Source organism: Arachis duranensis, chromosome 2 (assembly GCF_000817695.3).
Source record: "Arachis duranensis cultivar V14167 chromosome 2, aradu.V14167.gnm2.J7QH, whole genome shotgun sequence".
NCBI lineage: Eukaryota > Viridiplantae > Streptophyta > Magnoliopsida > Fabales > Fabaceae > Arachis > Arachis duranensis.
The window spans coordinates 27,838,142-27,900,980 of NC_029773.3; the positions used below are offsets into that span (position 1 = coordinate 27,838,142).

Here is a 62,839-nt window from a genome sequence, read left to right on the forward strand (position 1 = left end):
TATTCAATCATCTTTTTTACTGTCAAAATTTGTAGCAAAAAATTAATTTTAAAATTGAATTTTCGATTAAAAAAAATATAGTTTGAAAATTGAATTTTTAAAAATTAATTTTAAAATAAATTTTTAGTTAAAAAATCTGGTTTTAAAATTGGTTTACAAAGTAATGGATTTAAAATTGGACTTTTGATACAAAAATATGATTTTAAAATCTAAAACAATATTTTTAGAAAAATTGAATTTAAAACCCGACTTTTGATATTGGTGTTGAATTTACAAACCACAATTTACCGACAAGTATATCGGGTCATACCAAGTAACAACTCATGGTAAGTGAGTGTCGATTCCACAAGAATTAACGGACTAAGCAAGTAATGATCGACTAGTTGTGCTAGTTAGACAAGTTGAAATGAGGGTTTTGATTGTCAAATAGCATAAAAAGCAATGAATTAAGAAAGCAAACAATAAATAGTTGAGAAAACGGTATGAGAATGGAGTTAAAGTTTTGGAGATGTTTAAATGTCCAGATTAATATTCAATGTCAACTATCTTGATTGTGCAATGATTATGTTTATGGAAAATCTCAGGTGATTAAATTCCTATTCCTAGGCAATCCAATCTCCTCTAATGCACCCAACCATCAATCTCTTGATCACTAAATTGTATTAGAATGTGAAGTTCAAATTTCGATTTATATACCACACAACCCTAAGAATCCAAAAGCATAATGCAGTTATGTGTCACGTGTAACACCCTAATATTCAAATCCTTATGCTCGAGTCATAAGTCAATGATATTATGGTGGTATGACTCTCAAGTGGATTTTTAATACTTAATTATAAGTATATTTGAAGGGAATATTAATTGAGAAGCCTGAAAAGAGTAAAAAAAATTGCGAAGACGTATCACTCACGTTTCGACAACAAAAAGATAGACCTTGAAGTCGAAAGCGACATACGGATAAAGACATAAAGGATGCAAATAGCCACTAGTCACGACCCGCGAAGTTTAGGCCGGCTAGGGTATAGTATGAAAGTAGTTGACAACAGTATCTCCTAATCTCTCCCAAAAGAAACATAAGAGCCTCTATAGGCAAATTCAAAAGAGTTCAATACATAATATAATCTTTCAAAATAAAGGTGGAGGGATTCTAAGCAAAATATGAAGTAGAGAATATAAGGATCTTCGCCGTCTCTCAGACGAACCACAGCTCACTGCTGAGCACCTGGACCTGTATCTGAAAAATAAGAGATATATACAGAATGAGAACCCCCGACCCATGGGTTCCCAGCACGGTAAAAGTGCCAAATAAATACAATGCACTGAAATAAAAACTCACTAAGCATCCTAAACTTATTTCCACGAAGCATTCACCTTATGTTCTCGCTAATCCACAAATAGGCAACTGTCATAAGGAAAAGCTAAATCTAACTCATATTTCTCATGCTTCCTAACTTTCTAACTCTCCCACGAATCAGAATCAGAATGATAAACAAAATCATCATTAGTTGTTCTGTCTCAGCAATTCTATATCAACACATCATATCCTCATCTGGAGCAAGTGAATTCACTTCATTGCGTCTACCCAGGCAGCTCAAATTATCTCATTCAATAATCATCATCATTAATCAATCACATCATCAATTCATCTCATCAAGAACAGTTGATGAGCGGATATTTTATACGCTTTTTGGGGGTAATTACATGTAGATTTTAGTATGTTTTAGTTAGTTTTTAGTATAATTTTATTAGTTTTTAGGAAAAATTCATATTTCCGGACTTTACTATGAGTTTGTGTGTTTTTCTGTAATTTCAGGTATTTTCTGGCTGAAATTGAGGGAGCTGAGCAAAAATCTGATTTAGGCTGAAAAAGGACTGCTGATGCTGTTGGATTCTGACCTCCCTGCACTCGGAATGGATTTTTTGGAGCTACAAGAGTCCAATTGGCGCGCTCTCAATTGGGTTGGAAAGTATATATCCAGGGCTTTCCAGAAATATATAACAGTCCATACTTTGCGCAAAAATAGACGACGTAAACTGGCGTTCAATACCAGTTCCATGTTGCAGTTTGGCGTTCAGTGCCAGAAACAGGTTGCAAGTTGGAGTTCAACGCCAGAAACAGGTTACAACCTGGCGTTCAACTCCAGAAACAGCCCAGGCACGTGAGAAGCTTAAGTCTCAGCCCTAGCACACACCAAGTGGGCCCCAGAAGTGGATTTTTGCACTATCCATCCTAGTTTACTCATTTTCTGTAAACCTAGGTTACTAGTTTAGTATTTAAACAACTTTTAGAGATTTATTTTGTATCTCATGACATTTTTAGATCTGAATTTTATACTCTTTGACGGCATGAGTCTCTAAACTCCATTGTTGGGGGTGAGGAGCTCTGCAGCGTCTCGATGAATTAATGCAATTATTTCTGTTTTTCATTCAAATATGCTTGTTCCTATCTAAGATGTTCATTCGCGCTTCACTATGAAGAAGGTGATGATCTGTGACACTCATCACCTTTCTCAATCCATGAACGTGTGCCTGACAACCACATCCGTTCTACATTAGATTGAATAAGTATCTCTTAGATTCCTTAATCAGAATCTTCGTGGTATAAGCTAGAATATTTTGGCGGCCACTCTTGAGGATCTGGAAAGCCTAAACCTTGTCTGTGGTATTCCGAGTAGGATTCAAGGATTGAATGGCTATGATGAGCTTCAAACTCATGATTGTTGGGCGTGATGACAAATGCAAAAGAATCAATGGATTCTATTCCAACATGATCGAGAACCAACAGATGATTAGCCGTGCTGTGACAGAGCATTTGGACCATTTTCACTGAGAGGATGGAAAGTAGCCATTGACAACAGTGATGCCCTACATACAGCTTGCCATGGAAGGAGTCTTGCGTGTGTGAAGAGGAGGACAAGAGAAAAGCTGAAATTCAGAGGACAAAGCATCTCCAAAACTCCAACATATTCTCCATTACTGCATAATAAGTATTTATTTCATGCTCTTTTATCTTTTACAATCGAGGCTAAAGAATCCTATTGGTATCCTGAGTAAGATTAATAAGATAACCATAGCTTGTTTCAAGCCAACAATCTCCGTGGGATTCGACCCTTACTCATGTAAGGTATTACTTGGACGACCCATTGCACTTGCTGGTTAGTGGTACGAGTTGTGAAATGTTTGATTTACAATTTCGTGCACCATGTTTTTGGCGCCGTTGCCGGGGATTGTTTGAGTTTGAACAACTTACGGTGATTCTTGTTACTTAGATTAGGAAAAATTTGTCTTTTTAGTTTAGAGTCACTAGGATTGCATCTTCTATTATTCCTTTTAAAAATTTTTCAAAAATATTATTTTTCTTTAATTGAATTTTCATTTTTTTATGAGTTTATTGTCATGTTCTAAGTTTGGTATCAATTGCATGCTTTTCTTTGTCTCTCAATTTTTGAATTGCATGTTCTTTATTTTTTCTTGATCTTCAAATTGTTCTTGTCAATTTTTCTTGTTTGATCTTTGGTTTTTTCTGTTTTGTGTGTTTTTGTGTTTTCCTTGTGTTTTTTTTTTCAAAATATCAGTTTTCAAAAATATTAATTTTTATACAATATTAAAATACGTTAAATTTATAGCTCAATTGGCTAGAGCATTGGCTTATGTTCTTGTCAATTGGGTATCTTCTTTTTAAAACTTTTTCAAAAATAATTTTTCTTTGATTAAATCTTGTGCCAAACTTTAAGTTTGGTGTTTTTTTGTTAATCTTTCTTTAATTTTCAAAAATTTTATTATGGTTTTCTAAAAATTTTAAGTTTGGTGTTCTTTCTTTTGTTCTTGTTGTTCTTGTGAGTCTTCAAAGTGTTCTTGAGTCTTTCTTGTGTTTTGATCTTAAAATTTTTAAGTTTGGTGTTCCTTGGTGTTTTCCCTCCAAAATTTTCGAAAACAAGGAGCATTAGATCTAAAAAATTTTAAGTCTTGTGTCCTTTGTGTGTTTTTCTCTTTCATCATAAAATTCAAAATTCAAAAAAATATATTTTCTAACTATTTTTAAGCCATATTTTTGAAATTTTTTTATAAAAATTCAGATTTCAATTTCAAAATTTTTCAAATCTTATCCTTTTAAGATTTTTAAAAAAATATTTAATTATATCTTTTTCGAAAATATCCTAACCACTTTCTCTCTCCTCACTTTTTCGAAAATCTTCATAAAATATTTTTAAATTCTTTTTTATTTTTATTTATTTTTATTTTTATTATCGTCTTTATTTTATTTTATTTTGTTATTATTATTTCAAAGTTTTTATATATAATAAAATAAATTCACATCATCTCCCCTTTCTCCATCATGGATTTAAGTGGAAATGAATAGTCCAGAAGGACTCTGGGGTCTTATGCTAACCCCACTACTGCTTCATACGGGAGTAGTATCTGTATACCCTCCATCGGAGTCAGTAGCTTTGAGTTGAACCCTCAGCTCATTATCATGGTGCAGCAAAGTTGTCAGTATTCCGGTCTTCTACAGGAAGAACCTACAGAGTTTCTAGCACAGTTTTTATAAATTACTGACACAGTACATGATAAGAAAGTAGATCAGGATGTCTACAGATTGTTACTATTTCCATTTGCTATAAAAGACCAAGCTAAGAGGTGGTTAAATAACCAACCTAAGGACAGCATAAAGACATGGAAACAGCTGTCAGAAAAATTTCAGAATCACTATTTTCCTCCAAAATGGATGGCACAGCTAAGGATGAGCATTCAAGGCTTTAAACAAGGAGATAATGAATCCCTTTATGATGCCTGGGAGAGATACAGAGATATGCTAAGAAAATGTCCCTCAGAAATATTTTCATAGTGGGTGAAGTTAGACATCTTTTATTATGAGCTTACAGAGAAAGCTCAGATTTCTCTAGACCACTCATCTGTGGATCTATACATATGAGAAAGACAATAGAAGAAGCTCAAGAGCTTATTGATACAGTTGCCAAAAATCAGCATCTGTACCTAAGCAGTAAACCTTCCATCAACGAAGAGGCTAAAACAATAACTGCTAAACTCAGTCCTACAGAACAAGTTACTGAATTCAATCAGCAACTGGATTTTCTAACAAAACAGCTAGCCGAATTCAAGGAGATACTACAAGAAACAAGAATGGCTAATATAAATATGGAAATTCAGTTGAAGCAAACAGAACATCAGTTATCAAAATAAATAACAGAAGAGTGCCAAGCAGTTCAATTAAGAAGTGGGAAAACATTAAATACCTCACTTTAAAGTAGCTGAAAGCCAAGAAATGAACAGACTGCTACCCAAAATCCCTCTGAGGACAGTCAGAGCCCAGAGACGAATAATTCTGGCGCTCAAACGCTAGAAAATGGGTGGAAAGCTGGCGTTGAACGCCCAACCCATGCTCAGTCCTGGAGTTCAACGCCAGAAACAAGCAAGGAATTGGCGTTGAACGCCCAAAGGAAGCACAGTTCTGGCGATCAGACGCCATAAACAGGTAAGGAGTTGGCGTCTAACGCCACTCCAACTTCCACCCCTAGCATTCAATTGCCAGTGGGAGATCAAACACATACAAGTGCTGATAGCAACCCATCTAAAAAGGCTTCTCAACCCACATCTGTAGGCAATAAACCTACAGCAACTAAGGTTGATGAATACAAAGCCAAAATGCCTTATCCTCAGAAACTCCACCAAGCGGAACAGGATAAGCAATTTGCCCGCTTTGCAGACTATCTCAGGACTCTTGAAATAAAGATTCCATTTGCAGAGGCACTTGAGCAAATACCCTCTTATGCTATGTTCATGAAAGAGATCTTAAGTCATAAGAAGGATTGGAGGGAAACTGAAAAAGTTTACCTCACTGAAGAATGCAGTGCAGTCATTCTGAAAAGCTTACATGAGAAGCTTAAGGATCCCGGAAGCTTTATGATACCATGCACACTAGAGGGTACTTGTACCAAGCAAGCCCTATGTGATCTTGGGACAAGTATCAACCTAATACCTGCATCTACTATCAAAAAGCTTGGGTTGACTGATGAAGTCAAACCAACCCGGATATGTCTCCAACTTGCTGATGGTTCCATTAAACACCCATCAGGCGTGATTGAAGACATGATTGTTAAGGTTGGGCCATTTTCCTTTCCCACTGACTTTGTGGTGCTGGAAATAGAGGAGCACAAGAGTGCAACTCTCATTCTAGGAAGACCTTTCCTAGCAACTGAACGAACCCTCATTGACGTCCAAAAAGGGGAAGTAACCCTGAGAGTCAATGAAGACGAGTTTAAGTTGAATGTTGTCAAAGCCATGCAACATCCAGACACCCAAAATGACTGCATGAGCATTGATATCATTGAATCTCTGGTAAAAGAGGTCAATATGACTGAGAGTCTCAAATCAGAGCTAGAGGATATCTTTAAAGATGCCCAGCCTGATCTGGAGGAACCAGAGAGAATAATAGAACCTCTGAAAATCCCTCAGGAAGAGGAGAAACCTCCCAAACCCGAGCTCAAACCATTACCACCATCCCTGAAATATGCATTTCTGGGAGAAGGTGATACCTTTCCTGTAATCATAAGCTCTACCTTAGAACCACAAGAAGAGGAAGCACTAATACAAGTGCTAAGGACACACAAGACAGCTCTTGGGTGGTCCATCAGTGATCTTAAGGGCATTAGCCCAGCCAGATGCATGCACAAGATCCTATTGGAGGGTGACGCTAAGCCAGTGGTTCAACCACAGAGGTGGCTGAATCCAGCAATGAAGGAGGTGGTGCAGAAGGAGGTCACTAAATTACTAGAGGCTGGGATTATTTATCCCATTTCTGATAGCCCCTGGGTAAGCCCTGTCCAAGTCATCCCTAAGAAGGGTGGCATGACAGTGGTTCATAATGAAAAAAATGAATTGGTTCCTACAAGAACAGTTACAGGGTGGCGTATGTGTATTGATTATAGAAGGCTCAATACAGCTACCAGAAAGGATCATTTTCCTTTACCATTCATAGACCAGATGCTAGAAAAACTAACAGGTCATGAATACTACTGCTTCCTGGATGGATATTCAGGTTATAATCAAATTGCAGTAGATCCCCAGGATCAAGAGAAAACAACATTCACATGTCCATCCGGAGTATTTGCATACAAAAGGATGCCATTTGGCCTGTGCAATGCACCTGTAACCTTTCAAAGGTGCATGCTCTCTATTTTCTCTGATATAGTGGAAAAATTTCTGGAAGTCTTCATGGATGACTTTTCAGTATTTGGAGACTCATTCAGCTCCTGTCTTGACCATCTAGCACTCGTTCTAAAGAGGTGCCAAGAGACTAACCTGGTTTTAAACTGGGAGAAATGTCATTTTATGGTGACTGAAGGAATTGTCCTAGGGCACAAAATTTCGAACAAGGAAATTGAGGTGGATCAAGCTAAGGTAGAGGTAATTGAAAAATTACCACCACCTGCCAATGTTAAGGCAATCAGAAGCTTTCTGGGGCATGTAGGATTCTATAGGAGGTTTATAAAAGATTTTTCAAAAATCACCAAACCTCTGAGTAATCTGCTAGCTGCTGACACGCTATTTATCTTTGATAAGAAGTGTCTACAGGCGTTTGAGACCCTGAAAGCTAAGCTGGTCACTGCACCAGTCATCTCTGCACCAGACTGGACATTACCATTTGAACTGATGTGTGATGCCAGTGACCATGCCATTGGTGCAGTGTTGGGACAAAGGCATGACAAGCTTCTGCACGTCATTTACTATGCCAATCATGTTTTAAATGATGCACAGAAGAACTACACAACCACAGAAAAAGAGTTACTTGCAGTGGTTTACGCCATTGACAAGTTCAGATCTTATTTAGTAGGATCAAAAGTGATTGTGTACACTGACCATGCTGCTCTTAAATATCTACTCACAAAGCAAGATTTAAAACCCAGACTCATCAGATGGGTGTTGCTTCTGCAGGAGTTTGATATAGAAATAAGAGACAGAAAAGAGACAGAAAACCAAGTAGCAGATCATCTGTCCCGAATAGAACCAGTAGAAGGGGCGTCCCTCCCTCTTACTGAGATCTCTGAAAACTTTCCGGATGAGCACCTCTTTGCTATCCAGGAAGTACCATGGTTTGCAGACATTGTAAACTACAAGGCAGTAAGATTCATACCTAAAGAGTACAGTAGGCAGCAAACAAAGAAATTGATAACGGATGCAAAGTACTATCTTTGGGATGAACCATATCTCTTCAAGAGATATGCAGACGGAGTAATCTATAGATGTGTGCCTAAAGAAGAAGCACAGAAGATTCTCTGGCATTGCCATGGATCACAGTATGGAGGACATTTTGGAAGTGAGTGAACAGCCACAAGAGTCCTCCAATGTGGCTTCTACTGGCCTACTCTCTATAAAGACTCCCGAGTGTTTGTACTTAATTGTGACAGTTGCCAAAGATCTGGCAATCTGCCTCACAGTTATGCCATGCCTCAACAAGGGATCTTGGAGATTGAGTTGTTTGATGTACGGGGTATTGACTTCATGGGACCTTTCCCACCATCATACTCAAACACTTACATTCTGGTGGCAGTAGATTATGTATCCAAATGGGTGGAAGCTATTACAACACCCACTAACGATACTAAGACAGTGCTGAAATTCCTCCAGAAACACATCTTCAGCAGATTTGGTATCCCTAGAGTACTAATTAGTGATGGGGGAACTCATTTCTGCAATAAACAGCTTTACTCTGCTTTGGTTCGGTAAGGAGTTAGCCACAGGGTGGCCACTCCATACCATCCACAGACAAATGGGCAAGCTGAAGTCTCTAATAGAGAACTTAAAAGATTCTTGGAATGGACTGTGATTAACCATAGAAGGGATTGGGCAAGAAGCTTGGATGATGCTCTGTGGGCATATATAACATCATTCAAGACTCCTATAGGAACTTCTCCATACCAGCTTGTGTATGGAAAAGCCTGTCACTTGCCAGTGGAACTGGAACATAAGGCCTATTGGGCAACCAGATTCCTAAACCTTGATGCCAAGTTAGCTAGAGAAAAATGATTGCTCCAGTTAAATGAGCTAGAGGAATTCAGACTCAATGCTTTCGAAAATGCAAAAATTTACAAAGAGAAAGCGAAAAAATGGCATGATAAGAAACTGTCATCCAGAGTCTTTGAACCAGGGCAGAAAGTTCTGCTATTTAATTCTAGGCTCAGATTATTCCCTGGGAAATTGAAATCCCGGTGGAGAGGTCCATATGTGATTACAAGTGTGTCACCATATGGATACGTGGAGCTTCAGGATAATGATTCTAACAAAAAGTTCATTGTTACTGGACAGAGAGTCAAACATTATCTTGAAACCAATTTTGAGCAAGAATGCTCAAAACTGAGACTCGATTAAAGCTCAGTAATAGTCCAGCTAAAGATAATAAAGAAGCGCTTGCTGGGAGGCAACCCAGCCATTTACAAAGCTTATTTGTTAATTAATTGATTTTTACAGGTTTATGTCAATTATCTTCAAGGTAGAGTAGCAATTGCTTGAGTTCACAAAGATACAGAAGGATTCGCAGGATAAAACAGCAAAAAGGAAGCTCACTAGTGTGAAAAAAGCCAATAAGAGCTGTTTTGGGTGTTGAATGCCAAAAAGAAGCATCTACTGGGCGTTCAACGCCAGTAAGGATAGCCATCTGGGCGTTAAACGCCAGAAAGAAGCACCTTCTGGGCGTTTAACGCCAAATTTACAGCGTCCTGGGCGTTTAGAAAAACGCCCAGTGACAAAGGAGTTCCTAGCGTTCAACGCCAGCTAGAAGCAACAGCTGAGCTTTAAACGCCCAGGAGAAGCTGCAAATGGGCGTTAAACGCCCAAAACATGCAGCGTTTGGGTGTTTAACGCCAGGATTGTGGAGAGGAGGTAAATTCATTTTCACTTCAAATTTTTTCCATTTTTCATGTTTCAATTCATGATTTCTTGCATAAACATATTACAAACTCTCATCTTTCAACTTCAATTCCAAAAATTTTTAATCCTAAATATGTTTCTTAAATTTTCTTTAATATATTTTCAAACCTTTTTCAAAACTCAATTATCTTTTTGAATTCTTTTCAAATCTTTTAAATTCTTCTCAAATCTTTTTCAAAATCTCATCATATCTTTTGAATTTTTGAAATTGCCTCTCCTTCTATTCCTCTTCTTTCCTTTCTTTTGCTTGAGGACAAGCGAACCTCTAAGTTTGGTGTGTTTTGCCATGATCACTGAGCTAAAACTCATCAAGATCATGGCACCTAAGGGAAAACAAACTACTTCAAGAGGCAAGAAAGAGAATATTCCAAAACCACTTTGGAATTAAGAGAAGTTCTTAACCAAAGAACATGCAGACCATTACCACAAAATAATGGGTCGGAGATCATTGATCCCAGAAGTTAAATTCGATCTGAAAGAAGATGAATATCCGGAGATATAGGAGCTGAAGCGCAAGAAGCTGTCTCTTGAAGGACCAGATACCCCACAAGTTGAAGGAGCACCCATCATCTCCCAAACCAAAGGTTGTTGAGTCCTAATCTTAAACTTAACTCTGTGATAATTATTCTTATTAGGAATTTACCTTAGAAGTTATATATGAGTAGTAGTAATTAGTATCTCTATCTTGATTTTATCTCCAATTAAGCTATAATTTATTTTTCTCATCATCATCAAACATGAATAAAATAGTAGACTTTTAGAATAAAGAGACAATATTTTTCGAGCTTTTAATAAGGAAAATTCTAATTATTTAGATGTGGTGGCAATACTTTTTGTCTTCTGAATGAATGCCTGAACAGTGCATATTTTTTATATTGAATTTTATGAATGTTAAAATTGTTGGCTCTTGAAAGAATGATGAACAAGAGAAATATTATTGTTGATCTGAAAAATCATGAAAGTGATTCTTGAAGCAAGAAAAAGCAGTGAAAAAAAACTAAAAAAAAAGAAAAAAGAAGAACAAAAAAAAAAGCAAAAGTGACAGAAAAAGCCAATAGCCCTTTAAACCAAAAGGCAAGGGTGAAAAGGATCCAAGGCTTTGAGAATCAATGGATAGGAGGGCCCAAGGAAATAAATCCAGGCCTAAGCGGCTAAATCAAGATGTCCCTAACCATGTGCTTGTGGCATGCAGGTCCAAGTGAAAAGCTTGAAACTGAGTGGTTAAAGTCGTGATCCAAAGTAAAAGAGTGTGCTTAAGAACTCTGGACACCTCTAATTGGGGACTTTAGCAAAGCTAAGTCACAATCTGAAAAGGTTCACCCAGTTATGTGTCTGTGGCATTTATGTATCCGGTGGTAATACTGGAAAAAAAGTGCTTACGGCCACGGCCAAAACTCTTAAAGTAACTGTGTTCAAGAATCAACATACTAAACTAGGAGAATCAATAATACTATCTGAATTTTGAGTTCCTATGGATGCCAATCATTCTGAATTTTAAAGGATAAAGTGAGATGCCAAAATTGTTCAGAAGCAAAAAGCTACTAGCCCCGCTCATCTAATTAGAATCTGAGCTTCACTTAAAACTCTGAGATATTATTGCTTCTTAGTTTCTTTTTATCCTATTTTATTTATATAGTTGCTTGGGGACAAGCAACAATTTAAGTTTGGTGTTGTGATGAGCGGATATTTTATACGCTTTTTGGGAGTAATTTCATGTAGATTTTAGTATGTTTTAGTTAGTTTTTAGTATAATTTTATTAGTTTTTAGGCAAAATACATATTTCCGGACTTTACTATGAGTTTATGTGTTTTTCTGTAATTTTAGATATTTTCTGGCTGAAATTGAGGGAGCTGAGCAAAAATCTGATTTAGGCTAAAAAGGACTGCTGATGCTGTTGGATTCTGACCTCCCTGCACTCGGAATGGATTTTTTGGAGCTACAGAAGTCTAATTGGCGCGCTCTCAATTGGGTTAAAAAGTAGACATCCAGGGCTTTCCATCAATATATAATATTCCATACTTTTCGGGAAGATAGATGACGTAAACTGGTGTTCAATGCCAGTTCCATGTTGTAGTTTGGCGTTCAGCGCCAGAAACAGGTTGCAAGTTGGAGTTCAACGCCAGGTTACAACCTGGCGTTCAACTCCAGAAACAGCCCAAGCATGTGAGAAGCTTAAGTCTCAGCCCTAGCACACACCAAGTGGGCCCCAGAAGTGGATTTCTGCACTATCCATCCTAGTTTACTCATTTTCTATAAACCTAGGTTACTAGTTTAGTATTTAAACAACTTTTAGAGATTTATTTTGTATCTCATGACATTTTTATATCTGAATTTTATACTCCTTGACTGCATGAGTCTCTAAACTCCATTGCTGGGGGTGAGGAGCTCTGCAGCGTCTCGATGAATTAATGCAATTATTTCTGTTTTCTATTCAAACATGCTTGTTCCTATCTAAGATGTTCATTCGCGCTTCACTATGAAGAAGGTGTAGATCCGTGACACTCATCCCCTTCCTCAATCCATGAACGTGTGCCTGACAACCACCTCCGTTCTACATTAGATTGAATGAGTATCTCTTAGATTCCTTAATCAGAATCTTCATGGTATAAGCTAGAATATTTTGGCAGCCACTCTTGAGGATCCGGAAAGACTAAACCTTTTCTGTGGTATTCTGAGTAGGATTCAAGGATTGAATGGCTATGACGAGCTTTAAACTCGCGGTTGTTGGGCGTGATGACAAATGCAAAAGAATCATGGATTCTATTCCAATATGATCGAGAACCAACAGATGATTAGCCGTGCTGTGACAGAGCATTTGGACCATTTTCACTGAGAGGATGCGAAGTAGCCATTGACAACGGTGATGCCCTACATACAGCTTGCCATGGAAGGAGCCTTGCGTGTGTGAAGAGGAGGACAAGAGAAAAGCTGAAATTCAGAGGACAAAGCATCTCCAAAACTCCAACATATTCTCCATTGCTGCATAATAAGTATTTATTTCATGCTCTTTTATCTTTTACAATCGAGGCTAAAGAATCCTATTGGTATCCTGACTAAGATTAATAAGATAACGATAGCTTGCTTCAAGCCAACGATCTCCGTGGGATTCGACCCTTACTCACGTAAGGTATTACTTGGGCGACCCAGTGCACTTGCTGGTTAGTGGTACGAGTTGTGAAAAGTTTGATTTACAATTTCGTGCACCAACAGTCCTCAGCGTCCACCGACACCAGCATGAGGGACCTCTCAGTTGTACAAACACAAGCAATACAGACAAGTAATGCATAATTAAGGTACTAGTAGAACAAGTAGCACAAAATCAGGTAATATAGCATATATGATATAACAATTCAAAACAAATAGGCAATCCCAAACAATTCAAACATATGCAAATGATGAATACCTGCCCTCTGGCTGATGATATCATCTGTCGGTTATATAGCCAACCCGACAAGTCTTGGTAGCTAACCATTGGACTGCCCCTCTATCGTGCATCCCCAACTCGATTTATTCTCGATCATAAGCATGATCATAATCATAATCATACAACACCCACACTGGTGTTTATCCACGGGGGCGAGCTCATCCGGAACTTTCACTGTAACATTCCACATTTTTTTTACTACCCTACCCTCAAAATTTATCAAAATACATAAACTACCCTTTACCCCTTTTTTAAACCCTAACCCTCTATTAACACACACACCCCCTACTGAGAATAAAAGAAAGAAAAAGAGCGAGGGAAAATAGAGAGGCTGAGGATCAGGAAGAAGAAGAAAGGAGAGGAAGGGATGGCACCGGCGGGGCTGGCAGCCGCCGTCGCTGTTGTTGTCGCGGATCAAGAAGAGAGAGGGAGAAGGAGATCAAAACATGGAATGGGGGAAGGAGAAAGGAAGAAGCGCGAAAGAGGAGGTGATGTCCCGCGGTCCTCGCCGTCGCCCCTGGAGACCGTCCCTGTTGCAGCCGAAGCTTCCACTGCCATCGTCGAGGACTCCATCGCCACCACAAGAAGCCACTGCATGTGAAAGAGAAATACAAGACACACATAACAGAAGAAGGGGACGACATCTCATCGCTGTCGAGCCTTGTCGTTGCCGCTTGACAGGGAGTTTTGTCGTCGCCGTCACGGTTGCGGGTATGGGGGTTCGAAGAGAGAAAGAGGAGCTCGCAGAGGAGAGAGAAACGCAATGGTGAGAGAGAGGAAAATCTCACGAGGTGGGGGAGCTCGTACGCCTCTGCCATTGTTGCAAGCTGTGCCACCGCGCCTTTGGTCACTGGGAATCGCGCTGACATCACCGGAAATTCTGCAAGTTTGCCCTAGCTCAGCTTTGCTTCTGCCGGTTCTGTACTTGCCGGTAGGGTCATCGGATCTGTTGATGTAACATCCTCGTATTTCTTTTGTGAGGATCGAAGTTGTTGCTACTATCCCGGTCCAAATTTCGTGCTCTTTCATTTCATTCTACTTCAACCTTTCTCACATTTTATCTTGGCACTCTGCTTTGGTCTCTTCGGTTCTTTGGGACCAATTTGTGAGTAGGCTTTACATTTATAAGTATTTGGATTTGCATCTATAATTATTTTGATATGGAGTTCTCTAAACTTATAATTATACTTATAAAGATTATTATCAAAGAATTTTAAATTAGATTGAACAATCGATTTATTAGAACTAAATATTTATCCTCGTTAAGCTAATTTTAATATGCACATGAGAGTATATGTTTTATGACATTACAAGCATGTTTGATGAAGCTTTATATTATTTTAAAATATTCGATTTTACTCGAATATGTATTTTGTGAAGCATTGAAGTATTTGTTAGTACTTATTTTAAAATTGGGCAATGTTTGAAATGCCTTAAGATTAAGAAAGTATGATTGAAAAAGATTTGAATGAAAAAGTATTATTTGATTTGATTTGATTTGATACCTTATATGTTTGAAAGACCGAAGAATTTGTTATATTTAAAAAGTATATGTTTTGAATTGGTTTGGAAGGCTCATATTAGAAAATCGTAGTTAATGGCGATTATGGCGTTAACCTAGATGCATCTAGCTCAGACCTCAGCTAGCAGGGGCGTTGCTAGCCTAACGTGTAGGCCACACGTTGGATATATTATTCCGTACGGACACACGAGAGGAAAGGGCTAACCTTAGAGGTGGAGCCGCCCAAGTGTGGACTATTTGATTTGATTTCTGTATGAGAACTCCCTTATTGATTCACTCATTCATATAAATTATTATTTTCTAACTAAAATTATTTTTATAATAATGTTTATATGGTCTCATGTGAATTATAGATGTATTGTTGATGCACGAAAACTTGTCTCTCAACAAATTTTTCTTCGGCAAGTATACCAAATTATCGTCAAGTAAAAACTCGCAATAGAGTGAGGTCGAATCCCACAGGGATTGATTGGTCAAGCAACTTGAGTTGGAAGAGTATGCTAGTTGAGCTAAATAGAGTATAGTTGAGAGTTGCATAAAATTAAATGGCGGAAAAGTAAATAGCAGAAAATAAAGTGCAGAATCTTAAATGGGAATTTCGGAAAATGAGCATGGAAATATATGGCAGAAAGTAAAGAGAATGGGTAAGATCAGAAATAGGAAATTCATTGGGCTCAAGAGATGTTGTATTCTCCGGATCAAATTCATTTTCATCTCTTCCTCAATCAAAGCATCTATTGATCTCCTTGGCAATCTTAAGTGATTGGGTTCCAATTCCTTGGCAACCCAATCTCTCTAAGCTTGAACAATTGCCCAATTCCTTGATTTAATTGCTCATGGGAAGAGATGAAGCGTGGTCACTGATTATACCACATGTATTTCCAAATCAAAGTATTGGGAGGATTACATGTCACTATATCCGCCCAGACCCCAATTTGCTCCAACATGAGAAAGCATTTCTAGCATGATCTCCTCATCCCTTTTCCAAGGCTCAGAGGAGATCCAATTATGGAGAGTTTTTTTTCCAAGACAACTAACCAATTGAATTAAGGTCGAAAGCTTTCTAGTAAATCAAAAGAGAAGAAAGAAGAAGAAGAATGAAAACTATAGTTGATCCATCAAATTACAACAGAGCTCCCTAACCCAATGAAAGGGGTTTAGTTGTTCATAGCTCTGGAAATGGAAAATGGCAGAAAAGAATACATGCTTAGCTAAAAGTGTAGAAAAGTAAATATACAGAGGGTAGTTCTCCAAAGTGCCAAGCTTCTGTATAGTTCAAAACTACTCCTATATATACTACTTCTCTTGATCTTCTAGTGAGTTCTTCAAGTCTTGGATGTGGGCCTTAGATCTTGAGTTGAAGCAGATACAATCTTTAGTGGGCTCAGCTTGTAGAAAAGTATGAATTTGGCATGGGCGTTAGTGAAGTTAACGTTAAGTGAAATTATGGGTTCGAGAACGTTAGTGGTAATCACCTTTTTTTATTAACGTTCCAACCCCATATAGTCCACGTTAGCTTCAACATTAGTGGCACTAACGTGACCACTAACATTGCCTTATGAACCTTCGCAAGCGTTATTGGGAGTCACCTTTCCCAATAACGTTGCCTTGTGCCCCTTGTCCCTACGTTAGAGTTCACGTTAGTGTAACTAACGTGGCTCTTAACGTGGGCATGCCTCATCTTCGAGAGTGTTAGTGACACTCATATTTGTCACTAACGCTCCAAGTGGCCCTACTTTCCACGTTAGAGCTCACGTTAACTAAGTTAACGTGGCCACTAACGTGGTAGTGAATGCCATCTCCAACGTTAGTGACAAAGGTGAGTGTCACTAACGTTGGCTCATCAATCTTAGCTCCACGTTAACTTTCACGTTTGTGGTCTTAACATGACCACTAACGTGGGCAATGCTAGTTTGATCCAACGTTAGTGACAAAGGTGAGTGTCACTAACGTTGGCATTGTTCCTCTCTTCCACGTTAGAGTTCACGTTAACTAAGTTAACGTGACTCTTAACGTGGCTCATTGCCAATTCTTGGAACATTAGTGGTGTTCACGTTTACCACTAACGCTGGAGCTCTCTTTATTTCCACGTTAACATAGTTAACGTGGCAATTAACGTGGGCTTATGATGGCTTCGCAAGCGTTATTGGTGATCACTTTTCTCATTAACGTTGTAAGCTCATTCCCATTCCACGTTAGTGGTCACGTTAACTTAACGTGACTACTAACGTGGTTCTTCCTTGCTTCCTTTGTCCTGAAATCAAGCAAATAAAGTGCATCAAAGCTCTAGCCAAAGTCATGAGATTATGCATCATCAATTTGTCATTCAATTCCTGCAAAATCCTCATGAAATCATGTAAAATTCACAATAGTTGCTTGAATCAAGGTGTGAGTGTATTTTCATCCAAAACTTGCCTTATTCTCTAAGAAAATGCATGAAACTACCCTAAAACAGTAAAGAAAAGGTCAGTGAAACTGGCCTAGATGCCCTGGCATCAATTGTCTAGTCACTGAGTTGCAAAACTCATTCCGTTTTTCTAAAAAATATTTTTAGGAATAGATACTTGAATATGTGAGTCCTTCTATTCAAGAATTATGATCTGCAATGGGTATCTGTTCCTTGTTGAGTTCCTAGACGCTGTATGCTCCATATGTCACAGGCAGGATTCAACCATTCTTAATTATTTTAAGTTTTGTTAAAAATGTATAAATATTTATTTTAGAACTTGTAAATTATTCAAAATCTTTGTAACTTTCTTATTTAATTTATATTTGAGTCTGATAGGCTTGCTAGGGAACTATTTTCCTGAGCGCCGATCATGGTTCATTTTGGGCCGTGACATTCACAGTGTCTGGCTACACTTACGACATAGGGTCAGCAGGATCTCGGATCTCAACTTGGAGCAAGTGGAGCCGACCCATTGCATCTACCCAAGGAAATCCGAGACTCCGATAGTTTCAATCTCAAATCATACTCGACTGGGAGTAAGTGGGGGCTAACCACTGCATCTACCCCATGAGTCTCAAAAGCTCAACCTAAAGCGAGTGGAATCACCACTATTACCACTACTACCCACGCATCATAATCTCTAACCCGGAACAAGTGGGACGAACCACAACCCTTGCTACTACCCAGGCATCACAATCTCTAACCCAGAGCAAGTGGGACAAACCATAACCCTTACATCTACCCGGGGAGCCTATATACTAACCAACCTGGAGCAAGTGGGATGCAACCACAACCCTTGCATCTACCCAGGAGGTACGTTCTCATATACCAGGAGGAACCAAGGAGGGGATCCTAACCTCGCACCATCTCGCTGAGGCGATTTTACAATATCAAGAGGGACAAGGAAATGGATCCTCACCTTCCTTCATCTCTCTGGGGTCGCACTTCTGAGAAAGAGAGCTCAAGATAAAGCAATCATTCAAAGCCATATTTCTATTTCCAGCCATAAATCAATATTTATCATAGCCATCCGGCTCATGGCATAACCCATGACCAGCCAGTAATCATTATCAAATAGAGCCCTTTGGCTCACGGCATACACCGCACTTCCATCATCACCCTCAATAACTCATACAGTCATCATTAATCATAACTTACAATTAATCTCACTTACTTCATCCACAAGTTATCACATGTCCTAGCTTCATTTCATTACTACGCATACTATAAAGATTTAGGACATAAAGGGTGAAAATGGAAACTCAGAAGTCTGAAATTTGGCTTTGAAAACTCAAAAAAATCAACCTTGGGGTGAAAACAGGGTCACGCGTGCGCGTCGCCCACGCGCACGCGTGGAAAGCCATAAGTTACAACAACGCGTATGCGTCACCCACACGTACGCGTGGATGGGAGAAAAGCCAAGGGACGCCTGCGCGTCAGCTACGCGTACGCGTGGGTGCGTTTTGTGCCCCACGCACAAAACCAGCTCGATTCTCGGACAACTCTTAGGAATTTGACTGGGCAATTGGTGCAGCACATCGACGCGTACACGTGGACCATGCGCATGCGTAGGGAGTGAAAATTTGAAAATGACGCGTGCACGTCGGCCACTCTTACGCGTGGGAGTGCGTTATAGTCCTGCTTTCATATTCTTCGTTAGAATATATAATTGATTGAATAATAAAATATTAAATATTAAATATAAGTCTTAGTTAAACAAAATAACAAATTTAAGCTGATAACAAATTTATTATATATCTTTAACACTAAAGACAAGATAATTGAATATACACAAAATTTAATTTATTAATTTGAATCTAGTCCTTATTATTATTTCTTTCGTTAGGTATAGTACAGTTCATTTGTTTAGTAAAATAAATTAATGAAACTACGTAAGCAATGAATAATATATAATTATATGGTGTTTTGTGTTTTAATATTATTGTTATTTTATTTTCTGTTTTAATTAAAAGAATGGCGTTATAAATGTAAATAATAAAAAATTTGAATTTGTTTAATTGTTATTTATTTTATTTTTTGTTAAAAAAATTATTAATTTATTATTTATGTTATTTATTAAATTAATTATAAATGTAAATAATAAAAAATTCAAATGTGTTTAATTATTATTTATTTTATTTTTTGTTGAAAAATTATTAATTTATTATTTTTGTTATTTATTAAATTAATTTTTTTTGTGGTTGAACTTTACGAGGTTGATAGGAATTTTTTGTCTCGTAAGCTTAGCCAACCAGAAACGTGGCATTCGGCAGTTGACTAAACCTTACGAACCACTGGGTTCTACCAGCTCTCGAGAGTTGGAGTAATCAGAGGGCATTCGGCGATACTAGCTGCTCTTATGGAAAGGTGGCGGTCGGAGACACGTACGTTTGTAATGCCAGTGGGTGATGTTACAGTGACACTGGAGGACGTGTTATACTTATTCGGCCAACCGATTGACGGAGAGGTTGTGACTGGTTGGACCGATAGCAGTCACGACTTCTTGGTCGCCCAGAGTCTCGCAATATTCAGCAGCAAACCCCAAGTAAGCAGTTCCTCAAAGAGCTACATAAATCTTTCAAGGGTTGGCCATATTAGAGACACACAACCTTTGGATACATGGGAGTCAGTTATGCGCTATGTTAGGTGTCACATCTTCTGTCTGTTGGGTACCACCCTCTTCGTGGACAAGTCAACAGTATATTTCCACGCGAAATATCTACCACTGCTCCAGAATTTTGATCAGATCAGCAATTACAGTTGGGGGTCAGCTTGTCTTGCAAACCTTTACAGGTCACTGTGTCGTGCATCACGGTACAATTGCAAGGAGATGGATGGGCCACTAGACTTGTTGTTTGTTTGGGCGTGGGAGCGTATGCCAAAGCTTGCACCCATTCCCCGACACCAGCTTGCGCTGGCTGAGATACTAGTGGCACGCAGGTATACGTCATTATTTTATAAGAATTTAACTTGTATATTATTTATAGGCAAAATGTAATTCAAACTATGTGAATAATGTTCTATGTTGCAGATGGAGTCATCATCCACAGGCCCGAAAATGGATGGCTAGGATTCAGGCAAACATTAGGCATGCAATCAACATTATGGAAGAGGTGAGTATGGGTTTTGAGGGTTTTTGTTATAATTAATGGTATTATTAATAATCTAATGCCCCTCGATTTATTTTGCAGTTTGTATGGAGGCTGTATATCGGCATCATCATTCCTGCCGAACTACATGCACACCTTGATGTCTGTGACATGGTGGGGCCGTTGGTGTCATTCGAGTGTGTTGAATGACTTCCTGTGGACTGAGAGGTTTGCCAGTACAGATATCACAGTCTCCCCCTCTGGCAATACAAGCCATACTAGTCGAGACGCATTGCTATACTCTTCGGGGAGTACAGCACCATGACTGGTGCAGGATTTATGACGAATGGATACAATAATAGGGTAAACGCCACAACAGTTGTCTGCGAGATCAGGATCTGCAACCAATTGTCGACTTCACCCCATCTGCCGATTATCGGAGTTGGTACATTAGATCATATGGGATGTACCTGAGGTTGACGGAATTCATTCATCAGCACCCACCATAGTATCCACCTCAGCAAGCACCACCTTAGCAGCCACCATAGTATCCACCGTAGTAGCCACCTCAGTATCCACCGTAGCCACCACCTTATGCAATGTTTCAGCTGTTTCTTTATCATCGTCCATAGCCATCGTCGAGCCATCACAGATTGCATCATAGCCATCAGTTTTATCATAGATCACATCACAGCCATCTTGGATTCAGGCTCGCAGACATTCCCCTATTCTCACCATCACAACCATCACCTGGGGACTAAGATATCATTCGTCGATTCCTTAATAGCATTGGTCCTCGTCTTGATGATGCTTACATCTCAACCATCCCTTCACAGTAGTCCTCGCAACTTTACCGGGCATCGGTCGACGGTTTGTCTCATCAACATCATCTACCGGCCAAACTAGATAGTCGAGCCAGTGTATGCATCAAGTCGCATATTCAGATCGATCGGGGTCGTATGAATGCATCACAGTAAGCTCCGATCGGTCTAGACTTGAATGAGCCGACACAGGAGCATATTGGCGAGTATATCCCCAGTCCTTCCGTTAGTCGAACTTTGTTTACTTTCATCATTGTATTTGTTGTATTAGTTTTCAGTTTAGACGAACTTTGTTTCCTTCATCGTTGTATTTCTTGTTTTAGTTTCAGTTTAGATGAACTTTTAATGCATTAACTCAAATACATTAACTTAAAACTACATAGATATCGAAATATAGAATTGAACTACATTAACTGAAAGACTACATTAAAATTCAGAATTGAAATACAATGACTCAAATTACATTGATATTAAAAATACTACGAGCTCCCATCGCCACCAACCCCACTTGGTCCAGCACGTTGAGGACATCTACTGCGACAATGATCCTGTCCCCTGCAAAGATGGCATTCCCGAGGACCACGCTTTTCCTGTGAATCCATTTCATTCAAATAGCGAGCGATTTGGGACAACCCTTTGACTTTCGTCTCAAGGCAAGATTCACGACCATGGTCGGTCCTAGGTAATCAGGCCATGTCTCTGTGTCGCCCAATAGAACAAACTCAACTCTGTAGACCTTCTGAATCTCTGACATCTTGTATACATTGCTGACACACACCTGCCGATTTAGTCGCTGATTAGCAGAGCACACAATAACATGGCGACAAGGAAGTCGCTCCACCTGAAAATACCCACAGTCGCACCTCTGTCGTGGAAGATCAACAACTAACACTTTTCCACTAGGCATTTTGCGCACCTCAAATACCTCGTTTCTTCTATCAAACTGGTTCACAACGATGTTACCTACACATTGCATGTTTGCCTCTATCCACTAAGTGGCAAACTCAGAGAAAGTAAATCCAGCACGCTTGCACTGGTAAGCCTCAGTACTCTTCCACGTAAATAACTCGTTCAACTAATAATATGTTGCTCGGACTAGCACCAATATAGGAAGATTTTAAGCACCCTTCAACACAAATTAATGCACTTAACAAGGTTCATCGTCATGTGACCCCATCGATGTCCCTTGTCAAATGCCAACACCCACTGGGGATGATCGATGTTGTCGCACCAACGAACATATGTCTCGCCTCGTTCTTGCAACTTCTTATAGTTGGCGTTGTACTTCTCCACTGTCCTTGAATACCCAATGTTGACCACAAGTTTTTGCAAGTACGGAACCTTGAATTCTCTCAAGAAGTTACTGCCAATGTGCCGAATACAAAACATCCATCATGCTCTTACAACATGTGTTCGTAAATTACTGAGAAAAAAGTGCCTCGCATCAACAGTCTCACCCTGTACAATAGAAAAAGCAATCGGTACAATATTTTGATTCCCATCTTGTGCAACTGCAACCAAAAGACAACTTTTATATTTTTCGTATAGGTGGGTCCCACCAACCTGAACCAGCGGCTTGCAATATTTGAAAGCTCTTATGTAGGGGTTGAAGCTCCAGAATACCCGATGAAGTATCCTAACACCGTCCACCTCTTGACTCCTGTTATACAGGGTCGTGTTTCTATTTGGACTTGTGAATTAGGCATCTTCTGAACCATTGCCAAGAATTACAGCAGAAAAGCTTGGTAAGATTCTTCCCATCCACCGAAAACCTTAGCTATTGACTTCTACTTTGCCAGCCAAGCCTTCCGGTAACTAATAGTGTAGTTAAATCTTGCCTGGACCCCCGTAATTGTAGTTTTGGCCTGTATGGATGGATCAGATTCAACCAATGGCTTCATAGCCTCAGCAATTGTGTCCAAGTCTAACTTAGAGTGATCTTGTGAGATCATTCCCATGGAACATGTGTGCCTCCAGTTGTATCTTTGAATCTCCCAACAAACTTTCTTCTGTATCAAGCTGGCTCGAATAAGCCAGTCGCACCCACGTCCATAATTCTTGCACTTTCCATAGAACGTCTGTGTCTCAGATTCATAAACAATGTAATCGATCGACTCCTCTGGAGATAGCGTAACTCCGAATTGCCGTAATGATTGATTTTCTTGAATCGTATTCCATTCCAATCCTAAACTCCCCATCCTCAGGATCAGCAACACCTATAAGAAAACATTTGTCGTTCATTGATCCGCTAAAACAAAATCAAGTAAACATATTATCCACTGCTCATGTACCTATGTTTGCATATTCGGGAAACTCCGGTGCATGCATGGCGTCAAGATCCAAACTACACATAAAGGGTGGAACGCCCATCGGTTGACTAACTGCGGCTAGAACTACTAAAGTTTCCGCCACTGCCTCACCTCCTGCATCGCCGTCCTCGTCCTCATCACCGGCTTCGTACGTAGCTTCGAACTCCTCATTGCTATCATCGTTCATTCCCAAGTACGCCTCAACTCTGTCATCTTGCACATCTGGGTCATGTTGAACCTCATATGCAACAATATGCTCAAACTCAACATATAACTCAATCCTCGGGTGTTGCACCTGAGTTTGCTAGTGAACACGAAACATCCGTTGAATACTTGTTTCGTCGATGATTAGCATAACCTCAAATTGTATCAGGCTGCCAAGTACCACAACCGGACTCCTGTAAAGAATGTTGGTCACCCTCTTTACAATGTCAGTCTCTATGCTTTGATAGAGCCCATACTGTAGTTCAACAAACGTTATAGTGCATGGAACCACAAACGAAAACATATTCTCACACGCAAAGCTCACACCCTCATACGTATTTCATACGACCTCACCGTTGTGGTAAACCACTATATTTGCAATACCCTCCATCGTACCAACCTTGGAGGAAAACACTTCTTTCAGAATGAAGCAAAATGGTTACGAATTTTGCTTTTTATAGACATAAGACTTACCTCGCAGGTTACGTGTTGCTAAACCATCCAACCAACGTTCGCCACGTGTGCAACACGCAACCTGCGTGTTGCCTGCCACGTAGAAATCACACATCATGTGTGTTGACGAATGGTTGTCATGTGTCAACACAAAACTTACGTGCTGTTTTAGATTTAGACACATGTCCAATACGTGAGTTGCGTGCTGAATTCTTTAGCCTAAGAACCACTCAATAATTTTTTAAATCTCATTGGCCCCCACTAGCTAATGAATATATGCGTCCTGTCCCACCTTTTTGCAATGCTTTGCTTGGTTATGACATTGTAAGGATGTTATAGTCATTTCATCAATAAAATTCAAAAAAAAAAAAAGCTTTTCCTTACCCAATTAAGATGCAAGAATGATTAACTACAAATAGTGAAATCACTAACTGTATATACCACCACAAAGCAAAACTTGATAATGAATCAATCATCTAATATATATAAATCAATAATGAATCTTTACAGAAAAAATAATTGAAAAAAAAGTACGAATGAAAATATCTGTCCTAAGTCCTAACTAACTATACATCACAAGAAAGAAAGATCAACTCGTGGTGCCTTGTTTCCAAACAACAACTTGAGATCATTCTCCAATGGCGTCAAGTTCAAGTCCATACACATAACCCTCTTGCTATTCGATCTCTTCAAAACCGGAACTTTGACAACAGCATGGTTTATAGGATTAGAAGAAAACCCTTTATTATTATTATTCTCTCTGTGCTTTCTCATGTGGCCACCTAATTGCTGCCCCAAAGAGAATCCCATTCCACAAATTGAACACTCGTGCATCTTCTTGGGTTTCTTGGGCTCTGACTTGAGTTGTTGTTCATCACCATGATCACCATTATGCTTTTGTCTCTTGTGACTGGTTCTGTGCCCACCAAGTGCTTGAAAAGATGCGAACTTGCGGCCACATGTCTTACACTCGAATTTCTCACTACTCTTCAATTCTATGGCACTTGAGAGCAACATTAGGGTATTTGCCAAATAATCTATGCTCTCTTTTTCATTGTTTGTTTCTCTTTCTCTCTTGATAACTGTCATGAAGAATTTGAATGAATGAATCGTATATGTGAATAATTAAGCTTTGAGTGTGTGAATGAATGAATTTTGGGAGAATGAGGAAGTGTGTGCGTGTATTTATAGGGGAGTTATATTACTTGGTGAGAAAGTCAAAGGTATTGTTTGGTTCAACTTGGAAACCACGGAAACTGGGAAAGGTTCCATTTTGTTCAGCAAAAAACAAATCAGTTGGACTTTTTGACTTTCTTTGTTCTAAAAGTTCTAACTGCGTTCGTGGATGCTTACATAATTCCGCGCTATCGTATCTAATAGGTTTCTTAACTTAATTTGGAAGATTCCTCATCTAATTGTCACATGTCATTATATCTCTTTAAATAAAATTATTTGTTTTAGGAAAAGTATACGAAACCAATTCTAAATTAGTCAAGAATTAAATAACTTAATTAATTATAAATATAGTAATTATTTTATTTATTTATGATTTAAAATATTAGTTATTAAATATTTTATTACATTTAAATTAGAAGGAGATATATTCAGTATCATTGCAACGTGAATTACAGAAACTAATTCAATTAGTTTCTATCTTTTTACCCTCCTTCTTTCTCCAAATATCTAAAATATGATAAATCAGAAAATAAATTTAGAACCATCCAATTTACAAAAAAAAAAAATATCCTAATGCCTAACATAAGCACCATCTACATAGAGGTTTTGGAACATTTGACTGATCTTTTGTTAAAACTATCTTGATTTCCTAACATTATTATATTTTATTTTAATATAAAAATTTAATTTTTTTTAATTTTAAATTTTTATTTTAAAAAATAAAATATAACGCAAAATTTAAAATTTAAAAAATTTAGATATCTTTATATAAATAAAAAAAATAACGTATCTAATTATGTGATTTATTTATTTTTTTTTAAAGATATGCAAATATAATATGTAAATTTTAACTTATCCTAAATATTTATATTTCTCGCTATTATAAATAAATAATTAAATAAAACAGGATATCATGATTTCATGAATAAGTGATGCCCACGTAGATCAAATACACGGAATTAGATTAAACATTAAAGTTCCAGATTTGGTGTAATTTCTGTGTCTTACAATTTCGTCTCTAACATTTTATTTTATTGATATTAGTCTCTAACATTTTATTTATTACACTCAAAGCTTTAATCACAAATCTATATTCACGAATAGTCCATCAATTTATAAAACAAAAACAAAATTTGCACGTACTATTTAAAAAGTAGGATATATACAGGACTAATCTATATCTTAATTGAAATAATACGTGATCATTTTTCAATTTTAAATTTTAAAAGACTATTATATTCTATAATTTATTCATATCATTAAAAATTTAAATAAAAAAAATCAGAAATAAGATTGTCTGACCCAAGAATTATTAGAGACCAAATTGTCACTTTCTTTAATGCCCTGGACAAACTTTCACTCTACTTATTAATGTCCTTTATTCTTAAAACTTATAGACCTTAATTAGATTATATATCAATAATATTTGAGAAATAATAAAAAAATAATCTAATTAGCTTAAAAATAATTTATTTAATATTTATTAATTACCACTAAAATAATAAAGCAATTTTTAATATAACAATATATAATTATAAACATTATATACATAAAATTGGATGTCTAACCTCATCGAATAGTTATAAACAAAATAAGAACATAATATATCATAGTAATTATACAATAACAGAAAATATATACAAGTCATATATGTGTCGAACCCTGCCAAATTGGTGTGTTTGAAAAGTAAAAAAAAAAAAAGTTATTTCTTTTAAGTAAAAATATATGTTATTCGTATTTAAAAATCTGTCTTATTGAATAGTAAAATCCGTAATATTTGTGAGTAAAAATAAAATTGTGTTATTACTTATTAGAGGATCAAAATATTTGTTATTTCAGTTTTAGTAATTTTATTGGATTAAATAATTTAATTTTGATACAATATTAGTATAAAATAATTTTACATCTTATATGTGCATCCAATTATTAAATCAGAAAAAATAATTAAATTTAACATTAAATATATGAATAATCATCAAAAAACAGATATAAGTAAACAACTAGGTAAATTAATTTATACAATTAAATTATAAGTATATCAAAATTAAACTCTCTCACTAAATCAGTTAGTTTTATTTCCAGTAGTCCACGTGACCCTCACATGCTTCATTACCTCTAGTCCTCTACTACTTTAATAACCGTGTGATTGCAACTTGCAGTGTTTTTGCAGTTATGCTACCGAGTAAGGCTGCACGGTTGAGCAATCGACTTGTATGAATCTTCCATATCCTTGTCAAACAAGCCAGCATAATAGTTCCATGAAGCTTCCATGTCATTTTTCTCGGAATATTTTATTACACCATTTTCTAGTAACCAAAAGTCAAATAAAGAACATTAATGTAAACGCATAAATGTCTGAGGAATAATATTATTAATCTCCATTCAAACAGAACTGCTGTGAAGCGCACCCCATTTTTGGGTAGCAAAATCATGTTTTTTCTCTTAGGTTTCTTGTTAGTTGTCCAGTAAAACACTTCAAAAACCAGCCAAGTACTTAAGCCGCCATAGGCGCCAGCTAAAATTAAACTTACGCGGAGAATTGTCCATGTAGCGGAAAGTGTGCGAAACTTCTTTCTTCTTATGCACGTAAGTCTAATATGAAAAGGAACAGCAGTACAGCACAATGTGGTGAAGCTACATATATAAATGAAAATATATAATATATAATATGTAGCTTGCATTCACAAGCAGTAAATGAAAATTCTGTTATATAACTTCCCATGGCTGAATTTTTTAAATATGGGGGCATGAAGCATTGTGAATTGCAAAATTATTGGTGAATTTGGTGATTTTACTTAAATATGAAATTACTTTAAAAAATTAAAAAATACTATTTTGTTTTGTTAAATTATTTCTTAATAATAATATTAACTATTTGTTAATTAAATTGACCAAAATTAATATTTAAAAAAAATTACACATCTAATTTAGCAATATATTCTTTACTCTTAGTAATATCACAAACCATTTTTTTCTCTTCTTACTATTTTCTTCCTTACTAGTTTTTTTCTTCAAAAATAAAAATGATTATCAAATTTGAGCTTGAATTTAATGTATCGATTTCTAGGATGTGCTGTGACTAAAACACCGCTATCTTTTCCCCGCCCTTCAATTTTCCATCATTCACCAAAACACTCCCACCCCTTTCAGCCCAATCTCACTCCTCGAAAAACCGCTTAATAATAATGTTCACGAGCATCATAATGTTCACCAACTATCATTCTTCTAAAGTAAGCTAACAAATTGCAAAATGTTTAGGATACATGGGAGTGGTACTCATCAGTTGATGAGCTTTTTTTACTTGTACACATGATAACTAAACAATTGCCTTAATTCACATTTGCAAATGGTGTCCGATTTGGAGATGCTGATGGAAGTGGAATTTTGCTTTCCCATTTTGTATGGTTGAGCGTGGAACCGTCTTCTGTAATCTGAGTTCTCATCTTCTCAATGGAAGCATGGCTTGGGACCACAGTTCTTTTATAGGATGTTGGACTTGTATTCTTGTCAACCTAAGAACAGAAACAATATTCTGTTAGTTATTGGCTAATTTTTTTCCTGTCTCCCTAACAAGATCAACAACAATTAAATTCTTTGTTAGTTTCACATACCACGTAATCTAAAACAAGGCTTTTATCTGCTTGGACAGAGATGTTTGATATATTTTCATCATGCTTCTGTTGAACAGAGTTAAGCTGTTCCAACCACTGTTTAGTCATAGAATCAATTTCCCTCTTGGTTTCGTGGTCTAGCATTAGTGCACCTGGAAGTAAAAGTTTTTTGTTTCTCAGGCCTCAGAAAATAAAGAAATGAAAACTGAAAACCATTTACATCTGATATATTTTCAGTCAAATAGTTTAGTAATTTACCATTTACATCTGTTAACAAGTTGCGAGTTCCGGCAGTATAATCTGAATCCAAAGTCAATGACGCAGACACACAGTCCCGATTTAGAGCATCATTTTTAATGATATTATCCCTGTTAAGCATCAATAGTAGTTACAAGCATTAGAACTAATCAGATTATAGAAATATCTTGTTATAAACAAAACTAAAATATGTGATCTAAAGCTTACTTCACTGTAGATTCAAATTTTACAAGACTGTGCTTGTGGATATTGTTTAAGGACATGTGAGCACTTTCCCACTGCAGCCTGGAGCAGTCCACTTTCTTTGAGCTGCAGAGCATAAGTAACAATCACATAAAAATGTGTCTAATTTTTTTTTCTTTTTTTACTAAATAAATAGTAAAATGAAAGCTTACCAATCCAAGAGAGAATTTTCCATGCTGGATTTGATTTCATTTGCTGAGAATATCTGCTCCACAAAATGACATTTTGCATTCTCAACATATTCGCAAAGTTCCTTAGTTGCATCTTTTGAAACTTGCTGAATGCTGAACATCTCATGCTGGAGTCTCTCGGACTGTTTTGTACTCATGACCTGCATATTTCTTGATGCCTCTGAGACCTGATACATATTTTTTGACAAGTCAGCACTACTGCAGTTGACATGATATGAATTGTACATATCAAGAAGAGAAATATGAATAAACAAGGAATATGAAATTGATTGATTGACCATAGTGATTCTGTTAGAAGTCAATCTCGCCAAAATTGCTACAATTTCCTCTAAGGCTTTCTCTTCCTCTCTCACAGCATCTTCCTGTTACATGTGTTAGAAAGGAAATCAACCACGAGAGGCTAACTTAGAGATGACGTGATAAGTAACTCGGAGGCACAAAATATTTACCTACCTTGAACTTCTTCTCAAAATTAGTTAAATGATTGGACCTCTCAATGTGAGTTTCTTCGAGAATTTCCATGACTCTTGAAGATCTCAGATGAATGTCATTAAAGAAGTTCACAGTTGCCTCAGAAACCACTCGTGCTGAAGTCAAACTTTGTTGCAATCCCTACATTGATTGATGAAATAGCATGATTAAATAATTGTTTTAAGTTCTAATATTTTACCCAAGAAAAAATTGAAAAGTTGTAAGTAGAACGTACTTCTTCTTGTTGTTGGATAGAGAAAGCTAGTAGCTGCTTTTGCTCAGCAAGAGAATTCTGGATATTGCATATAACATCGTTGGCTTCATGAACAGCAGTACCAAGAAACTACAAAAGAGAGAAAGGGATTGAAAGTTAAAGTAAAAAGCAAAGGAACCATTAAATTTCATTAAATACACAATCCAATCATAAACCGTAAAACCAATCTATCCATTATTCATGAACAATCAACACCGACTGTCCAACTAAGGTGGATGTGAGCATTTGAAATAAACCAAATTTTGCTGAGTAAACTTTAGTTAAATTTAAGTCGAGTTAACCCATTTGCGTAACCATGTTTTCGTATCTAACAAAACCAAGCAATATTTGCATGAGCTCTTACCTCCTCAACAGCCAATGCCTGTGATGAAACTTGAGACTGCATCTGCTCCATATCAGACGAAGCTTTCATATGTAATGTATTGGCTAGACCTTTCAAGGTCTCTACTCCTGAAGTATAAATCTCAGTCATTTTCTTGATCCTTGATTCTAGAGATTGTGTAGCCTGATGAAAGATTGCTGCTAGTTAGAAAATGAATAGAAATATGGCAAACATAGATTGAAATTGAAATAAGATTTCTTTTATCCATTTTTCTTACTTCACATTTACTGGTGAGGAATGAGGAGACATGATCTTCCATGCACCTCAGTTGTTTCTGCTGTTGACTAATAGACCCAGCAATGGTTGTCTGCAAGTCTTTTAGGCCCTCGTTTAGAAGAGAACCAAAATTCAATATTATCTTTTGATTTTCTGCCTCCATCCTTTCTTTTTGATCTGTGAGATTAACAAAATAAGATACTTAAGAAAAGAAAGTATATATCCTGCAAAAACCTGTATAGTTCAGTTCAGAGCATTTCCTGTGAAGAAAATTTCTTATGGTGGTCATCAAAGTTCAGAGCAAAGTAAATCATACCTAATTTTGAGGATAGTGAATCAATATGATCTGATGCGATCTGCAGATCAGTACACATTTCCTTCGCACGCCCGACTAAGGCATTTTCTGTTGGAGATAAAATAAAGCAAATCATATATACTGAACAAAAACAGCACAAATGTGCCAGCATGTGACAATTGATAAACCTGATTTCAGTAGCTTGGAAATTGTATGTTCCTTCTCCTTCAATGTTGAAACTACCAGCCTGTAGTTCTCTTGGAGATCTTGCAAGGTGTTGCTAGTTTTTTCTAATTTTTCCTGAAGCGGTAGTTTAATTTGAGATAAGATACTCTTAATCTGAAACTTTTAAGTGATTAGCAATAGACAAAAAAGGTTTTGCCTCCACGCACCTTGCAATCCTTCAGTTCACATTCCAAATCTAGTTTCTGTTCTTGCTCTGTTAGATAGAGCTCACGGAACTTGTCAACTTCCTGAAATTAAAATTAATTATTGACAAGATTTGGGGACAGAATAGAAAAATGTCAACCTGATATACTCCAGGGAATACCTTTTGACTAAGGCTGAGGTCATTCTCTAGTTGCTCTATCCTCTCATCTTTTGCCTGAATAGATAACAAGCCAATATTAGATTGCGTCACAAGATACAGAACATCCTTAATCTTATTATTTGAGCTTTCTGCTAAAAACTTGGGAGTGTAGACATCCTTAATCTTATTATTCTTATCAGAGAATGATGTAAATAAAATTAAGACGAAACCTATTGTAACATTAGGCAGATATGTAGATATTGAAAACAAGTATGCTTGACCTTCTTTTCAGCTTCTTCCTTGGCAAATCTTTCGTGAGAAATGTATACACCATTCTTTTCCCTAGCAGCCCGCACATCTGCATTCATTTTGGAAAAAAGGTTTGATACAAGATTCTCCCTATATTCCAAAACTTAAGATGATAATGTTGAATGTACCTTCTTTCATTCTCTCAATTTCCATATACAAGTCCTTCAACAAAACAGCCTTTGAAACTTTTTGGTTTGCCTGTTAAAAGAATAAGAAGTGACATTTACCACAAAGCAAATTAAAATGATAAAGTAAATTTAAAAAAAAAAAAGATAAAAACTGCATTTAATAACTGACCTCAGGCTTATTCTTGATGTTTTTGGCACGACTAGCATAATCTAGTGTACTTAATGTTTCTTCCAAACAATAAGTAGATGGTGAAATAGTAGCAATTATGCATGTTTTTGTTTTACCCCCTAATGAATCTCTCAAAATCCTAGTAAGCTTACTGTCCCTGAAACAATAAACAATACCAAGTGGCATGCATAATATAAGATACATGTCTTTCAAATTCTGAACAGCACAGGAACATGGTGTTATGGTGAACCTGTAAGGCACATGGGGAGAATGTTCCACAAGTGCATTTATGACACGTCCAAGGGTGAGTAAGCTTTTGTTTATCTCCCCTGCTTCTCTAGCACGTCCCTGCAAATTTTGTCACACAGCATTGAAGATATGCTGATATTTAATGCTTCAATAATATTAACATTCAGTTGCATACTTGAGAAACAAGTATAGTCCTCATATTTTGATAGACAAAGAGAAACAAGTTATAGTTGGAGAAGGTAATCCACTGCTGATATATCTGGAAAAGTTAACTTAGTGACAAATATGACCCATATTTTGATCATTTTCTCTTACCACGTTGCTCTATATCTATCTCATTTATAAAATGACAAATTGCAATTATATAATACCATGCAGCACTAATCACAAAAAGCTGAGATGATAAAGGAGGAAGCACTTCATTAACCCCCGTTGCTCTATATCTATCTCATTTATAAAAAGACAAATTGCAATTACATATTACCATGCAGCACTACTAATCACAAAAAGGTGAGATAAAGGAGGAAGCTCTTCATTACCTCACGTGCTCCTGACCGCAATATGTTTTCTGATCCCGCCAAATCAACAAGATTAAGCTTGCCACATTTAATTAACTCCTCATCACCAATTACTGTTTCTTTCACATAGACAGTAATAGTGAACACTGAATGGGAACGGCTGCAACAAAATAATATTCATTAAAAGACATTCGAATAACAAGAAATGTAACAAATTTAATTGAAGGAAACCAGGTCTACCTGCTTCTCTTATTAAGCAGCGTCTCTGCAGTGCGCCTTTTCGATGCTCCACGTTCCAACAGGGTATAAATTTCATTTACACTGTAAACTGATTCTTCTTCAAGGCCTCTCACGAACACACAACCCTTTCCATCTTCCATAAGGTTTATAGGCTTCTTCTGTTTTTCTTCCATGGGCTTAGAATTGTCATCTGGGGACAACAAATCAGTTATTTCCTCATTATAAAGCTCAAGGAAAGTCACTTTCATGCTGTAGTCAGCATTTTGTGCCTCCAAAACGTCAAAAATCTGGCGAACTGCTCGTGGAATAACACCAGCCTCAGCAGGCAAATCACCACCCTAAACAGATTAATCATGTCATTATATACAATTTCTTTGATAAAAAAGAAAAACACCACACCATTTTAACAAGCATCAGGAAATGAGGGCAGTGGCACATAGTGTATTGTATACCTTAGTTCTCATCCCACCCTCCATTGTATAAGTTTTACCAGTCCCAGTTTGGCCATAAGCAAAGACAGTGCAATTGAATCCATCAAGAACTTCATTGACAATTGGTGCAATTGCTTGGTCATAGATTGATCTTTGCTGTGCTTTAGGTCCAAAAACCTTGCCAAATAAACAGGATCAAGAAATGTTAACCAAAGAATGATCACACTATGCTACAATTAAGAAATTCACATCAAAGCAAGTATTGCATACCTTGTCAAAGGTGAATACTCTATCTATTTGCTTGTTTGCTAGAGTCTGCATAACAGTAACTTCCCTTTTGTTTTCATTACATGTCACCACTTTAGGAACATTCGACTTCTGTTCATCATCGCTTAATGGCCTGAATAAATTAAAATAAATAAAACAACAATCCAAGAGCATGTTAGCTAAGCCCTAATTTGGAGAAATACAACATTTCTTGTCTCAATGATAACATCTATTAACCCTAAAAAATGCTAATCCAAAGTAAACCAAACCAAACATTCAGAGAGATCCATGGCTAGTTAACAATCAATAAAAGACATACAAATCTGCAATACAAAATTCAAAATTCAAAATTCTTACTACACACCACAGATAAAACACAGTACACGAAGCTTGGATCATAAAACTAATGCTAGTTGTTGCTAGGTTGCCAGGTCCAAAATCTAACACAATATAATACATATATGAAGAAAAAAATCTCGAAATTGCGAAGCACAAGGTAAAATTCATGAAGAAGAAGAAGAAGAAGAGGACCTGCAGCGAAGTAAAACTTGGACGTTAGTCTCGCTATCTTTTTCGTGACGGTGGTTCTTATTAGAGTTCCGATCCGAGCCTCTTGAATCAGGTCGACGTCGTTCTGGTCGAGGCGTTAGAAACGGAGACGGTGACGCCGTCATCCCTGATCCAACTTTCTTGCTGCACTGATCTGGCGTTATTGGCATCATTTTCTTTTAACCTTGAAAAAGCAAACCCAAAACAGACATTAGAATTAAAAAAAAACACTTGTTGACATGTGATTTTATTTTTTAAACTACCGAAGTAACGTTAAAGTGCAAAACGTGAGAGGATAATATACCTTGTGGTGGTGAGTCTGAGCTGAGGGGAGAAGCAGAATAAAATCCGAGAATCTGAGGAAAGATATCCTTTTCGAGTTGTTTGCTTTTCGGTGATTTTTCCTTTCTTCCCCTTCGCGTTCTTATTGTTGTGAGAGAGTGGTGTGAGAGTGATGAAGAGAAATTCAAATTGAAAAGAGAAGGTGAAGTGGCAACGGCTATTTGACAGTATATCGTGTAGTACTGTAGCATAGCTTGGGATAGCCGTTGAGCGAGTTCCAACCACTAGAGCACGGCAAACCCAATATTTAAAGTTTAAAGTTTAAACTTCGCCTTTTTTTAATTTTTCATTTAAATAAATTTGGACAAGCTCCAGTATAGTTTCTACTTTCTTCCAAGGTGACAATCTAATCTTGGATTTAATAATGTTACATGAACTTTTTAACAACCAACATCTATGTCAGTCCCATCTCACATGTTGTTCATGGGATAGATATTAAATATTAAATATCTAAGAATGTATTCGAAATTTATGGAATTATTTTCTTTGATTTATAATGTAAACAATAGGTTAAGTATACTATTTTAGCTGTCATCAATTATTTACTTTTGTTACAAATTTATTTTGCAAACAAATTAGAAACTTTTGTAACAATTTTTTTATACAAATGCTATATTTTTTTATAGTGCTAAAATTAGAATTAGAATATTATAATTAATTCTTGCTGCTATTTTGATATTCCAAATTTATCATGTAGGTCATAACCCACTAGTAAGTCACAATATTATCGTCAATTTACTGCGTAAATCACACAATATTATCGTCAATGTCACAATAAGAATTATGTTGCCATTTTACTTAAAGTGAATTCAATTCTAAAAAATTATATTGTCATTTTTATCTAAGAGTGATAACACTATCTAAATTCGTGAGTATCTAATCCGTTGTTCGAAACAGATAATTACTTGTCCTCATACCGGACGAATTTTTAACGGAACGGATTCTTAGACAGAATGAGACGAAATCGGATTTAGGTTAAATCCGTCCCTACTCGCCCTAGTATATATATAATATATATTTTTAATATATAATATATGTAATATATATAAAATAATTAGTAAAATGATTAATAATATTGTATCATATTTAAATTTTTACTTTAATTTATGTTACATATGTAATGATAGTTATATAAATTTTAAAATTTAATTTTATTTGTTAAATTTTAATAATTATAGAACCGGATAGGAACAGAACGGATACTCACAAAAGTGGGTTAAGATTTAACTTTTTACTATCCATAAATAAAAATGAAACGAATTCGATGCAGATTATTGTAGAACGAAACAGAATTAAGTAGGACAAAAACTCATCCCTAACCGTCTTATTGCCACCCCCAATCTTCATAAATGTCATCATCATCAATAATAATATCCAAAGTATTATATATCACCTTGACTAAATTAGTATAATATGATTCATCAATTTGCACAAATTTAACTAAGCCTTGAGAACTAGTGCATTCCACAACATATTAAAATTCCTAGCATGTATGTATTATTCATTTATTCTAGTTGAATGCTTAGTGTGAAAGTTATATATGGTTAGTTGGTTACGAATGACAAACATCTTTCTATGATTGATAATCATTTGTGTGTAACAATGATATTTATGACAATCATAATGCATTATATAGTTTATGTATAACAATATGTTTGATGAGTGACAACAACAAAAATCAAGTATTGATGACGTAGTAGTAGTTTATGGGAATACCAAATCAACGCCAAACGGAAAGTAACTTTCAAAGTGTGAAATTGCATTACATATTTATGTCATATACTTATTAAGAAAACTAGAATGCAATGAAGAAAAGACAATTAATATATCGTAGGACTTTAGAATATTGTCGAGGATAAAAGACAAGTTTATCCCTTCAGTTAAAAATGTTTTTAACCAAGTTGAATATATTTCAAACTTATTTGACAAAAATACTTTTGTGATGTTTTATAACATTTAGAACGTGTTTTTCGAAGAATATGGTTGGTAGGATTCAATCATGTCAAATCCAAGTCATGAAAACTGAAAAATTGGATTTTGTTGATTTTTGAAGCATAGGATCGATTCCTATATTAATTGTAGAATTGATTTATTATCCAAATTCAAGCCAAAATTCAAATTTTGTGTATAGAGGATCGATCTCTATTGTAAATGCCAAGATCGATCCTATACGCTTCTAAACCCTACCAAAAGTGCGTATTTTTTACTAAGAGTAACTTGAATGGGGAACTCCCTTTTAATTTTTACTGACAAATATCAGTTTTCCACCGTTGAAGATGAAGGATTACAAGTGTTCATAACACGTAGTGGAAGTAATAAAGTAATCCTATTGATCTATTTTGTGCTTAAAATTTTATTGCAATAAGATGGGTTAGATGCCAATACCTGAGTACCCTAGTGAATAAAGCTTTTCCCTTTGATGGTACGAAGGTACTATATGTATCCACACCGAGACTAATCCTTGTTGTCAACTCTTTGATCAATTGATTTAATTGAGAAGTTTCTTGCAACTCCTTGCACCAGCAATTCTTCACTAAGAATTTGGAATATTTGTGTATGTGGAGGTAAAAAGAGAAAACTTATATTTTCTTTCTTTTATCATATACACATATATAGTATGAGATTGGTGACTGATTTGTGAATCAAATTACAACTTAATTTGAGACAAAATCAGTTAGGATCTTATCCATATTTAAAAACTCATCATAGAAATAGTCATACTATATTTACTAATCAAGGTTGGCGTCTAGCAACGCTCCTTGACGACCCGATAGTATGAAGTAATAATATTTTTTACTAAGAACCCAAGATGAACAAAAATACAACTCCTTCCATCTTTTCAGCTCTTGGCTAACTTTTAGAGTACGGTTTGATTGTCAAACTCTAACTTGTTACCATTATTATAATGAATTATGAATGACTTAAGAAACTCATTTCTTAATTCATTCAAACCCCTTGGCCAAGGCATTGTTTATCTCATTCATTATAATCGTAGAGCTCAAACTCATTACCATAGTTGATGGATTCCATTTTGACTAATCATTAATTCTACAAGTATTTAAATCATACCCAATGTCCATTCAACTAACACCGTAGGTAGGGGTGGCAAACGGGCCTTAATCCGCCGGGCCGGCCCGCGTAACCCGCCAAAAAAGGCGGGCTGGGCTGGAAATTTGGGACCGCCGTAAGACAAAAGCCCGCCTAACCCAAACCGTTTAAACTGTGGGCTTTGGCGGGCTTTGGCAGGGCGGGGCGGGCTGGCCTGGCGGGCTGAAGGTTTTTTTTTTTGGGCTGAACCCATCACCCATGAACCCAGACCCAGAACCCATGAACCCACCCCAACTGACCCGACCCGACCCAATCCCCATTCCCCACCCACCTAACTGGCTGAAAGCCTGAAACCCTAAATTGAATCCCCCCATTCGGCCATTCCCCAATCCCTAATCCCCATTGCAGCTGCCTCACTCTCACAATTTCACTCCTCGGTCCTCTCCTCTCAGTTCCTCGGCAGACGGCAGCGCCACCCAGGATCTCAGTCGTCTCGTCTCCACTCTCCAGTCTCCTCGACGGATCTCAGCCTCTCACTCGGTTCCTCAGTCTCAGTTCCTCAGTTCCTCAGTTCCTCAGTTCCTCACCGCCACTCTCAGTCTCTCACTCGGTCATCCTAAGCTCCTCACCGTCACTCTCAGTCTCTCAATTCCATCGTCCAGCAACCTCAGCTCGAACTTCAGAGTTACGTCCTCACCTCTGTCTGGCCGTCGTCGCTGCTGCCTGCTGGTCTCGGTCCTGGGCTCCTGGGTCTTGTGAGTCGTGGCTTGTCCTCTGAATCTACTGCTCCTCGCTCTCGGTCACGGCTGTTCCTCGTTCTCGGTCACGGCTACTCCACGCTCTCGGTCACGGCTGCTGCCTGCTTGTCTCCTTGATCCTTCAAGGTCTGCACAACTCTAACCTTTACTAATGCTATTACCTGAAGTCCTGAACATATATTTGTAACTAATTCTTTGTTTTCAAATTATTAACACAAGTTGATATATGATACACTTGATGATTGTAATTTATAGTGTGTGTTGCTAAGTGAAGGTGCATGGTGTTGTTATTTATTATGTACAGAAAAAGGGTGGAGTTATCTTAAGAGAATTGAACAATTTTATTGATGAGAAGAAATATCTGAGTTATTGAGCTCATTGTCATTATAAAAAAAGACAGAAGACATATTCTTTGAATTTGTCATTCTGGTGGTTAACTCATACCTATTGTACATATTCTTTCAATTCATATGCAAGTAATCCTTTTTTTGTTCTGTTGTTACATCAAATGCAGCTGCCTATGCAGTTGTTAGAATTTAGCTTTGATTGGATGTTGTTTTCATATAATTCAGTTCTAAATTTGTTAGAATCTCACAGTTGGGGATTATTTTTCTTTTAAGATTTTTCCTCCTATTCTGTTTCAGTAAGCATTATAAATTAAAATTTTTCCCTTGCCTGATTGTTGGTTAAATACTTGAATTTGATAATGGTTGAGTTTTGAATATACTTCATAATGGTTGAGTTTTGATTATGAGTGTCAGGTCAAGCAGTAAGTTTTTTAAACTTCCAACTTTTCTTTAATCACAAGTATTCATGATCTGCCATACTCTCATTATAGACAGCTTAATCTTGTTATATAAGAAACTTTAGCTTCAAGAATGTTAAATATGTTGTTCCATTATTCATCTATATCATTATTTTGCATCTAAATCTTTCTCCTATGCCATTTGATTAGACATTCATTCATCCTATTCTCAATTATTAAACTAAAGCTTGTTTTCCAATCATATTCTTGTTGAATAGGTCACTTTTCTGGGTTCAACACTTGCTATTCAACACTTGCAGATCCAAACTTGGCTCCAAGGTACTTAATCCTTTATGATTGTTGTTAGAATACAGAGTCTTTGAAATTTAGTTCCCAATAAATTTAGCTTTGATTGGATGTTGTTTTCATATAATTCAGTTCTAAATTTGTTAGAATCTCACAGTTGGGGATTATTTTTCTTTTAAGATTTTTCCTCCTATTCTGTTTCAGTAAGCATTATAAATTAAAATTTTTCCCTTGCCAAGGTTTAAAATTGAATAATATTAGATGTAATAAGTGTGTAATTATAAATGTTATATGTATGAAATTATAAACATTAAGTTAAATAAGATAACTTTGAGTTATGGTTTATAAATTAAAATTTTGCCCTGGCAAAGGGTCAACTGGTTGTAATTGAGATTTGAGGGTGGTACCAGTTCTTAAGAAAAATAACAGTATTTGACTATACATTGATTGCGGGACAACAATTTATTTCGTTGTTAAAATATGCATTTAAGTTAATGTGCTAAATTGTTCTAACTAGATGAGTATTCAATTTTTAAATATACTTGATAATGGTTGATTGTTGGTTAAATACTTGAATTTGATAATGGTTGAGTTTTGAATATACTTCATAATGGTTGAGTTTTGATTATGACTGAATACTTGCTGTTTTTTGTATGATTTGCTAATGGTTGAAAAACCTAGTTCATATAAACAATTTACATTTTACTTTTATTTCAGGAAATATGAATTCTGAAACTGTGAGTAACCTTGTTACCATTGGAGTTGGTTCTGAGGCTGCTCTGGTCGAGGTTGATGAACCTAGTTCGAAAAGGCTGAGACCAACAACCTCTGATGTTTGGAATTTTTTCAAAAAGCTCAGTCCAGATATGGATGGAGTAGAACGTGCTGAGTGTAAAGGATGCAAGAAAGTGTTTAAAGCTGGAGGTAAGCGATATGGCACTTCTACTATAAAACGGCATCTTGATAGTTGTACTCAAATTAAGCATGAAGATATTGGTCAGACTATAGCAGAATTGCAACTTAAAATGGATTCACTTAAGATTGATTCAGGAGTGGCTAGAGATATGTTTGCTGGGTATGTAGTTGCTGGGGATAAGCCTTTTAATATGGTTGATGATAGGAGATTTAGAAATTGGGTGAAATATATTAGTCCAACTTTGAAACTTCCTTCTAGGAATACAGTTAAAGCTGACATAGTGAAAGTTTACAAGAGAGAAGCTGCGAAACTTAAAAAAAATTTAGTTTCCATTCCAAATAGAATTTGCTTAACATCTGATCTTTGGACTTCCAGTACCAATGAGGGGTTTATATGTTTGACTGCACATTTTGTTGATGAGAACTAGAAATTACAGAGTAAAATTCTCAATTTTTGTCATATGCCTCCTCCTCACACAGGATTTGAGTTGTCTTCTAAAATCTTTACGCTTTTGACTGAGTGGAAAACTGATAAAAAGATTTTTTTCATTACTTTGGATAATGCTTCTTCTAATGATACTTGTGTTGAACACTTGAAAAGTACTTTGGATGTGCATGGTTCATTGTTGTGTGGTGGTGAATTCTTTCATGTTCGTTGCTCTGCTCATATTTTAAATCTTATTGTCCAAGATGGAATGAAAATATGTGGTGATGCAGTGTGTAAGATTAGAGAGGGTATTAAGTTTCTGAGAAAATCTGAAAGTCGAATGGTTAAGTTTAAAGAATGTTTTGAAGATATTGAGGGACTTGAGTATACGACTGCATTATGTTTAGATGTTCCTATTAGGTGGAATTCACTTTATGCAATGCTTGCAAGTGCTATTCCTTATAAGAAAGCTTTTGAAATGTATAAAGTAAAAGAAGCTGGGTTTAGGGAGTTTTGTCCTTCATCAGATGAGTGGAGAAAAACTGAAAAGATATGTGATTTCTTGTTACCATTTTATGAAACTACCAAGTTGATGTCTGAAACTTCTTACCCAACATCCAACTTGTATTTTTTACAAGTTTGGCAAATCCATCTTATTTTAATGAATAGTTTGAAGAATGATGAAGTGCTTATAAGGAACATGGGAGAAAAAATGATGATTAAGTTCAATAAATATTGGGAAGAATACAGTGTTGTTCTTGCATTTGGGGCAGTTCTTGATCCTAGATTTAAACTCAACACTTTGGTTCATTGCTATAATGAGATTGATCCTATTAGTGCTAAAGACAAAGTGGAGCTTGTGAAGAGTAAGTTATACAAGCTTTTTGAGGTTTATGATCAAAATTCCTCTACAACTGTAGAGAGTTCTTCCCAACTTTCAAGTAATTTTTCTCAAGCAACATCTTCTGCAATTGGAAATCAGCTTATTAAAATTGTTGGTGTAAGTATTTTTATCTACTTGATTATATGTGTTTTTTTATTTTTCATGCTTTTTGATTCATATATTGTTTGTAATGCAAAGGATTTGATGTCCCGTAATCAAGAAGCTGAAGTGAAAAGTGGAAAGAACCAACTGGATATTTATTTGAGTGAGGCAACATTATTTTGCAATGATGCAATCATTGATGTTTTGCAATGGTGGAAAGACAACCATCATCGTTTTCCAACACTATCACTAATGGCACGAGATTTTTTTAGCATTCCTATTACTACCGTGGCTTCAGAATCTGCATTTAGCATGGGTTCTCATGTTTTGAATAAGTATAGAAGTCGTTTGTTGTCAGATAATGTTGAAGCGGTGATTTGTACCAGAAATTGGATTCGTGGATATGATGATTTTGGTATATTATATTTATGACATACATACTTGAGTGATTTTGAACATTATTATGTACTATTTTGCTAATATATTTATTTACTTTTTTTCTAGAGAAAGATAAAGATCAGGAAGATATTGCAAAAGGAGAAGGCTATTCTTCAGGAGTTGGTTCCAATGATGTTATTGACTTATATGAAGATGAAGATGAAAATTAAGTGTATTGAATTAAGTTTAATTTGCTTTGAAGACTATTTATAATTATGTTTTTGGACTTTGGATTATATATTTATTTTATCTAAGGGACTATTTATAACTATGACTTGAGTATTTTGGATAATTGGATTATGTTTATTTACTTTGAAGACTATTTATATCCTTTGAAGACTATTTATATTTAATATTTGTATTTATATTGATTTAAATAGAAGATATTAGATATGTTCTTCTAAAAAAAATAATTAATTAGGTGAATATAATAATACTCTATTTGAATTAATATAATTATTTATTTGATCTAATCAAAATAATAATTAAATGATTATTTACCAAGGATTAGAACACTCGTTAGTGTGTGACCCCATAGGTTCAATTACTAAGCGGGTAGTATATTAGTCATACTAAATTTACTAATCATGGCGTCTAACAACGCTCCTTGACGACCCGATAGTATGAAGTAATAATATTTTTACTAGGAACCCAAGATGAACAAAAATACAACTCCTTCCATCTTTTTAGCTCTTGGCTAACTTTTAGAGTACGGTTTGATTGTCAAACTCTAACTTGTTACCATTATTATAATGAATTATGAATGACTTATGAAATTCATTTCTTTATTCATTCAAACCTCTTGACCAAGGTTTTGTTTAATTCATTCATTATAATCGTAGTTCGTAAAGCTCGAACTTATTACCACAGTTGATAGATTCCATATTGACTAATCATTAATTTTAAAAGTATTTAAATCATACCTAATATCCATTCAACTATCATACCCAATGTCCATTCAACTAACATCGTAGGGTGTTAGGTGTCCAGAATCAAAGTATAACAAATACATTGTTAATTACTATGATAGTCGCAGGTCAAAGGAAAATTCTAATATTATGTTCATCATAAGAATATCCTATTGACAAATATACGGTAATTATAACCATTAGGAATTCTTAGAGTGAGTCAGTTCAATGGTTATATCTCTATATATATCATTTATATATATAATTTAACAAATGAGATCTATTAATCTTCATCCAATGAAGACTATTATATATATATATATTAATCTATCCGAATCACTAATGTCCCATTTTCAGTGATTCTACGATTAAGAACAATTTAAATTAAAAGTACTCAAAAAACGTATATCTCATTATTACGATCCCTATCATAATTATTCATTTCTAATTTTTAATTAAAGACACTATCATAAATTATAAAAGTTTATTCTTATAAAAAGGAATAATAATAATAATAATTCATGATAGTATTTTGTTGGACATACACACTTATCTCCAACAGAAGAAAGTAGGTGAGTCTCCACACAATTTTCAATAAAAATGAATCTCTGAATAAGGACTTGGAACAACTAATAATAACTTGCCAAATGGCAAGTTATTATTTAAATAAATAATTATATAAAATTTTAATTAATTATATTAAATAATTATATTATAATAAATAATTATATTAAATAATTAAAATAATTAATTAGATTAAATAATTAAATTTTTATTTAATTAATGATTTATATTATTATATTTAATTAGCTGTTGCAAAATAAGCCGTTGCAAAATTGGCCGTTGAAAACTAGTCGTTACTATGTTACCGTTATTATTAATAAATTAATATTTTATTACTCTATATATACCACTTAGATACACTTCTATTCTCACACTTTCTACTACTCTTCTTGAGTTATATATTGTGTATTATTTCTATATATAATTTTTTTAATATTAATATTTTTTAACAATGAATTATTTTTGAATTTATAAATGTAAATAATATTATTGTAATATATGAATTATATATTGTGTATTATTGTTATATATGAATTTATTTAAGATCAATATCTTTTAATAGTGAATTATTTTTAAATTTATAAATTTAAATAATATTATTAAAAAATTCAATTATATTAATTTTAAGTATTTTAATTAATTAATTAAGTAGAACTATAACAGAGACTAAAGTTAGTTTCTCTTAATGGAGAAGAAAGAGATGCTTTGAGTTTTTATTTACTGTTTATAATGCAAAAGCTGATGTGGGTTACTTTTTATGACAGATGAATCATAAATAGGAATTGAAATGAGTTCTCTATTGGAGATGGTCTAAGAGACTTGATGGGAATAAAACCGATTTGGAAAAAAAATTTAGAATTAAAAGCTTGTTCATTGTAGGTAGATTCCAAACTGAATTCCAATCCAATCAAATTTGATTATAAAGATGTTATAAATTAAAATATAATCATGAGTATAATCCTAGGTCGTCTTCTACGGATAAATATGGTGTGTAATTGGCTATGAGAACTTGGGGTGGGGGTTAGAAACAATTAACTATCTTTAAGTAATAAGAAATTAAAAGCAATGATAAATAACTAAAAGAAACTAGATGTGAATTTCAATTAAAAAAAATTTTAAAATTGTAGAAGATGTGACTTGAACCTAGATCTTTCTTATTATTTACATACTCCCCTTGCTATTAATCTATGTTATTGCTTATTAATTTATATGCTAATTATCAATTATATAGTGAAAAGATACAATAATTTTGTTAATATTTTTTAATTTTATACTCACATATATTTAAATTAATTATATTTTTTATTATTCATAATTATTAATATAAATGTTATTAAACATATATAAATAAAATATTAAATATTTTTATTAATTATAATATCATTATTCTTTTTATGATTATATAATATTTATTAAATATTATTTTTTAATAAAAATAATATGATAAATATAAACTAATTAGTTAGTTATTGAAATAAAAAATAGTTATTTTAATATGAAAATAAAATTAAAAATCTTTATTATAAAAAATTATAATTTTATATACTTATTTAATGATAACTAAATTATAACTTGTTGATTACAATTTGTTGAAACTTGATTATTTTTAAAATATTAGTGAAGATATCTATTTTAAATTTTAATTTTAGATTTTTTTATTATTTTATATTTTTATTTACGTAAGACTGATTTTATCGGTTCAACCAGTAATTTATCAATTGAACTAATAAACCAGTAAATCAGTAGCCTGACCAATTTGATCACCAGTTCAGTTCTTACAACTATGCATTCAAATTCTCAAGATTTTACCATAACAATGCTATCTTCGGGAGGTATGTTTAGGTCAAAAATCAACCTTTTAACATTTGTTCTGGCAGTCCTACTTAATTGGGTGTCATCACCAATATCCAAAAAATTTTCTTCACGTAACTTTACTAGAAAAACAAATAACTACAACACATGAACTGTTGAAAAATGATTGTGTCAACTCGTGATTAGTAGTCATACATCATTATCATCACGTAATCGATACCTATGCCAAACAAAAAGTGATAAGAAAACAATACCTTTTGTAATAAAATAATAATATAATATAATAATAAAAAGTATCATCTATGAAACATTAAATAATAAGACAACTAATTACACGCTATGTAAAGATTTGGCAATGTATACAAAAATTAGTTGAGCATACATAAAGACAATAAATTTATTTTGGTCAAATACTATTTCTCCTTCATAATGAATCGATAACAACGATATTTTAGATACTTTAGAAATATATGAATAAGAAGTAAAGAGATGAATAGAGTAGAAATGAATGTAACTTTTGGCGTGACTACTGCCTTTCATTTACTGAAATTTATAGAATAGAATGGTGCTGTGGCCAAATCGCTTCTAAGGTGGGCAAAATGCATCAAAAGAAGCCAGTTCACCTATAACTTATTCGAACTGCTTAAAAAAACTAATTCGCCTGTCACCTAGGCCTACTATTACAAACAATCAAAAAAGGATACTTTTATATAAATCTTCTTTGTTTTGTTTTAGGAAATAATAATTTTTGTTAATTTATTTAAGAAAAATCCTCCTTATCTACAAGGAGGAAACTTCATCTATGAGAATAAATATAAAGAAAGAGAAGCAGGCAATAGATGAGATAAAGATCAAGTGTAACGTTTGGAAAAAGAATTTCCAATAAGGTGGGAGCATTATATGAAGATCAGTTGGTAGTATATTGTAATGTGAAAGTACATGATAAAATTTGTAATTTCTTAGACATACACTGTACGAAAAACTCAAATTATATGAAAGATTCAATCTCAACAAAGTGTTTCCAATATGATAGAAATATAGAAGAAGTCATTGAAGAAACTCAACTGATTTCCAATATGACCCAATTAAGGAAATTGTAGTGAATGATGAAATTAATAGTAAGGAGGTTCATAATGACATAGAAAATGTATCAATCTTGAATCTTTTATTTCCACCGAGTTTTGAAAAGGTTATTCGAAAAAAGGTTAGCTCAACCTATTCTAGAAAAGTAAAGACAACACAAGTGAAGATGAGAAATGTGAGAAAGTGTGATGTGAAGAAAAAAAAGAGCCTTTCAACAAGACCAACAGATAGAAAAGGAAGATCAAAGAATAAGAAAATGGAGTTGTTGATGAAAAGAGGTCCACTTAAAAAGTGGATGCACATGTGTCCACATCTTTAGTAGTTTTATTATATTTTTCTTATGTTTTTCTCTTATTTTTTTAGGTTTAAGTGAATAATCTTCTCTTAATCTCATTAATTTCAAATGTCAATTGCTACTAAACATTTTTAAATATTTTTAAGAAAATACAGGATTTAAAGAGATGAAAATCAAGTAGCAAAGAGAGAATGATCAAAGAGTAACACAGCAGAGTTTCTCAAGAAAATAGAATATTGTGCGTACGCATGCCTTGTGCGTACGCACAAGTTCCAAAATTGTCTTGTTGTGCGTACGCATGTCTTGTGCATACGCACGAGTTCACAGCAAGAAAGGGGGTGTGCCACGCTCACAAGTTGCAAATTTTTCTGGTTGTGCATACGCACGAGTTCACCACAAGGAAGGGATCCTGCCACGTTAGGCAAGGGCGTGCCACGCCCTATGAATAAGCCAAGATGAGGTGTGTAACGTGAAATCAAGGTGTGGCACATCCAATAATGAAGGAGGCCCAACGTGCAATGTGCCTAGGAGGGCGTGCCACGCTTGAAGAAAAACCAAACCTGGGAGCAACTAAAACTAAGGTGTTACACGCCTAGAAGAGGGCATGCTACACCTCAAGCTTGCCAGTGAGGGCATGCCACACCACTGATGAGCGTGCCACACCAAGCTCGAAACACAAAGGCCCAGTGCAACACTAGTCAGTTTACGTGCAATACCAGTTATGATCCCTCCAAAGTCCAACCTCGAAGATTAAATTTCCATTAGAAGTAAGGTTGTCAAACTCGCGAGTTTAGGTAAACTCGTGGAGCTGACATAGACCCGACCCGTAGACTCGTACAAGTTTACCTGTTATATATTTTTTATAAAAAATATATATATCATGTATAATATATATATTTACTCAGATATAGGCATTCAAACTTAACAATTTCAACATCAAAACACATAATAAATTAACATAATACTACAATTACAAGTTACAACAAGTATTCTAGATCACACATTTAAATCCTTCACAAGTATGTATCTAGTTCAATATAAAACACACAATCACACAATCAAAGCTTCATACAACACAACCAAAAAACAAAAGTAAACAACAAAGCAACGATTAAATGTTCTAAACTTCTAATAAAGTCTAAAACTAAAATCCTCCAATATCTTCATCTTCCATGGCATCAACATCATCATCTTCACCAACTTCATCAGAAACATCATTTCTTTCAGGCTCAGGTTCAACACGGCCAACAAAATCATTGATGAGCGGATAATTTATACGCTTTTTGGCATTGTTTTTAGGTAGTTTTTAGTATGTTTTAGTTACTTTTTAATATATTTTTATTAGTTTTTATGTAAAAATCACATTTCTGGACTTTACTATAAGTTTGTGTATTTTTCTGTGATTTCAGGTATTTTCTGGCTAAAATTGAGGGACCTAAGCAAAAATCTGATTTAGAGGCTGAGAAAGTACTGCAGATGCTGTTGAATTCTGACCTCCCTGCACTTGAAGTGGATTTTCTGAAGCTACAGAAGTTCAATTGGCACGCTCTCAATTTCTTTGGAAATTAGACATCTTGGGCTTTTCAGCAATGTATAATTGTCCATACTTTGCTCGAGATTTGATGGCCCAAAATGGCGTCCAAACGCCCACCAGAGACCATTTTCTGGAGTAAAATGCCAAAACTGGCACTAAAGCTGGCGTTTAACTCCAATGATGACCTATACACGTGAAATCTTCAAGACTCATCCCAAACACACACCAAGTGGGTCCCGGAAGTGGATTTCTGCACTATCTACTCATTTTCTATAAACATAGTTTACTAGTTTAGTATAAATAGCACTTTTTACTATTGTATTTAGAGTCTTTGACCTTTTGGGAGTTCTTCGAACCCTTTTTGGAGGCTGGCCATTCGGCCATGCCTAGACCTTTTGTTCTTGTGTATTTTCAACGGTGGAGTTTCTACACCTTATAGATTAAGGTGAGGAGCTCTGCTGTTCCTCGAGTATTAATGCAAGTATTATTATTTTTCTATTCAATTCACGCCTACTTCTCCTCCAAGATATACTCTTGTACTTAATTCAGTTAAGTCAGAATGAATGGGTGACCCGTGACAATCATTCAATCTTCGTTACTCGCTTAGTCAAGATCCACGTGCCTGACAACCACAAAGTGGTCTACATGATGTTCAACGTAGTCATTGGACGACAGCTGGAGAATATTCTCTTTGGTCTCTGACCCACGTATCTGAATCACCTCTCCTGACAACAGAGTATTCAAATCCGTGACGTTAGAACCTTTGTGGTATAAGCTAGAACCAATTGGCAGCATTCTTAATATTCGGAAAGTCTAACCCTTGTCTGTGGTATTTCGAGTAGGATCTAGGATGGGATGACTGTGACGAGCTTCAAACTCATGACTGTTGGGCACAGTGACAATGTGCAAAAGAATAAATGTATTCTATTCTGACACGATCGAGAACAGACAGCTGATTAGCCATGCGGGAAACTGTAGAGGACATGTTTTCACTAAGAGGACGGATGGTAGTCATTTACAACAGTGATCCACCAACATACAGCTTGCTATGGAAGGGAGTACGCATGATTGGATGAGGACAGTAGGAAAGTAGAGGTTCAGAGGCAATAAAGCATCTCCAAACGCTTATCTGAAATTCTCACCAAGGAACTACATAAGTGACTTTATTTTATTTTATGTTTTATTGTTCTTTTTACTATCAAACCTCATAAGTATTTGAATCCGCCTGACTGAGATATACAAGATGACCATAGCTTGCTTCAAGTCGACAATCTCCGTGGGATCGACCCTTACTCACGTAAGGTATTACTTGGACGACACAGTGCACTTGCTGGTCAGCTATGCGGAGTTGTGAAAAGTGTGAATCACAATTTTGCATACCAAGTGTTTGGCGCCATTGCCGAGGATTGTTCGAGTTTGGACAACTGACGGTTCATCTTGTTGCTTAGATTGGGTAATTTTATTTTTATTTTTGAAAAAAAATAAAATCATAAAAACCAACAAAAAAATTTTGTGTTTCTTGTTTGAGTCTAGTGTCAAATCCTAAGTTTGGTGTCAATTGCAAGTTTTCAAATTTTCTCAGGTTTTCGAAAAAAAAAATATATGCTTTGTGTTCTTCTGTGATCTTCAAGTTGTTCTTGATGATTTCCTTTGCTCAATCCCATGATTTTCTTGTTTTGTGTTGTATGTTATTTTTCATATGCATTTTCAAAATCATAGTGTCTGAACATTCAAAATTTCTAAGTTTGGTGTCTTACATGTCTTTCTTTCTTTAAAAATTTTCAAAAATATGTTCTTGATGTTCAGCATGATCTTCAAAGTGTTCTTGGTGTTCATCTTGACATTTAAAGTGTCCTTGCATGCATTACTTGTTTTGATCTTGCATTTTTATGTTTTATTTCATTTTGTTGTTTTTCTATCTCTTCATTAAAAATTCAAAAATAAAAAAATAATATATCTTTTCAAGTAAATAATATAGAGAAATGAAGATTCAGAACATAAGGCAGAAGAATCACAGAGAAAAAGAGCTCATTGGCGTCAAAATGCCAGTAAAGAGGCACTTTGGGCGTTAAACGCCAGAATGGCTATCATTCTGGGCGTTTAATGCCAGTAATGGTATCATTCTGCGCGTTTTACACCAGAACAGGCAGAATTCTAAGCATTTAGAAAAACGCCCAGTAAAGAAGGATTTCTGGCGTTTAACGCCCAGCCAGGCCTGGCTGGCGTTAAACGCCTAAAGAGGTAGCATTTTGGGCGCCATAATGGATAGCACCTTGGGCATTTAATGCCAAGATGACACAGGTGAGGTAATTTCGTTTCAAATTCAAATTTTTTCAAATTTTCATGTTTTAATTCATAACTTTTTGCATCAACACATTTTAAACTTTCATTCTTCATGTTTTTTTTTTGAAAATTTTCAAACTAATTTTTCAAAAATCTTTTTCTTAATCTTATCTCATATTTTCAAAAATATCTTTTAAATTCTTGTTAGTCAAGTCATCAATTTTTAAAAATCAAATCTTTTCAATCATATATTTTCAAGCATATCTTTTTAAAAATCAAATCTTTTTCAATCATATCTTTTCAATCATCTCTTTTTAAAAGAGTTACTGAAACTCCTCCTAGTACTCTCCCAAGCAATACAGAAGAGAATCCCAGAAGAGAGTGCAAGGCCATAACCATATCCAAAGTGGCCGAACCTGGAGAGAGTGAAAAGGCAGTGATTTCCAGTGAGGAAGACCCTGCTGAATGTCCATTGACCAATAAGGAGTTCCCTAATGAGGAACTAAAGGAATCGGAGGTTCATACAGAGACCATAGAGATTCCACTAAATTTACTATTGCCATTCATGAGCTCTAATGAATATTCTTCCTCTGAAGATGACGAAGACACTGTTGAAGAGCAAGTTGCTCAGTATCTAGGAGCAATCGTGAAGCTGAATGCCAAGTTATTTGGTAATGAGACTTGAGAGGATGAACTTCCATTGCTCATCAATTAACTGAATACATGGATCCAGCAGACATTGCCTCAAAAGAAACCGGATCCCGGAAAGTTCTTAATACCTTGCACCATAGGCACCATCACCTTTGAAAAGGCTCTGTGTGACCTGGAGTCAGGTATCAACCTCATGCCACTCTCTGTAATGGAGAAACTAGGGATTTTTGAGGTACAAGCTGCAAGAATCTCACTAGAGATGGCAGACAAATTAATGAAACAGGCTTATGGACTTGTAGATGATGTCTTAGTGAAGGTTGAAGGCCTTTACATACCTACTAACTTCATAATCCTAGACATTGGGAAGGATGAAGATGAATCCATCATCTTTGGAAGACCCTTCCTAGCCACAGCAAGGGCTGTGATTGATGTGGACAAAGGAGAGTTAGTCCTTCAATTGAATGAGGACTACCTTGTGTTTTAGGCTCAAGGATCTTCCTCTGTAACCATGGAGAGGAAGCATGAAAAGCTTCTCTCAATATAGATTCAAGCAAAACCCTCACACTCAAACTCTAAGTTTGGTGTTGGGAGGCCACAATCATGCTCTGAGCACATGTGAAGCTATTGACATTAAAGAAGCGCTTATTGGGAGGCAACCCAATTTTATTTATCTATGTTAATTTATGTTTTCTTTAGGTTGATGATCATGTGGAGTAAAAAAAAAACAATTGCAAAAATTAAAGCAAAATAAAAACAGCATTAAAAACAGCACACCTTGGCGGACGAGCTTAATGGCATTTAAACGCCAGTAAGGATAACAGAATGGGTGTTTAACGCCCAGTCTGGCAGCATTCTGGGTGTTAAACGCCAGAATTGGCAGCCAGATTGGCGTTTAACGCCAGAAAGGGGCATCAGCCTGGTGTTTAACGCCAGGAAAGGTAGCAGAACTGGCGTTTAACGCCAGATTTGGCACACAGAGGGTGTTTAAATGCCAGAAAGGTCCAGGAATGAGAAATCCTTGACACCTCAGGATCTGTGGACCCTACAGGATCCCCACCTACCCTAACTCACTCTCTCCCCTCTTTACACCTTTCCATAACACCCTTCCCCAAACACCATTCACCTATCAACTCCTACCCTCTTCTCCATCATCTCTTTTCTACTCACATCCATCTACTATTTCCCAACACCCACCTACATCACCATTCAAATTCAAACCATTTCCCTCTCAAACCCACCCATTCTCCACATAGTTACACTCTCTCCCAAACCCAAACCTTCGTCTCCCCCATTTCTTCTTCTTCGCCTCCTTTCTTTCTTCTTTTTCTCGAGGACGAGTAAACCTTTTAAGTTTAGTGTGAAAAAAGCTCTGCTTTTTATTTTTCCATAACCATTAATGGCACATAAGGCCGGAGAAACCTCTAGGAAGAGGAAAGGGAAGTTAATTGCTTCCAACTCTGAGTCATGGGAGATGGAGAGATTCATCTCAAAAGCCCATCACTAAAAAGAGGATGGAACAAACAAGAGAGCCCACTTATGGACCTCAACAAAAGCATGAGGAAGTCCCTCATCAAGAAATCCCTGAGATGCCTCAAGGGATGCATTTTCCTCCACACAACTATTGGGAGCAACTCAACACCTCTTTAGGAGATTTGAGTTCCAATATGGAGCAACTAAGTTTGGTGATTGTATTTAACATATAACAGTCTCTTTTGTTTAGTTTTAGTTCAAATCAAGTGACATATGGTTGCATTCTAAGTTTGGTGTTGCTATGCAACAAAAATTTGCTTCTAATCTTTACTGGATACTTCCATTAATTCCAAGTGAGACTGTCACACTAAGTTTGGTGTGTCACTCAATTTTTTTATGCAATGTATCATGCACACCTTCTTATGTTTGCAATCATAATGTCTCTGTTTATTGTGCCTTGATTGCTATCCTTAATTTTGCTTGCTCAAAACACATGTACTACTAACATTTCATTGTGTAAGACATTCATGATCCATCTTAGCCCTATAGCCATTATTCTAATTGTTGCTTGAGGATGAGAAAGCATTCTGAATTTGGCAAGGGAAGAGGAAGAATGGGAGGAAAATGACAACAATAGAGAAGATGAATTACAAGGTTGTAAAGTTCCTTTTTCTCTCATTTATTTCCAGCACTTTAAATTGTATGATTGTCTTTATATTCTCTGTATGCATGTGTGGTATGAATAAGCATAGCTTGTATTTTAATTGTAACATGGTGCTGTGCCATTATAATTACCAACTTGAGTTTTGTGAGTTCAAAAGCAATAAATTATCATGATCATAAACAAACAAGGAATTAAAGAAGAATTTAGCATGTGCATACAAGTATTGGAAAGCTAGTATGTTTGATTGTTGCTCAATTGCATTAGAGTTTACTTAATTGAAGTTTTTCATCTAGAACATTTTATGAAATCTTTCAAAATCATGAAAACCTTGAAGAAGCAAATGCAAGTTAAATTAAGAAAAGCAAAAGGGAAAAAATGAGAAAGCTGAAGGCTCTGAGTACCAATGACAATTCTATTGTTAAGTACTTGTGGTGTTTATGTATCAAGCCAAATGCTTGAAAACAAAACACTTAGAAGTCAAGGCTAGGCTTAAGTGCAAATGCACTCCCTCAAAACTCAAGGTTCTGAGCATCAATGATTAGAGAGTCAAGAAAAGAAAAAAAATGAGCTTAATGAAGTCCTCTAATTCAAATGCTTGTGGTGCTTATGTATCAAGTGGTAATACTTAAAAACAAAGCATTTAGAATCGTAGCTTTGTTATTAACTCATGGAGCAAAGCACCCAAAAGGAGAAGCTAATAAAAAAAATCAAAAGCTTGTTTCAAGGAAGAAACATAAGGAAAAGATTTCATAATTTGAGATAGATAGAAGCATCAATCATTTACATTTCTTTTGTGATTGAAGCATGCATAGAAAACTAGCTAACCATGAACATTGAGTTGCTATTCTTCATACCTTGGATTGTCAATCTCTATTGCATGATTCTTTTTTTTTCTTGGGGACAAGCAAGGTTTAAGTTTGGTGTTGTGATGACATGTCATCATGTCATGTTTTTCTATGCTTTTTCATACAAGAAACTGATAATTAGTGCTTAAATATTGCATTCTTTTATGCTTAAATGGTATATTTCTTTGATCTTTTGATTTTATAAATTTTATAGGAAATAAGTGAAAAAAGAAGCAAAAAGAGCATAAAATATGCTAAAAAGAAGAAAAAAGAATTTTTGGCACGCTTTTGAAGAAAAAGCACGCTTTAGACCTTAGGCCACGCTTGGGAAAGCGTGACCTAAGGAACCAAAAGCGTGGCACATCATGACCTAAGGAACCAAAAGCGTAGCTACACCAAGGCAAGGAGATGGTGCATCATGACCAAGGAGGAACCAAGGCACAGCGTTAAGTTAACTTACTTAACTGAGTGCCCAAGAGAATGGAAGAAGCATCAACGATCAGTTAACTTGTTTCACCTTTTTCGTGCCCTTTATGAAAGAAATCAAGGTGCAAGCAAGCAAAATGGGGGAGCCAAGGATCGAACCTTGCACATGAGGCATGAGGGGCGCTACTCTTCACCAAAGGAAATTGCCAAAATGCAAGCTCCAAGGCTCGAAACATTCACATGAGGGAACCAAGGGAGCGCTACTTGCATTGCTCCATGAAGAAATTAGTCACAAATGGCTCTGTTGGGATTCGAACCAAGGAGCTCTGATAAACCACTATTTTATGGTTTACAATGTGCTTAATTGTGTGGTTTTATCATGGTCTTTACCGACTTATTCATATAATTAGCATGCATTTATATTTCCTTCCTAAAATTATTACATGATTGAAAACATGCTTCTTTGGTCTTAATGAGATTGGGAAGGAAGCTTGCAAAAATGGAAGGAACACAAGAAGTAGAGGAGATGACCAGCGAGAAGTGACGCGTACGCGTCAGTGACGCGATCGCGCGGAAGAAAGGAATCCGCAGTGACGCGGCCGCATAGCTCATGCGACCGCGCGGATTGGAAAAGCACAAGTGACGCGGAAGCGTGGACGACGCGAACACGTGGCAGGAAAAACGCGAATGACGCGTCCGCATGGATGATGCGATCGCGTGGCGTGCGCGATCTGCAGAATTACAAAAGTTGCTGGCAGAGATTCTGGGCCGCATTTCAACCCAGTTTTCGGCCTAGAAACACAGATTAAAGTCAGGGAACTTGTAGAGACTCATCATGCTTTTCAGAATTCACTTTCCATGATTTAGGTTTAGTTTTGAGAGAGGTTCTCTCCTCTCTCTCTTTAGGATTTAGGATTTAGGACTTCTCTTAGTTTTAGGAGTAACTCTTGATCCCAGGTTCAATATTCCTTTTACTATTTAATTTCTTTTCTATTTTTATTTACTCTGAAGCTTTTATTTATGTTTGATTGATGTTTCCCAATTGGCTGATGATATTTTCCATGTTAAGATTTGAATATTTTATTTAATGTTATTTGAGATATTTCAGTTTATAATTGTTTTATTTATGAATGCTTTTTATTTAATTTAGATAGTTTCCCTTTTGGCTTTGGTTAAATAATTGGTGACTCTTGAGTTATCAAACTCATTGTTGATTGAAAATTGGATTTCTTCATTTCATCAATTCAAGTTCCAATAACTCTGACTTTTCCCAAGGAAAGACTAGGACCTGAGGAATCAAAATTAATTCATCCACTTAACTTACCTTCATAGTTAGAGGTTAACAAAGTGGGAGAAAAATCCAATTCTCATCACAATTGATAAGGGTAACTAGGATAGGACTTCCAGTTCTTATACTTTGCCAATAGTTTATTTTACAGTTATTTATTTATTTTTATTGCTTTGAAAATATATCTGTGCCTATTGCCCAAATTCCAAAACCCCAAAACACACTTTTTCATAACCAATAATAAGAACATACCTCCCTGCAATTCCTTGAGAAGACGACCCGAGGTTTAAATACTCGGTTATCAATTTTAAAGGGGTTTGTTACTTGTGACAACCAAAACGTTTGAACGAAAGGATTTCTGTTGGTTTAGAAACTATATCTACAACGCGACTATTTTTATAAAAAAAATTCTTTACTAGCAAAAATCCTAACGTCAAGCTCCTCTCTTGCAAGACTTGGAGCGCTCCACTTGGCCAAAGAAAATGGCACCAATTTGACTCACCCAAGGTTCGAACTTGGAGTTCTCTCTCTACAAGGCAGGGGCGCTCAGCTAACTTAGTTAACTTAGCACTATGAGGGCTGCCCAAGGAAGCTTTGTCACGCAAGGGAATTGGGCCAAGGACAAGCACATGTAGCGCTCAGTTAGAAAATTCTAACTTAACGCTACCCTGGAGCAAGGCACGCATCAAATGGGCCAAGGAAACAAGCTTTGAGCGCTCAGTTAACTTAGTTAACTGAACACTCCCCTGGAGGTGCACCATGGTTCAATTTCAATTAAAAACCAATTGGTAGCCAATTCTTCACCAATTTGAAAAGGCCAAATCCAAATCAATCCACTCTTCTTCAAATCCAAAGCAAGAAAAGCCCATTATCATCACTCAAAGGCACAAGGATCAGTTAGATTAGGATTTTGATTTGAATTTTAAATTGTTTTCAATTTCATTTCATTTTCATCTTGTAAAACCTATATAAAGGCATCAATTCCACTTCATTAGAAAGGTTGGCTCCACTAGGGAGCATTAGGAGTAGGATAGAGAGCTCTCTCTCTTTAGTTTTTCTTTTTGAATTTGAATCTTGGATTGAGAAGTGAAGGAATTCTGTTTCACTCTTGGTCTAAGATATCTCTTTGTTGTTCTTCTGCAACATTTCAGTGAATTGAGAATTGAATTTGAGTTTTCCCTTACTGCTTTCATCTTCATTTCTTTTGCAAATTATTCTCTATTGGATCAAGGAAGGACTTGAGATCTAGACTTGTTTTCTAGTCTCATTGATCCCCTGAGATCTTTATTTGTCTCTTTAAAGTTCACAATTGAGTTGAATTACATTCTGTGTTGCTTCTTCAAGCATATCTGTTTAAAATCTGCTGCATTTGATTTCATATTCTGGTTCTCGGATTGATTGCTTTCTGTTCTCATTGTTCCCAATTTACTTTCCTGCACTTTTATTCCTCTGCACTTTACATTTGAGCCACTGTGATCTGAATTTACTTTTCATGCAATTTTAATTTTCCTGCAATTGTTCTAAGCTTTGATCTACTGCTTTCATTTAATTTCCCTGCTCCTACTCCTCTTTACATTTGATGCAATTTACACTTCTTGTCATTTAAGATTCTGTCAATTTATATTTCTTACTCTTTAAGTTTTCTGCCCATTTATATTCTGCAACTTTAATTTTGGGGATCTCTGGGATCCTTTTGCTCAGCTGACCCACCTGTATCTCCAAGTTCCGAATGGAAGACCTAGTTTTTGCCATTAAACTGTGAGTGGTCTTGGAGAAGTTAGAGACTATAGTAGCCAGGTCAGAGAGACTCTGTGTGGGAGTCTTCATCTGCTGTTGAGAGGGTTGGAATGGCCTGTTATTAAATCTGATCCGGTTCATTCCACCCTAATTGTTGTTAAAGCTCTATTGAGGCTTCTGTTGATCTCTTCACCCAAAATTGGGGTGGTTCCTCCATCCATGATTGAAAGTATTCGAATAGGGATTGTTGTTGGAGTTTCTGGAGGAGTTTTCCATATAGTTCACCTCCTCCATGGTGGTTCAAGTGTTGTCACCAGCGTCCATCTCATAAGCTGTCTTAGGACAGTAAGCATCTAAGCTCTGCGTCCCACTCAAGTACTGAGAGATTATGTTGATCTGCTGAGACATGAGCTTGTTCTGAACCAAGATGGCGTCTAAGGTACCTTCAAGACTCTTTTCTTCTGAGCTACCCCATTGTTCACAGGGTTCCTTTCAGAAGTGTACATATACTGGTTGTTGGCAACTATGTCAATAAGCTCCTGCGCCTCTTCAAGCGTCTATTTGAAGTGGAGGGATCCACCTGCAGAGTGGTCCAATGACATCATGGACACCTCAGATAGACCACCATAGAAGATGTCTAGTATGGTCCAATCTGAGATCATGTTAGGAGGGCATCTCCTGATCAGTTGCTTGTATCTTTCCAAACTTCATAGAGGGATTCACCCTCTTTTTGTCTGAAGGTTTGTACTTCTACCCTAAGCTTGCTCAACTTTTGAGGTGGAAAGAACTTGATCAAGAATCCATTGACCACCTTTTCCCATGTATCTAGCCTTTTCTTAGGCTGACAATCCAGCCATAGCCTTGCTCTGTCTCTTACAGCAAAAGGGAAGAGCATGAGCTTGTAGACTTCTGGATTTACTCCATTAGTCTTGACAGTGTCACATATTTGTAGGAAGTCAAATATGAATTTGTTGGGATCTTCCTGTGGAAGTCCATGAAACTGGCAATTCTGTTGTACTAAAGTGACCAGTTGAGGCTTTAACTCAAAGTTGTTTTCACCAATGGCAGGAATGGAGATGCTGTGCCCATAGAATTCAGAATTGGGTGTAGTATAAGATCCTAGGACCTTTCTTGCGTCTCCCCCATTATCTGGGTTAGCTACCATTGTTATATCTTCAGCTTCTTATTCTAGAGCACCTGTGAGATTCCTTACGGCTCTACTAGCCTGAACTTGTTGTAGACACCTTCTTAAATTCCTTTAAAGTTTAGGATCTGGATCAAAGATAAGTTCTTCATCTCTATTTCAGCTCATAAATAAGAAGAAAAAAACCAAGAAGAGAAAAGAAAAGAGTCTATATGTCAGAGTATAGAGGACCCTTAGTGAGAAAGTTAGATGGAGAGAAAAGAAAAGAGAGATGTCTTCAAAATTAAAAAGAATTTTCGAAAATAAAGAGAGAAATAAAATGAAAGTTTTCGAAAAAGATGAGAGAGAAAGAGACTAGAGTATTTTTGAAAAAGAAGAAAGAGAAAAGAGTTAGAAATTTTTGAAAAAGATGAGAGAGAAAAAAGAATTAAGGAGACACCAAACTTTTAAAATTAAAATAAGATAAAATAAATAACTAACTAACAGGATTTAAAAATAAAATAAAAGATTTGATTTTGAAAATTTTTAAAATTTAAAAAGAAAGAGTCAATCAAAGATTTTAAAATTTAAATTTGGAAAGAAAAAGTCAAATAAGATAAGATAAGATTTTAAAAATTTAAGATGGAAGATTTGATTTTGAAAAATTTTGAAATTAAAAAAAAAGTCAAAGAAAGATTTTGAATTTCAAATTTTAGAAAAAGAAAAACTAACAAAATGCTAAATTTTTAAAATTTGAAATTAAAAGAAAAGATAAGATAACAAAATTTTGAAAATTAAAGAAAAAGATATGATAAAGATAGAAAAGATAAACAAGAAAAAAAGATTTCAAATCAAGACACCAAGCTTAAAATTTTGAATTTAAATAAAAAAATTTTGAACAATTAAAAATTAAAAAGAGAAGAACAACACTAGATGAACACCAAACTTAAAAATTTTAAGATCAAAGAGCATAAATTTCGAAAAAATTTGAAAAAGAAAAACACTAAAAGACACCAAACTTAAAAATTTTGAAATCAAACAAAGAAAAATACCAAGAAAAATTCCAACACAAAGGAAGAAGAATAAGAACAAATTTCAAAAATTCAAGAAAAAAAACACACAAGAACTACAAAGATACAAAACTTAAGAATTGACACAAGGCTCAAAGAAAAGAAAAAGATGAAATTTTTTTGAAAAATTTTGAAAAAGAAAATAAGAAACACAATTAAAAGAAAAATAGTAAAAAGTACCTGATCTAAGGAGCAAGACAACCGGTAGTTTGTCAATCTCGAACAATTCCCAGTAACGGCGCCAAAAACTTGGTGCGCAAAAATAAAACTCGAACAACTGAACCGGCAATTGCATCGAGTCATCCAAGTAATACCTCAGGTGAGTGAGGGTCGAATCCCACGAGGTTTGCCGGATTGAGCAAGCTATGGTTATCCTGCAGATCTTAGTCAGGCGAACAGAAAGTTGATTGTTATTGTTGTAGGGGCATAAACAAAACAATAACAAGAAGATGTACAAACAATAGTAAGAAAGCAGTTAAGGCCTCGGAGATGCTTGTTCTTCTGGATTAATACTTCTTACTAACTACTTTAACGATGAGTGATTCATTCAATAGCAAGGCTATAAGTGATTAAGCCATGGGTCGTGGTCATTAATCTCCTCTATCCAAATCAAACACCAGTCGTGATAGTTCAATCTGGAAGAAGGTGAAGCTCACGCAATTCAATCTCTGATGATCCTACTCAAAACGCCACAGACAAGGTTGGATCTTTTAGATCAGAGAATGACGCTCTATGATTCTAGCCTTAAATGCCACAGAAACCTAAATTATCCATGACTAACGAGATTTCTTGTCACATATCTCAATTAGCCCAAATAACTTGTTGGATCATGTGATGTACTCTCAAGCTGCAGCTCAATACTATCCAGATTAGGACTCGTAAAGAACTCATGTAGAATAAGGGGTCATACTTTTGTTCCACCCCAGATTCATAAAGATGAAGAACGACAATACATCATAGAATGGAATCAACATATATTAAAGTAATGATATTAGTCCATAGGAATGAGCAAAGCTCCTATCCTTAACATAGGAGGTTCAGCCGCTCATATTTTACAGAAAAGATAAGTCTGAGAAGCTGAAGATCAAAAGTTCTTACCAAAGGTGATCTGGCTTATATTTATACTAATAACTAGACCTAGAAAGACATTAATAATAATTACAAATTACAAAAATGAAATAGACTAAGCTAAAGGTGCAAAAATCCACTTATGGGCCCACTTGGTGAGTGTTTGGGTTGAGCTGGCGTTTAGCTTGGCTGAGTGGGCGTTGAACACCCACTAGGAGGTGTCCACGCTGCCTTGATGCTCCCTTGGTGGTGTTGAATGCCAGTTTTGGGAGTTAAACGTTAGCTTTGGTCCTTTTAGGGCATTGAACACTAGAAAGGGGGTAAGTTGGGAGTTCAATGCCCCTTTTGGGCAGTCATGTCCAACGAAAGGTATAAACTATTATATATTACTGAAAAGCTCTTGAAATTAGCTTTTCAAATTCGTTGAGAGCGTGTCAATTGGATCTTCGTAGCTCCAAAAAGTCTCGTTCGAATGCATGGAGGTCAGGATCTGACAGCATCTGCTATCATTTCTTAACCTCTAAACCAGACTTTTCCAAAACTTGCCATTTTCACCAAAAAATCTCCTAAAATCATAGGAAAAATACAAAAACTCAAAGTAACATCCAAAAAATAAATTTTGCACTAAAACCTACTAAAGCATAATAAAACTTGATAAAATGTACTGAAAACACTAAGAAAATGAACCTAAAAAGGGTATAAAATATCCGCTTATCAATCAGCCCTCTTAAGACATGATTGTTTTGTTATCACACTAGATCTTTTGATGCTAATACTCATGATGTTTGTTTTTGCATCTCTTTTGTTCAACTATGATAATTACTTTAATATAAGTCAGGATTATTGGTTTAAGTTGCTTTATATAATCCTATTGAAATATAAGTTAGCTTTGTTAGTTTATGTATCTTTTTTGCAATATTGTTAAATCATGTGTGAGTCCCAGAAATTGTACAAATTAAATTATTCATTCAATTCAAATATTCATCATACAATACACTTTCTATTACATTACATTATACATGAATCTCTCAATCACTTTTTACTTCAAAATCTGTAACAAATCAATAACAAAAATACCACCATCATGAACACAACTACCAACAATAAATGGATTATGAATTTTTACTCCTTACATTAGCTTTCAAACTCCCAACCCTCTATGCTAGGTTCATCTTCATTTCTCCATTGACCCTGTCAGAATCTGCTATCCCAACACCTTCATCTTATCCAATATCAGCCCAAACAAAATACTACACCAAATCTTTCCTCTTTTCTGAAATCAACTAACCAAAGATGAAATGAAGCAGACAAGAATAAACAAACAAAATTCA

At 35.7% G+C, this 62,839-nt stretch overlaps 5 protein-coding genes across 5 annotated transcripts; 3 read left to right on the top strand and 2 right to left on the bottom strand.

Annotated features, from left to right (window-relative positions):
• The first annotated feature begins 19,736 nt into the window (after positions 1-19,736).
• LOC127744921 (serine/threonine-protein phosphatase 7 long form homolog) lies at positions 19,737-20,640 on the top strand. Its single transcript, XM_052257790.1, has 3 exons — positions 19,737-20,281; positions 20,373-20,454; positions 20,533-20,640. The coding sequence occupies exons 1-3, from the start codon at positions 19,737-19,739 to the stop codon at positions 20,638-20,640; spliced, it is 735 nt and encodes a 244-aa protein (XP_052113750.1).
• A 4,034-nt stretch (positions 20,641-24,674) lies between these two features.
• LOC107474128 (zinc finger protein ZAT11) lies at positions 24,675-25,376 on the bottom strand. The gene has a single exon (XM_016093718.3). The coding sequence runs from the start codon at positions 25,304-25,306 to the stop codon at positions 24,791-24,793; it is 516 nt and encodes a 171-aa protein (XP_015949204.1). The 5' UTR covers positions 25,307-25,376; the 3' UTR covers positions 24,675-24,790.
• A 2,998-nt stretch (positions 25,377-28,374) lies between these two features.
• On the bottom strand, positions 28,375-35,272 carry LOC107474118 (kinesin-like protein KIN-5B). Its single transcript, XM_016093709.3, has 24 exons — positions 35,028-35,272; positions 34,706-34,907; positions 34,178-34,307; positions 33,929-34,084; positions 33,477-33,814; positions 33,258-33,396; positions 32,720-32,817; positions 32,470-32,626; positions 32,301-32,370; positions 32,145-32,221; positions 31,885-31,938; positions 31,727-31,807; positions 31,523-31,634; positions 31,356-31,442; positions 31,041-31,216; positions 30,785-30,946; positions 30,403-30,510; positions 30,150-30,308; positions 29,975-30,058; positions 29,658-29,863; positions 29,470-29,571; positions 29,263-29,372; positions 29,005-29,156; positions 28,375-28,905 (listed from the first exon to the last, which is right to left on the bottom strand). The coding sequence occupies exons 2-24, from the start codon at positions 34,894-34,896 to the stop codon at positions 28,723-28,725; spliced, it is 3,132 nt and encodes a 1,043-aa protein (XP_015949195.1). The 5' UTR covers positions 34,897-34,907; positions 35,028-35,272; the 3' UTR covers positions 28,375-28,722.
• Positions 35,273-40,644: 5,372 nt separating this feature from the next.
• Positions 40,645-41,265, top strand: LOC127744922 (zinc finger BED domain-containing protein RICESLEEPER 3-like). Its single transcript, XM_052257791.1, has one exon. The coding sequence runs from the start codon at positions 40,645-40,647 to the stop codon at positions 41,263-41,265; it is 621 nt and encodes a 206-aa protein (XP_052113751.1).
• Positions 41,266-41,298: 33 nt separating this feature from the next.
• Positions 41,299-42,625, top strand: LOC107474123 (zinc finger BED domain-containing protein RICESLEEPER 2-like). The gene is made up of 3 exons (XM_052257792.1): positions 41,299-42,264; positions 42,346-42,417; positions 42,608-42,625. Exons 1-3 carry the CDS (start codon positions 41,299-41,301, stop codon positions 42,623-42,625), a joined length of 1,056 nt encoding a protein of 351 aa, XP_052113752.1.
• Positions 42,626-62,839: the final 20,214 nt, after the last annotated feature.

What these genes read in the sequence shown, in the direction of transcription:
- LOC127744921 (XM_052257790.1), top strand. Translation starts at nt 19,737, where the DNA reads ATGCCAGTGGGTGATGTTACAGTGACACTGGAGGACGTGTTATACTTA. An exon ending in GAGATACTAGTGGCACGCAG is followed by an intron (nt 20,282 to 20,372) that starts GTATACGTCATT and finishes TCTATGTTGCAG; the next exon opens with ATGGAGTCATCATCCACAGG. An exon ending in CAATCAACATTATGGAAGAG is followed by an intron (nt 20,455 to 20,532) that starts GTGAGTATGGGT and finishes TTTATTTTGCAG; the next exon opens with TTTGTATGGAGGCTGTATAT.
- LOC107474128 (XM_016093718.3), bottom strand. Translation starts at nt 25,306, where the DNA reads ATGACAGTTATCAAGAGAGAAAGAGAAACAAACAATGAAAAAGAGAGC.
- LOC107474118 (XM_016093709.3), bottom strand. Translation starts at nt 34,896, where the DNA reads ATGATGCCAATAACGCCAGATCAGTGCAGCAAGAAAGTTGGATCAGGG. An exon ending in ATTTTGAGAAGAAGTTCAAG is followed by an intron (nt 30,059 to 30,149) that starts GTAGGTAAATAT and finishes CACATGTAACAG; the next exon opens with GAAGATGCTGTGAGAGAGGA. An exon ending in AAATTTGAATCTACAGTGAA is followed by an intron (nt 29,373 to 29,469) that starts GTAAGCTTTAGA and finishes GATGCTTAACAG; the next exon opens with GGATAATATCATTAAAAATG.
- LOC127744922 (XM_052257791.1), top strand. Translation starts at nt 40,645, where the DNA reads ATGAATTCTGAAACTGTGAGTAACCTTGTTACCATTGGAGTTGGTTCT.
- LOC107474123 (XM_052257792.1), top strand. Translation starts at nt 41,299, where the DNA reads ATGCCTCCTCCTCACACAGGATTTGAGTTGTCTTCTAAAATCTTTACG. An exon ending in AGCTTATTAAAATTGTTGGT is followed by an intron (nt 42,265 to 42,345) that starts GTAAGTATTTTT and finishes TGTAATGCAAAG; the next exon opens with GATTTGATGTCCCGTAATCA.